Source organism: Panthera pardus, unplaced genomic scaffold, assembly GCF_024362965.1.
Source record: "Panthera pardus isolate Hobbes unplaced genomic scaffold, ASM2436296v1 HiC_scaffold_18, whole genome shotgun sequence".
NCBI lineage: Eukaryota > Metazoa > Chordata > Mammalia > Carnivora > Felidae > Panthera > Panthera pardus.
The window spans coordinates 11,299,370-11,366,456 of NW_026526743.1; the positions used below are offsets into that span (position 1 = coordinate 11,299,370).

Below are 67,087 nucleotides of genomic sequence, written 5' to 3' on the forward strand. Positions count from 1 at the left end.
TCCTGGCACATAGATAAAGGAGAGAGTGATGTCCTGACACTCTCTGTCCTTACTTCTGTGCCCTGGGGTCATCTCAGGTCCTTAATCAAAGTCATAAGTTCTGTTCAGGTGTCCCGTTTCTCTAGTCAATAAGGTGAAGGGATGAAAGGCTTCCTGGCACAAGAACCAGGACACTTGCGTGTCCACATGGGAGTGTTCAGTGACCCACAGGACTCTGTTCCGTCTGCTGGGAACAGAGATTGAGGGCAACAGTCAGTCCTCGAGAAGCAGCCTGAGGTGCTGGGCCTCTGCTGAGGGGAGTGGGTCCCTGGAAGGTTTGGAGCAGAGAAGGGAAGTGATCTGAGTCACGTCTAAACAGTCTACTCTGCCTGCAGAATGGAGGCAGGGAGACCCCAGCGGAGGCCATGGTATCGGGAAGGTTAATGGTAGCTACATCACAGCCCTGGCTCTGTGGATGGAGGCAACTGTTTTGTTTGTAGGCTACTTTGTAAGTAGGGATGATTTTCTGCCTTGCAGGGTGAGAGAGTCTGGCATCACTCCAGGATGTTTGTTTTTAGCTGCAAGTGTGTGAGTGCCGTCGCTGAGGTGGAAAGTCCAGAGCAGGAGCACTTAACAGAAGCAAGTCTCTGGAGTTCGGAGTACTTAACGGAGGCACTCTCAGGAGTTAGGAGTACTTAACAGAAGCACTCTCAGGAGTTAGGAGCACTTAACAGAAGCACTCTCAGGAGTTAGGTTGTTGCATGTTGCATCTGAGATATGGCAGGGACCTCTGAGTGGAGGTGGCAAGCGGGTGTCTAGAAGCACATCTGGATTTCAGGGAAGGAAGGGGTTCAGGTTTGAGGATACCACACCCCTCAGCAGCAGCAGGTGTGCAGACGGTGTCACAGGTAAGAGGATGCCCTCAGCAGATCACGGTGGCGGTGCCAGTACAGGGGAAGGACGGGGAGGATATCCATGGACTGGCTCACTTGCTTCGGCACCCGGATGGGCATGGCCGTCATCACTAAGACATGAGGAGGTACGGTGACCACGAATGTGTGTAAGAGAGAGAGTTACGAGGGGACGGGCCTCAGGTGGGGGTCCAGGTGGTGGCATGGGATTCCCAGGGGCTGGATGTGATCTCCTGAGAGGCAGGGCAGTGATGGAGGTCCGGTGACACTGAGGAAGGCATGGTACTTGTTCCCCTCTGCAGGTTTGGGTTTGTGCCAGCTCCTGCTGGGGCCTGAAGAGTGTCTGACGGGATGACAGACTCATTGAGGGGTAAAGGAGGTCCGCTGCAAGAGTCTCTTGGGTCGTGGCGGGAGAAGCGGGCCTGGGCTTTGAATGAGGAGGTGGAGAGGGACAGGTGTGACTGGAGAGGGGACAGCGCAAACCATGCTGAGGAGGAGGAGGGCTCAGGGGGTCTGATCTCACACACGCCGGGGTGGCTGATGTCAGGACAAGGAGCCAGGACAGGCGGGGAGGTCCTCAGAGCAGTGCCTGGGGTAGCCCCGGGTCCTGTCGCGTTCGGCAGGCACTGCCTGGGTGCCACATGCAGAGTGGCCTATGGGAAGCCAGAGAGATGCCTGTGACACGGGCTGGAGGCGGCAGTGGTGTCGTGGGTCCCGTGGTCACGGCCTGGCACGTGAGGGAGGAGTGATCCCATTGTGCTGTGCGAATGGGGAAGGGGGTGTGAGGGTGCACTCAGCCCCCTCGTACTCAGGGTTTAAGCCGGAAGGCTGAGCGTGAGTCCATGTGGCTGTGATCTTCGTGTCCCAGGAGAGCTGACCATGAGAGAAGCGGCCTGGGGCACAGATAAGACCGCCCCCTCCCCATCTGTTCTCACCGACAATCGGCAGCAGTGATGAGCGGGCACGAGGAAGAGCGGGTACCAGTGGACCAGGGCCTGGTACCTCCTCTGAGTGAGGGAGCTGGGGAGGAGGGCCATGGCCTTGGGATCCTGCTTATGAACTCTTCTGCCCCCGTCATGACAGGGCCACGGGACCTTTGAGGACGTGGCTGTGTACTTCTCTCAGGAGGAGTGGGGGCTCCTGGGTGAGGTTCAGAGACACCTGTACCATGATGTGATGCTGGAGAATTTGGCCCTTATAGCCTCGCTGGGTAAGGACCCTCCCTCCCAAACCATTGCCCTGCATGAGGCTCTGATTCTCTTTTCCCAAGGTTCTCTGTCCCTCCCAGACCTGGGCCATGGGCCCCGCTTCCTTCCCTGGTTCCTTGGCATGGGTATGAGACACCAACACGTTCTGCTGTGAAGCCTCTCACAGAAGGGCTTGGCTTCTGACTCCTGTACCTGCCTGATCAACGCTCGCTGATTAGCTCTGCCCCGCCCCCCGCCCCTTAACATGTTGACTGTTGACCTCTGTGAAGCATCCCTGTCCCCGCTTCTGCCCCCTTCTGTTTGGTGTGCCGCCTGTCTCGGGAATTACAGACATTGACGTGGGCAGTATTTGCAGGCAACCCTAAATGATTTTTGCAAGACTGTCCTCAAAATTCTAGTAATAAATTTCTTGCCTGTAGTCTCTCAGTGGTTGGGTCGCTCTGGGCCAGTGATGTTCACTTGACTGCCCTGTTTTTTTCTCTTGAGGACTTCAGTCTGCCAGGTCCCACGTAGTTGGCGAGGTTGAGCTGAGGGGTAGAGGAGAGCCCCGGGGACCTGACGGCTCAGACACCTCTCTTACCACAGGAAGGGGGGATTCATGGGATCCTGGCCATGGGCAGGGTGGGTGGGAGCAGTGGGCAGGCATGGTTTCAGGACTGAGTACAAACCGTAGCAGGCAAATGTCCTTTGCTCCCTGCTGTTTGAGCGACAAGGCTCATGGCCAAACCTCATTTCTGTTCCTCCTCCCCATCCTTGACATTTTGCCTACTTGTCATTTCTGCTGTGACTTCTGGTCCCTGGCTGTCCCCTACATCCATGTCCCCCACGTCTTTCCCCTTCCTTTCTCTCTGCAAATGTTCTGTCACATAGCCTGTGTTCCATGCGTCATGTGATGTGTGCATATCCCTACGTGGCTGACTATCTGCTACCCAGAGGCAATTGCCTTTTCCTGGCGTGGGACACACATTCCACACGGCATGAACTTATCACCAGCACACAACCACTGATTTCAGCCACTGCTGAAAGCCACTGGCAGAGGAGTGAGTGGAACCGCGTCTCTCCTCCCAACACAGCACTGGATCCTCCTTTCTCACTGGTTGTGAGACTCCTCCTCCTCCCCTCCCCTGCCCCCTGCCCCCTGCCCCAACACACCGTTCTGTAACCGTCAGTGCTACACAGTGTCCCTTTCCTCCATCTGACCCTGGCTCCCTTGTCCCAAAAACAAAGCCATGGACTCAGTCCTGGTTGTGTCCTGCACGCGTTTGTAATGGGCTGTCCTGTCCCACTAAAGTCTGCGGACACCTCACCACCATTTTCCTGCTCTCAGGTTGTTGGCATGGGATAAAAGCTAAGGAAGCCTTTTCTGAACAGAGTTTTTGTGGAAAGAGTGTCACAGGCCAGGATACCAGATCCAGGCCTATTTGTCCCCGAGGCTCCTTCCTGTGATACATGTGTCCCAGTGAAGAAAGACGTCTTCAACCCGGCTGAGCGTGAAGGGACGCACGCTGGGCTGAACCATGCACTTGTGGGCCTTGTGGGAAACTGCGCTTGCTCAGTTCACACCTCCACCAGCACCGGAGACAGAACCCCGGAGAGAAGGCCCTCAGAACGGAGGAGAATGGGGCTCTGTTTGTGAAGAGCAGGATCCCCGTGTCAGACAACATTTTCCCCAATGGAGAGGCCGAGAAGGATTTCCTGGGCGGCGTGGACCTTCTCCAGCACCAGGCCGTCCCCAGTGGAGAACGTCCGCACGGAGGCAGGGGAGCAGGGTGGTTTCTCGCCCTCGGCAAGGGCAGTGTAGCGCAGCGAGCGTGGGCAGCCCTGCCACTGAAAGGTTAAGTTCACAGAGCAGCAGAGTGCTTATGCCGGAGAAGGCCTTCATAAGCGTGGGCAGTGTGAGAAGTCCTTTGTCCACAAAAAAAGGCTTCTCGAGCACCAGGGAATCCACGCTGGAGGAAAGCCTCGTGCGTGCAGCAAATGTGGGAAGTCCTGTAAGTACAGATCTAGTCTTTTTTTTTTTTTTTAACATTTTATTTATTTTTGAGACAGAGAGAGACAGAGCATGAACAGGGGAGGGGCAGAGAGAGAGGGAGACACAGAATCGGAAGCAGGCTCCAGGCTCCGAGCCGTCAGCCCAGAGCCCGACGCGGGGCTCGAACTCACAGACCGCGAGATCGTGACCCGAGCCGAAGTCGGCCGCTCAACCGACTGAGCCACCCAGGCGCCCCCAGATCTAGTCTTAATCAACACTGGAAGGTTCACACTGGAGAAAGGCCTCCTCGTAAGCGCAGCGAATGTGGGAAATCCTTCATCTTTCGAAAGAGGCTTCTTGAGCACCAGAGAATCCACGCTGGAGGAAAGCCTCGTGAGTGCAGCAGACGTATGAAGTTCTTTAGACACAGCTCCACCCTCATTGAACACCGGAAAGTTCACACTGGAGAAAGCCATCTCAGTGCGGTGAATATGGAAATGTTTCATCCACAAAAAAAGATTTCTTTTGCACCAGAGAATCCACATTGGAGAAGAGTTCTCTGAATGCACCAAATGTAGGAAAACCATGAAAAGGTTGGAATTCAGTGAGCACCTGAGACTTCACCCTGGGGAAAAGCCGTATGAATATAATGAATGTGGGAAATTCTTCAGACACCAATCCCCTCATATTCAGCACCATAAAGTTAATGGTGGAGAGAGGCCTGGAATGAGTGTTCTGAATGTGGGAAGTCCTCCGTTTACCAAAGAAAGCTCGAGCAGAGAGAATCCACACTGGAGAAAGACGCTTTGAGTATAATGAACGTGGGAAAGCCTTCAGCCTCGAGGATAGACTTGTTCAGTACCACAGAGTCCATATTGGAGCAAAGCGTTTTTGTGTAGCAAATGTGGGAGATTTTTCCGTCAGAGATACTGCTTCGTCAGGCATCAGAAAAGTTCATAGTAGAGGAAGTCCTTGGCCACTAATGGAATGCACTATCACCACGTTAAAAACGACACGCCAGAGTGTAGACCTTCCACGGGATTGATCAGCTGAACCTTCTACTTTTGAGGATTCACAGTTCATTACAAGTATCAGGTGCTTGTGACTGTTTCTTGAGCTGACCTGACTTTCTAATGTGCCTAGTGCCCTGTGGCAGAAAGTATGTCATCACTACCATGTGGCATGCCCCCACAGGGTCCATCATCTCTCCGTGTACAGGGGCGTAGACCTCTGTGCCCCAAGCCCTGAAGGGAATTCGGTGTAACGAGAGCCTAGCCGAGCTGCGTGAAGCAGAGACGAGGTCCCGCTTCGCTGAGAGAAAGAGTCTGGGTTCTCTGTGGATTTGCAGTTTCTCTCACGGATGCTATTCCTTCGTGGATTCTCGCGATTGACTTGTGCCTACTCCAAGCCACCCAGCTGGGAAACCGCCTGATCTCCATCGGCCGGCGTACATGTTGACAGACATCTTATTGCTTAAGCCACGTTGAAATTTGGAGGTTATGTGCATTTGGGGGGTATGTTTAGGACACGGCTGTGGCTTGCCAGTGTGAAGGGCTGAACAGCTTTTGTGTGTCCCAGTGTCACGTCAGAGGCACAGTACGGGTCAGAAAAGAGTTCTTCCCATTTTGGCTTAATTTGCATTGCTTCCCGAGGCCTTCTGGGAAAGAGTGCAGTAGGTGGGATGTTTAACTTCCTAAGGGATAATCTGACCTGGTAATCTATCTGTTTACACTCTCACCAGAAGAACCAGCACCAGAATTCCAGTCTCTTTATATCCTTAAACTTGCTCTGGTCAGGGTTCCTAATTTCAGTCGTGTAATAGGTGTATAGTGGCACCTTGTGGTTTTAATTTGCTTTTTCCAAATGGCCTGGTGTTTAGAGGTTTTTCATGTGTTAATTTCTAGCCATTGTATCTTTTTTGAAATCTCTGTTCCTGTGATTTGTCATCTCAATTACTGGGTTTTGACATTTGTCCATGGATTATTGATAAAAGTCTTCTGTTTTAAGTGTTTGCCAATATATTCTTCCAGCCTTGGTCTTGTCTTTTTGATGGCTTTTCCTGCGGAAAAATTTTTTTTATTTTAACGAGGTTTAATTTGTCCATTCTTTTACTGAATATCTGTTTGATCTTGTATATAAGAAATGCTTGCCAAAAAATAAAAGAAGAAATGTTTTCCAAATTTAAAGACATAATTTTTCCTTTGTTTCTTTCTGTAAAAAGTTTTTTTTTAGCTTTTTTATGGATGTGTATATGTCATTCTCAGTTAATCTTTGGACATTCTTTTCAGGAGGGAAAAATGGATACCCAGTGGCACCTGGCTGACTCCATTGGTAGAATGTGTGACTCTTGATCTTGGGGTCATGAGTTTGAGCCCCACGTTGGGCATAAAAATCACTTAAACAGTAAAAAACAAAAAACAAAAAAACTGTGGATACCCAGTAGCTGCCCTAATATTCTTTCTCCCTTGAATTGCTTTTGTGTCTTCGTTGAAAGTCAATCATTTATATGCATATTTATTTCTAGACCCTGTTCTATTGCATTTATTTTATTTATGTTAAACTTTCATGCGTTGAATAATTTGTTTGGGTGATATGTCTTGAAATCAAGGCCATGTACTCCTCCAGCTGCCTTCTTTTTCGAAGTTGTGGTCATTCTTGGTCTTTTGCCATTCCATATGAATTTTAGAATCTGCTTGTCAATTTCTACATCACAAAAAAGCCTACCAGGATTAAAAAACAATTTTTTTAATATTTATTTTTGAGAGAGAGAGTGCGAGCAGGGCAAGGGCAGAGGGGGGAGACACAGAATCTGAAGCAAGGTCCAGGCTCTGAGCTGTTAGCACAGAACGGTGAGATCATGACCTGAGCTGAGGTAGGATGCTTAACTGACTGAGCTACCCGGGCACCCCAGCCTACAAGGATTTTGATTCAGGTTGCATTTAATATTCAATGTAGAGAAAATACTGAGTGTCCCAATCCATAAGCATGATATGTCTCCTTTCATTTTGATATTACTGAAATTTTTTAGCAATATGTTTAAGGACTATGTATACTTTTTAAATTATTTTTTAAGGTTATTTATTTTGAGAGAGAGCGTGCGTGCAAGAAGGGCAGAGAGAAGAGAATCTCAAGCAGCTCCACACCATCAGTGCAGAGCCCAGTGTGGGGCTAGAACTCACGAACTGTGAGATCATGACCTAGCCGAAACCAAGAGTCTGATGCTTAACCGACTGAGCCATCCAGAAGCTCCTAGAGATTGTATATATACATACATACATATACACACATATGAATGTGTCTGTCAAGTACTGCTGGTCCATATACATCGCCATCATTTAGTTTTGGTCATTTAGTAATTTAATTAGTATTGTTACTGAGATTATTGCTGACAGATTCCTCTTCTATGTTCTATTTAAATGGAAATTGGGGGTTAAATTTTAATTTGCTTAATATCATTTCTACAAATAGTATTTCACTTTTATGAAATAAAATAGCTCTGGCTTGGGCTGTGATGATTTACTCAATGCAAATTTATGAAAATACATGTCAGATTTTTTACTTAGAGATTTCTCATTCTTTATATTTTTATTTTTTATTTATGGGGTTCCTGGGTGGCTCAGTCGGTTGAGTGTCCGACTTCAGCTCAGGTCTTGATCTCACTGGTTCGTGAGTTCAGGCCGCATCGCGCTCTGTGGTGACAGCTCAGAGCCTGGAGCCTGCTTCTGATACTGTGTCTCCCTCTCTCTCTGCCCCTCCCCCACACGCGGTCTGTCTCTCTGCCTCTCAAAAATAAAACTAATAAAAAAAAATTAAAGATGTTTTATTTATTTTGAGAGAGAGAGAGAGAGTGTACAAGTGGGGAGGGGCAGAGAGAGGGAGAGAGAATCCCAAGCAGGCTCCACACTGCTAGCACAGAGCCTGTTGTGGGGCTTGATCTCACAAGCTGTGAGAGAGATCATGACCTGAGCCGAAACCAAGAGTCAGATGCTTAATTGACAGGTGCCCCATCTCATTCTTTATTTTTACTTATTTATTTATTTTTTAATGTTTACTTATTTTTGAGACCAAGACACAGCATGAATGGGGGAGGGTCAGAGAGAGGGAGACAGAATCCGAAGTAGGCTCCAGGCTCTGAGCTGTCAGCACAGAGCCAGACGGGGGGCTGGAACTCACAGACTGTGAGATCATGACCTGAGCTGAGGTCAGACGCTCAACCGACTGATCCACCCAGGCGCCCCACCATCTCATTCTTTATATTTTTAGATCTAGTATATTATTTCATGTGAATTATAAGGTCAATTTTACCTCTATTTTTTGAAGTAATGATACAAATATTTAAATACCACATAATAAATAGTTTCTTAATAAGTTGGTAATTTATATTTATCAGTAAAAATATATCCATATATGTATGTGCATGATTTGTTTTAGATGCTTCTCGTTCTGGGTCACCGATCTATTTTTTTTTTTTTTTTCATTTTCAGTATAAAGTGGTAGTACCCATTGTCTTAATTTCCCTTGAGTTTTTAAAATTATTTTCCCTTATTTTTATAATTTTGGTATTTTATAATTAGGAAATGTTAGGAATATTACCAAAATATTTATGTTAGAATTACGTTAAATAAGATACTTAATTGTTAAAAATATGTTTATATATGTTATTTTGGGCTATAATTTGCTTTTGCTGTTATTTATTTCTGATCTTCATAGTTCAGTTTTAACTTTTGCTTCTACTTTCCTTTAAATTACCTATATATAGTGTTATTTTTGCCAAATTTTAATTAGCTTATTAATTTTTTAAATTTATTAACACCAATGGATTTTGCCAAAACATAAGGAAAGGACTGTAAGATATCTTTGCAGGAATTTTTGTGTTGTATGTTTCCCTTGGATTCTTTAATTGAAATATTTATTGTGAGAATTGGTAAGTCACATGCAGCTGTAAGAATTGTTAGATCCTGTGTGTGCTTTACCCAATTTCTCCAATAGTAACATTTTCCAAGACTATATTGTAATATCACAGCAATGAAATTGGCATTGATATTATCTACTCATCTCCTACAGATTCCTCTAGTTGTGCTTGTACATAGGGTGTGTGTGTGTGTGTGTGTGTGTCTGTGTGTTCTGGACCATAGTTTTTTACTCAAGAAAATATTCTGGAGAAAAGTCCACAGAGTCGGTTCTGCTGAAATAGAACATATGCATTTCTGAAAATCACCAAGCTATGCAACATCCACAATAAAAATCAACAGGGCTTATTGAGATCCTCAAAATGTCATCAGTAGAATGTAAAAAAAGAAGATAGAATCCTAATAAATGCAGTAACACAGTTTCACACATGTTAAAAGTTTGAGAAACACATAAATACTGTAATAAATAGAGCACTTAACCTTAGCCTGAAATTTGTTTTGTGGAAGTGGGTGTCAGAGGGTTGCAACTTGTGAATTATGCTATGAAGTGATGGAAGGAGGATGACCTCAAAAGTCACTTGCCTAAAATTCCCCCACCAGAAGTGAACAGGCTTGGCTCATAACACATGGTGAACTGGCATATCTGGTAGATGTTTGAGTTGTGTCCTTACAACTACGTGACTTGTTTTAGCTGGGTAGTTTTCTGCATCTCAGTCTTTTCTGTAGATGAAAGATCCATAAGGAAGCATAAAATTTGCTTCACTCTCAAAGTGTTCTATAGTTTCTTGATTGTGTTGGGAAAAATTCTGAAATACTGTTGGCTGGATTAGTGCTGGAGATCTCCTTTACTCACCTCTACAACTGTAGAGGTCTGTTGTGCAGTTGTGCCCTCATTGATTCACCTGATCCGTACGGATAATGGACACTGAGGCTATTTCTAATGCAATTCTTCAGTGAATTGCCTTTCCACAAATAAGCATATAGTGCTAATGCCTGTTTCAATGGAGAAAATATGAGTTAGGATAAGCACAGAAAATTACTCTCTATAGTGATGGTAAGATTTATTTTTGCTTTTTTTCCTACTAACCCCACTGACTTCGAAAAATTCAAATTCAAATTGAAATTGAGAGTCATCTTCCTCACTCAGACTGGAGTTGGGATCCTAGGAAATTCATCCCTCTTTTGTTTTTATACCTTCTCTTTGCTCATTGGACACAAGTTGAGACCCACGGACCTGATTCTCAACCAGCTGGTCCCAGCCAACTCCATAGTCCTCTTCTCCAGAGGGATCTTCAAACAGTGGTGGCTTTTGGATCCCAATATTTCTTGGATGCTGCTGCATGTAAACTTGTCTTTTATTATTACAGAGTGAGCACAGGTGGTTTCCTTCAGCACTATATGTCGCCTCAGTGGCCTCTAAGTCATTACACTGAACCCTAGTATTTTTGGGTAGGTGGAACTCTAGATTAGATCCCCATTGGCTTCTGCCGTTTCCTCTCCTGCATGCTACATCTCTGGATAAATTCATGTATTGCTCTAATAGTTAATGGTCCATTGAATAACAAAACCTTAGTGTAAAAAAGAAAAATGGATTCTGTTCCTGGAACATGGTAGGGGGATTTAACGTATGCAGTCATATATTTTCCCCTTGACTTTCCTAGATGTTAGAACCCTTTGGTGGATTGAAAGTGAGGCTCACAAATGATGGGTTTTGTGGGGCACCCGGGTGGCTCAGTCGGTTAAGAGTCCGACTTTAGCTCAGGTCATGATCTCACAGTTTGCGGGCTCTGTGTTGACAGCTCAGAGCCTGGAGCCTGCTTCAGATTCTGTGTCTCCCTCTCTGCCCCTTCCCACTCTCACTCTGTCTCTCCCTCTCTCAAAAATAGATAAACATAAAAAAAAAAAACTCGAAAGAAATGCTGGGTTTCTGAAGCTGTCATTTTTATCGATTGAGGTGCTGGTTTAAGAGATATGTTGTTCTTGGGAATATTCACTGAGCTGTACAATTATGATGTGTTTATTTTGCAGCATTATATGTGTGGTCATGCAAGTCTGACACTTTGACACTCCATGTTTGTTCCTCACTTTTATTCGGAGATTCTCCTTTCTCTCTAAACCCACTCACACTCTGTGGCTCCCTCATGTTGAGCTGATGACCTCAAGTCATTCTTCCTTCAGAAAATGGGATAAGAAAGTACCTTTTTACAGTATATACTTCCTCTAGGAGGACTCCCACCCTCTCTCCTCTCTCCTCACAATATACAAAGGGCTGCTGCTGTAGACAAGGGCTGGCTCCCCAAGTGGGCTCTGGATCCTCCTTTCTCTTCCCATCGAAATGGTTTCGCCCTGCTGTTTCCACTTTCTCCTCCGTCATCTCTCCTGGGTTACTCCCATCGGCATACAAATGCGGCCTCGTATCTACTCTTCTGAAAGAAAAACACTCTAGTTCCACCACCTCCCTCAGCTCCATTCCATGTCCTCACCTTCCCTGGCTCCTCCTCCTCACTCCCCATCCCAGGCACGTCTGTGGCCACAAAGCCAATTCCTGCCCAAATCACCAGTGACTCCATTTTAGTCCAGTGGTTACTTCTGCATCCTCAGGTCAATGAATTTGGGGGAGTTTTCAGTAAGATTGGCCAGTGTTGCTCCCTCCAGACTTTCCCTGTCACCCTTGATATTCCCTGAACTCCAGGCTCATTTTTCCAACTTGTAATTTGACATATCAATGTGCCTTTCTGATAGATATCTTAATGGACCCACATAGAGTGGTTCCCCCAGGCTTTATAACTACAAATTTAATCCTCTCAGTCATTTCTGCCTCTATGAATAACATCGTAATCTCAACAGTTGCTTTTTTTGCCCCCCCCCCATGTAGCAATTTTCCATCCTTGATTCATCCCTTTTTCTGATAATTTAACTCATGTTTCACTTAAGTCCTGTTCTAAAAATTTATTCAAAATGCATCACAGACCTAGATATAAAACTACCCGACTTCTAGAAGATGACATAGAGGAAAATCTTTGTTACCATGGTTAAGCAAATACTTAGATAAAACTACAGCGATGCCTTGCTGGGTCGGTAGAGGATGCGACTCTTGATCTTGGGGTTGTAATTGTGAGCCCCACATTGGGTGTTGAGATTACTTAAAAATAAAATTTTTAAAAAAATAAACAAAAACCAAAAATGTGTTTTAAGGAAAAAATATGAGAAATTACACTTCCTCCCATTTAAGATCTAATGCTCTTCAAAAGGCTCTATAAAAACCATAAAGGTGATCTACAGATGGGGGAAAATAATCTGCAAGTCACATGGTTGGTAAAAGACTATGTATATAGTCTTTTATATATTATGGCTACAATAACATATAAAATTGTATCCATGATATATAAAAAGTGTTATACGAGAAAAAACTCAAATGTTAGGAAATTAATTAGAAAATATGGGTAAAAGATTTCATCAGACATCTCTACAACAAATATAGACCAATGACAATTATGCACATAAAAAGTTGCTTAATACCATTAGTTCTGAGGAAAATGTGGAAAAAAACCCCACTATGATACACCACTACTTAGCTGTTTGAATAGCTGAAACTGAAAAGACTGGCCCTAGCACATGTTGGTGATGTGGGGCAACTGGGACTCTCATACCTTGCCAGTGGGAATGTCAACTGGGACAGTGGCTTCAAAAAACACACACTTACCAAATGACCCTGCGGTGTGTTCATAACATTTATGTGAGTGAAATAAAAATATGTATTTGCACAGTTTTTCTAGTGACTTTATTTGTAATTTCCAAAATCTGAAAACAAAAGCTCAGCTGGGAAATCGAGGCTGCATCCCTACAGTGGTATACCACCCAGTAATGGAAAGAAGGAACCACTGACACATGGAACAACACGGATGAATCACACGTGCTTTATGTTAAGTGAAGGAAGCTAGATTCAATGGCCTTGTGCTGTTTGATTTCATTTATGTGCCTCTCTGGAAAAGTGAGTCTCCAAAATTTTAGAGCTAGATATCACATGGGGTTACCAGTGTCTGTGGATAGGGAGAGGTATGTAGGAGCACAGGAGGAGTTTTGGGTGTGATCAGACCATTAAGTGTATTGATTTTGGTAGTAATTAAAAAACTATGCTGTCAAAACCCACAGAGCAATACATGGAAAAAGGTATATTTTACAGCATGTAAGTTATAATTTAATTTAAAACTTTAAAAAGGCAGGGGCATGTGAGTGGCTCAGTTGGTTAAGCGTCTGATTCTTGATTTCAGCTCAGGTCATGATCTCACGGTTCTTGAATTTGCACTGGCAGTGCGGAGCCTGCTTGCGATTCTCTCTCTGTGTCTCTGCCTCTCCCCTGCTGTCTCTCCCTATCTCTCAAAATAAATAAATAAACTTCAAAAACTATTAACAAATTTTTTTTTATTTTTAAAAAATCTTTATTTTTGAGAGAGAGACAGAGTGTGAGCAGGGGAGGAGCAGAGAGAGAGGGAGACACAGAATCCGAAGCAGGCTCCAGGCCCTGATCTGTCAGCACAGAGCCCAACGCGGGGCTCGAACTCACGAACCGTGAGATCATGACCTGAGCGGAAGTCGGACGCTCAACCCAGGTGCCCCCCCCTCAAAAATAAAAATTTTAAAAAGGCAAATAAATGGCTGTTATTATTCTAAACAAGGTGTCCATTAAAGAACATTCTGATAATAGCATTTGGCCATGGCTTGAAGGCTATAGGCAGCAAGAAGTCCCTGTAGGAGGAAAGTTTATAGGGTTGGACCAAGAAAGACATGGTCATGTTTGTCCTTTAAACCTATTGCAAGAATTAAGGTTTTATTTTGTAAAGAAGCATGCATTGAGAGGTTTGGAAAGGGAAGTGACATGATTTTACTTGGGAAAGATTAGTCATTCTGGCTACTATTTAAAGATTAGACCACATATGAACAAGGAAAGTAGGGAGATCATTTAGAGACAACTACGAGACATCAAGGGTGAACGGATGGTAGCTGGATCAACTGTGAACATTTAGTTGGGAGAGATAAACAGATTTTTTTATCCTTTGATTTGATGATGAATGTTAGGAGGGACAGAAGAGAAAGTGGTTAAGATTGGCCTGCAGGTTGGTATTCTGAGGAACTAGAATAATGGAGCTGTTGTGAACCAAGATGACCACTGGGGACAGCAAATTCGAGTCCATCTGGATTTGCTGAGTAGGCGGATAGAGGTACCAGTCAGTTCCTGGAGGTGGTGTGATATATAGATGCAACTTTGGTGTCCCAAGTAGAGAGAGAATATCATCAGATACGAGACTAGTTGAGGTTCCTGATGTTAGTGAGTGTACATAGAAAAGAAGTGAGATCAGAGATTTGGGCCTTGGGCTCACATTTGTACTCCTCATGTTCCTCCTTTCCTGCCTTCCCCCTTGCCCTTTTCTGGCTACTCCTTCCACCTCACCAAGCTTTTTCTTATCTCCTCTTTTTGGCACTTAAAAAAAAATGTTTATTCATTTATTTGTGAAAGAGAGAGAACACGAGCAGGGGAGAGGCAGAGGGAGACAGAGTCCTAAGTAGGCTGATGCAGAGCAGGCCCAATGCAGGGCTCAGACCCACGCACTGTGAGATCATGACCTGAGCCAGAATGAAGAGTTGGTCGCCCAGCCAACAGAGCCACGTAGGCGCCCCTGGCACTTTATCTACCTTCATGTTGGATTGTTTTAACCTGGCTCTCCCCACGAGAGGCTTGTCCTCATGTGTACTGTCAGTCTCAACTTAGGTATCACCTGCACAAAGTGCCTGCCCACACCCAGAATACAGAAAGGAGCATGTTTCCCTTCCTTCCAGCTTAAACATTTACCCAGCTGCTTTCTCAAGTCAACTTTTACTCCCTTCTGTCTCTGTCCTCTCCCTCATTAGTTTCAGTGATACATTTAGAGCAACAGGAGAACAAGAAACATATACTTTGTTAGTAGGTCACTGGGTGTAGTATTGAGTGAGTTGTGCCATTATCATTTCATAAGAGGAATTGAATATATTTCAGGATATGGAATAAAAAAATGATACGGATAAAACTGTGGCTCACTGGGTTGGATACAATTACAGATAATTTAAGCAGAAAAGATTATTTTCTGAGGGAACTGGAGCCTGGCTTACCCTTGTCCACCTGCTTCAGAGTGGCCAACATCCATTCCTCCTCTATGTTCATTGCCATGAACCTATCCGGAGTCTTCTCTCTCCTGTCCCTGACCTAAAATTCTGAAACTAACAAAACCGACTTCAACGCTTCCGGGTACATTCCTTTAAAAAGCAATAGCATGATGTTTATTAGCTTCCAGCTGCGGAGTGAACACCTTTTGTACCAAGTGACGACGGAATGAGATGTCCATTTGGATCTGTCTCTTTGGGGGCATCTGAAATAATATTTCTAGCCTCCGAAGCAAGCTCTGCTTCATTGGGTCTAACATATTTCTAAACACTCTGGCGACCAGTTCCAACAACGAACCCAGAAGTATGGGTGTTGCCCTTCCTCAAGGAGTGGAGCCCAGCCCCGCGGTGGCGAGGCCACTTCCCAGCGACCCTCGCGCTGCCGCCGCACTTGCCCGGGGGGTAGCTGTGGAGACATCCTTCGCGGAGCCCACGGAGCTACAGAAATTACACTACCCAGAATGCTCTCCGTGCGCGCCGGGCTGCGCCGAGCCTAGGAAGGCTCAGGAGAGGGCACTTCCGGGAATCACGTGATGCCGGGGCGGGACTTCCGGCGTCCTCTTCTTGGCGGTCATTTTGGTTTCTCGGAACTTACATCGGTGTAGAGGTGCTGAAGCACTGGTTTGGGAGCGAGGTGATGGGACCAAGAAAGCGCAAGGGGAGGCGATGTCCCCGCCGCGCAGACTGGCGTCCGCGACTCGCTGGGCTGCCCCGGGCTGCCCCGCGCCGGGGTCGGGACAGGGACCGCCGGCCCGGGTGTCCGCTCCGCCCACAGAGTCCGCGCAGGGACCCGGCTGAGGTAAACGCGCGGCCCCCGGACCCTCCCCGCCCTCCCCCACCCAGAACCTTCAGGCCCGAGCGCGGGGCGCCTGCTCGCGTCCCTGCGGCCCGGGTCCCGGTGTCCGGGCCCGGGAGGCGCTCGCGGGCGGGGACCCCGCGTCTGAGCGCCGGCGTGACTGGGTGCGGGAGCGGGCTGCAGGGGGAGCCGAGGGGGAGGAATCGGGGGGGGGGGGGGTCCGCCTTCTGCCGTCGGGAAACAGAGGGTGTGCGGCGGGGGCACTGGCGGGCTGGAGGGGTTGTCCCTTCATGTGAGGACTCTAGATGCGAAAGAGAGTTTTGGCCAAAGGAGGAACACGATCTCTGGGATTTAAAAATTTCCCAAAGGTTGGGGCGCCTGGGTGGCTCAGTTGGTTAAACCTCTGACTTCGACTCAGGTCATGATCTCACCTTTCCTGGGTTCAAGCTGACAGCTCAGAGCCTGGAGCCTGCTTCGGATTCTGTCTGTCTCTCTGCCCATCCCCCGATCGCTTGCGCGCGCTCTGCCTGTCAAAAATAAACATTAATAATAATAATAACAACAATAATAAGTAAAAGTTTCCCAAAGGTTGCTCTTAAAGAGAATAGATTGGAAGGGGGTTGATGAGGACAGTGGGGCGCCGGGAGGTTTCATCTTGAGCAAGGTCACACCCCCGGTAAGAGTCTCACTCCGGCACAAGGGTTTGACAGCTGAGGTCACCTGGCCCTTGAGCGGGGCAGGGGTACAGGGTGATCTGAGCCCATGGAGTCTGGCCATGGTTACCTTCCTCTAAGGCCTGCCTCTCTTCACAGGTTTCTGTGGGTGAAGAAATGCTCATGAGGCCAACACAGGTCAGTGGAGGGAGTCTGCGTCCTGGGGTTAAGGTGTCCTGGGACTCTGCCTGCCATTCTTCCAGGTCTTGGGTCTAGGGGACCTTGGAGAAACCCTGAACATGGCGCCCTGAGGGGTTCTTGTTTCTGGCAACGAGTTGAAAGAGGTGTGGAAAGTTATCCTAGGAACAGGTACTAATACGTGCAAATACTTGCAGGCGTAATTTAGCTGGGAACGTCCAGGGAACTGAAGGTTTCCTTTTTTTTCCTCACGGAAGCAAGGGGACAGGAGGCAGGACTGGAATGGTTGCCTTTGAGGTCAGGTGTCTATTCTGGAGGCAATAGGAGGTTGATTAAGAGCAAAGTGATCTTGGGGCGCCTGGGTGGCTCAGTTGGTTAAGCGTCTGACTTGGGTTCAGGTCATGATCTGGCAGTTTGTTTGAGCCCTGTGTCCGGCTGTGTGCTGACAGCTCAGAACCCAGCACCTGCTTCGGATTCTGTGTCTCCCTCTCTCTCTGCCCTTCCCTGACTCACTCTCTGTCTCTGTCTCTCTCTCTGAAAAATAAATAAACATTAAAAAAAAAAAAAATAGCCATTCTGAAATGGGCCAGGGCTACTGCTTAAAAAAAAAAAAAAAAAAAGAGTCAGGTGATCTTATCCAGGTCTTAACAGGCTTCATCTGGCTGCACAGTGGAGGACGGATGCTGGGATGAGGGAGGGAGAAGGATGACCCAGAAGAATGCTACTGTAATAGGCTGGCTAGTTGAGTGTTATCAGATGTAAACAGTGGCCCTCAAGGTGGGAGAAATGGTTGGATTGTGGATTCATTTTTTTAAAGTAGGGCCAACTAGACTTTCGGTTGTGAAAAGTGAAGGAGAGAAAGGAAGGAATCAGGGATGACCCTAAAGTTTTTGGTCTCAGCAGCTGGAAGGCCGGAAGCTCCGTCAATGGAGATGAGGTGGTCAGTGGTGGAAACAGTGTTCAGTGGGGGATATCAGGAGGTTTGTTTCAGCCATATGCGGCCTGAGATGTTTCAGAGACCGCTGAGTAGAGGCATTAAGCGGGCAGTTGCGCGCACGCTTTGGTGGTGGGGGGCAGGTATCAGGCTGGAGCTATCCCGCAGGTGATTGCTGCTGTGTCAGCCTAGGCGGAGCTGTGGTTTACACTGAGGAGGGGGGATTTTCAAGTCTCAGCGGTGGTCCTCTTAACCGTCCAAGAGGATGGTGTGGGCCAAGAACTGGGTCTCTTGCTTGGGCACCTTGTTGAAGGTAGTCGGTGTTGGGGACACAGGGGAGGGAGAAAAGTGGCCGTGAGGAGGGTGTGGGCAAGAAGGATGATCTGGCAGGTTACCAAGGTTTCCAAGAGAGAAGTGGACATGAGAAGCATGTGGAGGCAGAGGAGTAATTGAGGCTGGAACTGGTGCTTTTTCACCTTTCTGTGGATTCCCCAGGATTTCGTGTTGACCCTTGGGTGGGACATGAGATGTTTCCGTCAGGATGGTAGGTTATTTCAGAGTCCGCTGTGGTCATCTGTGAGTTATTAGGCCTAGGGTAGAAGAGCACTGGGGCTGGGTTTTGAATAAGGTTTAGGTGTGACTGGAGGGGGCAGGATGGGCCGCACACAAAGGTGTATCTGAGATGTGGGTGTGGTTCTGGTTGGTGAGGTTGAAGCAAAGAACAGAGCTAGCTTTCTCCCTGTGAAGGGGAGGCTTTCCCGGCAGGATTCTGGACTGTGCTTAGTAGTAGAGGCCATCAGAGATTGAGTAGTTCTGGATCCTACTTGAGTTTGCTCAGCGAGCAGTGTCTTGTGATGCCTTGTGCCAAGTGACGAGGGGAGAGTCCAGGGGGAAGCCTGTGCTGTGGGGCGGGGAGGTAGTTGTGGTGGTGGAGGGAACGCATCTGTGGGCTCCAGAGATGTAAAAGAGGTGCAGTCTACAGAGTCATGTGCCTGTGAAGAGGGAGTGTGAACTAATGGCCCCAGGGTCCTGATATTGCGGACTTAAGGTTGAAGGGAACGCCCAGATTTGGTTGTCTGGGAGGCACAGTCTAGAGGACAACGGGGGTATTGGCGGGAGGAGTGGGGCCCTGTGTGCCAGGCCCAGAGTTTAGATGGTGTTTATCTGATGATCTGCTGTGGTTGCTGAGGGCTGAACAGCAATTAGGAACCATGAGGAGAGAGCACCAGTGGTGCCCATGGGGTAGGGTTTTTTAAGGTTTTTTTGTTTATTTATTTAAAAAAAAAAATTTTTTTTTTTAATGTTTATTTATTTTTGAGACAGAGAGAGACAGAGCATGAATGGGGGAGGGGCAGAGAGAGAGGGAGACACAGAATCGGAAGCAGGCTCCAGGCTCTGAGCCATCAGCCCAGAGCCCGACGCGGGGCTCGAACTCACGAACCGTGAGATCGTGACCTGAGCTGAAGTCGGACGCTCAACCGACTGAGCCACCCAGGCGCCCCTGTTTGTTTATTTTTTGAGAGACAGAGACAGCGTGTGAGCGGGGGAGGGGCAGAGAGAGGGAGACACAGAATCTGAAGCAGGTTCCAGGCTCCGAGCTGTCAGCACAGAAGCCAACATGGGGCTCAAACTCACAAACCATGAGGTCACGAACTGAGCCGAAGTCAGACACTTAACCGATTGAGCCACCTAGGCGCCCCTAATGGGGTGGTTTTGTTGGGGGAAGAGACTGTGGATCTTTGGGAGAGGGGCTATTTGTGGTTTCATCTGTCTCCATCCTGACAGGACAGTGTGACATTTGAAGACGTGGCCATGTACTTCTCTTGGGAGGAATGGGGTCTCCTCGATGAGGCTCAGAGATGGCTATTCCACAATGTGATGCTGGAGAACTTTGCACTTGTGACCTCCCTGGGTAAGGCCCTCATTCCTACCCCAGGGACCTGGGCTAAGCTCTGCTTTTCTGTTTTTATCCCAGGGGTAGCTGGGTACTTGTCCCATCAGAAACACGGGCGCTGCTTCCTTCCCCATTTCCCGGTTACCTGTTGTTAGGGTTGGGCTGAGTGCGCTGCCCCGGGGCCTCGCTGGGAAGGATTCACGTGACCAGTAGTCTTGCAGTTATGCTACTGGTTTCCACCTTGCTTGCCCTTTCACTGTCTGGCCGACTCTGTCCAAATCCACACCACCTCCCTGCCCCGGGTTTTGCCCACTTCCTATAAGTGAGGACATTCCCTTGTCCCTGCCTGTGCCAGGAACTGTGGGCACTGCCACGGTCAGTTCTCACGGGGACTATGGCAGTTCTTGCAGGGTCCTCCTCTGAGGATTGTTTTGGTAATACTAATTTTCTTTCCTGTGGTCTCTTATGTGTTTAGTTGCTCTGGGCCCATGCGGACCACTCATCTGTCCTACTTTTCCCTTAGGACTTGAATTATGCAGGTCCTATTTAGTTCCTGAACCTCAGGTTGGGGAGGAGAGGCCTGGGTGCTTCACAGGATCAACGTGACTCCAGCCATGACAAGATGGGCTCATCGGGGCTGTGTTCAGATGATACCAGAAACCTGTCCTATTCCGCTCAAGTCTTGGTGCCGCTGGCCACCTCATTTCTACTTCCTTCGCCATTCTTGACACTTGCTGACTTGTCATTTCTACTCTGAATTTGGTTCATTCCCCCTTCTCTGAGCCCCTCTCTTATTGCTTCCTCTGCAGCGCTCTGTCACGTCGCCCTGTACATACCATATCGTGGGGTGTGCACGTATCCTCACGTGGTTCTTAAACACCAGCTCTCTTACACTTGGTTTTCCTGGGCCCAGGTGCGCCCTTCTGCACAGTTACGGGCAAGGATTTACCGAGAGCCATTAGCAGAGGAGTGAGCTGTGGATCCTACTGCTCCTCCCTGTGCCACACCCCCACCATGTGTTCTTCACCTGGTGAGGCCTCCCCACTGTGTGACCTTTAGAAGCAGCTTCTTGACCCTGACCCCAACTCCTTTGTCCCAGAAACAGTGCCATCAACTCATCCACTGGTGTATTGGACACACGTTAATGATGGTGCTGCCTCTTCCCACTACTGCGTCTGTGTACTTCACTAGAATTTCTCTGCTTGCAGGTTGTTGGCATGGAGCAGGGGATGGGGAGGCACCTTCTGAGCAGAGCGCTTTTGTAGGAGCGTCGCAGGTTAGGACTCACCAGGCAAGTCCAGATCCCCAGAAGGCACACCCCTGTGAGATATGCGGTCTGGTCCTGAAAGACATTTTGGGTGTGGCTCTGCATCAGAGAACACATCCCCAGCTGAGACCTCGCACATGTGGGAGACGGACCAGTTTCATTGCAAACCTTCACCAGCACGGGAAGCAGCACAGTGTAGAGAAACCCCTGAAAAGGGCTTCACTTGTGAAGAGCTGCAGGTTCCATGTGCCAGGGGAGTCCTTCACCTGTGGGGAGGTCAACAAGGACTTCCTCACCGGTTCAGGCGAGCACCAGCACCAGGCCAGTCGTGATGGACAGAAAGCTCACAGTAGCACCATGTGTGGGGAAGCTGTTCACAGTGGGAAAAGCCATCACAGTTGGTGTGAAGACAAGAAAGCCTTCAGCCACAAATGCTCTCTTGCTCAACACCAGAGTGTCCGTGCCCAAGAAAAGCCTTACAGATGCAGTGAATGTGGGAAATCCTTCACCCGAAGGTTTAACCTCTTGCAGCATCAGAAAGTCCACACTGGAGAAATGCCCTATAAATGTAATGAATGTGGAAAATTCTTCACCAATATCTTCGGTTTCATTCAGCACCAAAGAACTCACACTGGGGAAAAGCCTTACAAGTGCAGCAGATGTGGAAAATTCTTTGGCCAAAAGTCTACCCTTACTGTACATGAGAGAATTCACACTGGAGAAAAGCCCTATGGGTGCAGTGAATGTGGGAAATTCTTTAGACATAGCTCCAGCCTCATTAAACATCAGAGAGTTCACACTGGAGTGAGGCCTTATAAGTGTGGTGAATGTGGAAAATGTTTTACTGACAACTCCTGCCTCATTAAACACCGTAGAATTCACACTGGAGAAAGGCCTTATGAGTGCAAGGAGTGTGGGAAACTTTTTAGCCAAAGTTTTGGACTCACTCAACACCAGAGAGTTCACACTAGAGAAAGACGTTATGAGTGCAGGATATGTGGGAAATCCTTAACCCGCAAGTCCTACCTCATTCAACACAACAGAGTTCACGCTAGAGACAGGACTCCCGAGTGCAGGGAACATGGGGAATTCTTCAGTGACACCCAGTTTGCTCAACCCCAAAAAGTTCACATCCGAGAACGGCCTCATGAGTGCGACAAATGCGCAAAAGGTTTCAGCCGAAGGCCTAACCTCATTCACCACCACACAGGAAGTCTGTATACATGCAGCAAATGTGGGAAAGTCTTCAGTCAGCGGCCTGCTCTGATTGAGCACCAGAACGTTCACAGTGCAGGTGGGCTTTATGAGTGCACTGAATGTGAGAAAGCCTTCAGCCAGAGATGTGACCTCATTTGACACAAAAAAGTCCACACTGGAGAAAGACCTCATTGAGTGCAGTGAATGTGGAAAAGCCTTCGGCCAAAAGTCTCCCCTCATCAGGCACCGGGAAGTTCACACAGAGCAAAGCCATGGCCGTGTAGGGAACAGGCTGTTTACCTGTTTGATATAAAGACATTGGAGGAGAGCCTTCGTGAAGGAGACATCTTCCTGAAGTTGAACTCCTGCATCTTAAAACACCACAGGGAAGATTCCCTGTATATTCCAGGTATGTGGGAAGCTTCCAGGAGCCACTCTTCCTAACCCGGGTGGGGCGCTTGCCGAGATTGTGTCACTGCCAGTTTCTGTGGTGTAAGTCCTCTGAACTCTACTGTCTGAAATGCCCAGGCTCCCGTGGTATTTACGGAAGTAGACCTCAGATTTCTCTGGAGAAAATGAGCAACTTGAGCCTTTAGGGGGACATCATTACCTTCTCTTTAATTTGTCACATTCTTGACCCAGTTTTCTCCCAGAAGACCTTATTTGTGTTCTGTTGGTGACTTGAAGAGGAAATTTGTCTTCATGGACATTGTTTTCATGACACTTGTGGTGGATTTTCCAGTCTCCATGTCACCAACCTGTACACGGGCTCACCTTGCTATGGTTTGTGCAGTAAAAAAGGCCTTATTGTTCAAGCCACCTTTTGTCTTGGGGGTTGTATTCACTAACAGGTGCTTTGCAAACATGCAGGGGTGAACAGCTTGCGTGGGAGTCCCAAACTTTGGTGCGCCTCAGAAGAGACCGTGTAATGGCAGAGGACGGCTCTTCAGTTCGGGCCTAGTTCACACTGTTGCCCGTGGCCTCCAAGGAAAGACTGTAGGCTTTGTACAACTGATTGGCAGCCTGAATGCCAAGGTCTTTTTGCAGGCCCAGAGGTCACACTGATGAGCAGGCACTGGTGACAGTATCCGGTGCTTCCGGGACTAGTTTCTTTGCTTATGGTGTATATTCTGTGATGACCGCATGGTGAAGGGGAGTTTTCTTCCCCAGGTCCTTCAGAGGAGCCACGTGCCCTGATGTCTAGAGTTTTGTAAAGTAGTGTCACTGATCCTAAAGCTGTAGGGCCCAGGGAATACCGTCATTGGTGCACAGACATCGCGTTGACAGGGAGAGGTAGAGCCTGCAGCGAACAGGTGGGCCGTGCCTCTTCTAAAAGTGTACCCACAGCTGCTGCAGTGACTGTGGCTGTGGCTCTGTAGGGTGGGCACGTACCTTCGGGCCTGTGTGTCTTGAGTACCTGAGGTCATTTGCATAGAAAGTAAAGGTTTTGTGGATTCTTGTGGCTTTCTGGGCTGTTGACCTTAGAAGACTTACTAGACATGTAGGAGAACAAGCATAGGGACGGGAGATCTCACAGTCCAGTGGTATGGCCTCTGTGACTAAGGCGGAAACATCCTTCATTGCTCAACAGTATTTGCTATTCCTGAGGTAAGGCATTCCTCCTAAAGCGTTAGCAGAGAGTGATGGATGGGGCGCCTGGGTGGCTCAGTCAGTTAAGCATCTGACACTTGATTTCAGCTCAGGTTATGATCTCACAGTTCATGAGTTTGAGCACCATGTCGGGCTCTGCTGTAAGAGTGCAAAGCCTGCTTGGGATTCTCTCTTTCTCTCTCTCTCTCTCTGCCCTTCCCCCATGCTTGCTCGCTCTCTCAAATATAAACATTAAAAAAAAAAGAGGAGGTGATGGAGATAGTAGAGGGTTGACAAACCTGATTTTTTATAAAGAGGGGGAGATCCATACTTTATTTTGAATGATTGCTTAACCATTAAGTTATTGCACATGAAGTAAATTGCACGTATTTGAAGTGTATAAATTGGTATTTTGTATAAATAAGTTTTTGACAAGTATAATCCATGAAATCATCGTAATTGTGATAATAAACATAAGTCCCACACATGTTTAACTCCTGCTTGTTATTAATCTCTTTCCCTGCCCTCTCTGGCTCTCTGGGCAAACCTGGATTTACTTTCCTTTACAGTAGACTACATTTTCTAGAATTCTAGATGATTGGAATTTTTCTGGTTTCATATATGCTGCATAATTAGAGATTCAAAAAAATAGTTTGTTCTTTCACTGCTGAGTAGTATTCTCTGGTGTGAATCTACTGCTGTCTGACGTTCTTTTCCTCTGTTCATTGACATCTGGGTTTCCAGGTTTGGGCTGTTACAAATAAAGCTGCTATGAAAATTCACGTATAAGTCTTTATACAGATACATGTTTCATTTCTCTTGTGTTACTTCCTCTGAGTGCAATGCTTGAAGCGTAGGGTAAGTAAATATTTAACTTTTTAAGAAATTGCCAAACTGATGTGAAATGGTTATTTCTTTTCATATTTCCTACCATCAGTGTATGAGAGTTTCACTACCTTCCTGGTTCCTGTGAGGCATGGAAATTTCCACTTAATCTTTCCCTCCCTAGGGTCCATTTGCAAGAATGTAAAACCACTCAGATCCAGGCTTGAACTGGCTCCTCAGCAACAGTACCACTACACATGCTGCCTATAATCTGGTCCCTTTGGTTTGGTGGTGTCCTATGTGACAAGCATAGCAGGAGGTGACAGAATGTTTGCCAGCTTTCTTACACTATCTATGTGAGGAGTAATCTTTCTCAATCCGTTTGGCCTTGTGGTTTCCTTACTAGACAAGGCTATGGCAGATTGGCAAGCAAAACCTAGCAGCTGCTACTGCAGCAAGATTACTTGACTGTTGGACACCCCCCTTTTCATTACCATGACTTCCTGGTTTCTTCATATCTAGTGAAGAAGGCATTGTTTGGCCTTACCTTTCAAAGTTACTTGTAACCAAAACCATTGTAAAAGGGGCTACCTATAACACTGGAAAAACATATATTGTAAAAGACTAAAATGTCTCTAAGATAAAATGTAGTAGTGGTTTTCAAAGTGAGGAGGATATTAGTAATATAGTACAATATAAAAGTTGTGATAGTTGGGTCACCTGGGTGGTTCAGTTCGTTAAGCATCTGACTTGATTTTGGCTCAGGTCATGGTCTCACAGTTGTGAGATCGAGCCCTGTGTTGGGTTCTGCGCTGAGCATGGAACCTGCTCAAGATTCTTTCCCTCCCTCTGCCCTTCCTGCGCTCTTGCAGGTGCATGCTCTCTCTCAAAAACAGTAAAAGTAAACTTTAAAAGTTGTGATATGTGGAAACATGGGACGTCAGATACAATGGTTTGGTAAAGAACACAATATAGATAGGATAAATGATAATGCCTATACAACTAAAAAATAGCAGGGATGTCTGGCTGGCTCAATGGGTAGAGCACGTGACTCTTCATCTTAGGGTTGTGAGTTCAAGCTCCATATTGGGTGTAGAGCTTAATTTAAAAAAGAAAGAAATACCAGATGGAGGAAATCTCAAAAGCCATTGGAAAGGGGTAAAGCCATTGGAAATTTTAAAGGAAAGCCAAACATCTTAAGACATGAAAGGAGAAGCAGACCTATAGATAATGAAACACAAAGAAGGAGGAAGTTACTGAGGGAGACTGTTTACAAAAGGGAAACATGCTGTTTAGACCCATTGTAATAAGGAGAATCAAGGACAGGAGAAAGTTATGCACATGTACAGTAGGAAATATAGAGGAACAAGAATCTTTTTGAGCTCTTCCCTTTCCACAGTTAGTGAATGCAAATGTACCATGAAATACATGTTTTTAAAATATTGAAGTAAAAATTATGTGTATCAAGAATATCCTCAGCCAGCCGACAGACACATGAAAAGATGCTCAACATCACTAATGAGTGATGTGCAAATCAAAACCACAATGAGCTATCACCATACACCTGTCATAATGGCTAAAATCAGAAACGCAAAAGGCAACAAGTGTTGGCAAGGATGTGGAGGAGAAAGGCACCCTCCAGCACTCTTGGTGAGAATGCAAACTGGTGCAGCTGTTGTGGAAAACAATAGGAAGATTACAGAAAATATTAAAAGCAGGATTACCGTATGATCCAGTAATTCCACTACTGGGCATTTACTCAAAGAATACGAAAACATGAATTTGAAAAGATACAGGCATCCCTATGTTTATGGCAGCATTATTTACAATAGCCAACATCTAGAAATAGCCAGTGTCCATCAGTAGATGAATCAATAAAGATGTGTGTGTGTATACAATGTGTGTATAATATGTATGTGTGTGTATGTACATCTTCAGGATGTATAGGAATGTTAGCCATAAAGAATGAAATGTCATTTGCAACAACATGGATGAATCTGAAGGGTATAATTCTAGGTGAAATAAGTCAGAGAAAGACAAATACCATTTAATTTCACTCATGGAATTTAAGAAACAAAACGGGTCCCTGGGTGGCTCAGTTGAGTAAGCATTCAACTCTTGATTTTGGCTCAGGTCATCATCTCATGACTCGTGAGTTCGTGCCCCTCATCAGGCTCTGCACTGACAGCACAGAGCCTGCTTGAGATTTTCTCTGCCCCTTCCCCTCTCACAGGTGCTCTCACACACTCTGTATTTAATGTTTAAATAAAACATTAAAAAATATAGAGAACTGCTGAATCACTGTATTGTACACCTGAAATTAATATAACACTGTACCTGAATTACACTGGAATTAAGTTAATTGAAAAAACCTTAAAATATTTTGAAAAGATAGAATGGGCTAAGTAGTAAATAAAGTTTCAAAAGAAATGTCCTCAGCCAATATGCATGCCATTTGAAAGAAAAAGCAATCAAAATATTTGTGGGCATAAGGGTGCCTGGGTGGCTCAGTCAGTTGAGCATCAGAGTCTTGATTGCGGCTCAGGTCATGATCTCACGGTTGGGGAGTTCGAGCCCCACATCGGGCTCTGCACTGATGGTGCAGAGCCTGCCTAGGATTCTCTTACTCTCCCTCTCATTGTTCCTCCTCTGCTCACTCCCTATCTCTCTCTGTCAAAATAAATAAGTAAACATTTAAAAATATATATATTTGTGGGCATATTAGACCTCGGAATTTTTTTTTTCCAAACTAGGAATCTGCCATAATGACTCTTAAAAACTAATATTCAAATTAGAAAAAAACAAGCAGGATGGTGTAATGGGGCTGGGATGTAAGGATAATCCATATCCTGATAATGTTTTCTACTATTTAAAAAAAAAATAATTTTGCAGACATACACAATTTCAAAGTAAATTCTGGTATGGTTGATAGTTTTAAGAGAAAGAGTTGCAAGTGCTGAAATGCTTATTTTAAGTTTTTATTTTGTTGACTCTTGTTACTCTGGTTGAAGTTGACAGTTGGTTTTTAAAACTTACAATTCGGGGCACCTGGGTGGCTCAGTCGGTTAAGTGTCCCGACTTCAGCTCAGGGCATTATCTCACAGTTCGTGAGTTCGAGCCCCGCGTTGGGCCTGGAGCCTGCTTCGGATTCTTTGTCTCCCTGTCTCTCTGCCCCTCCCCTGCTGATGCTCTGTCTCTCTCTGTCTCAAACATAAATAAAAACATTTAAAAAAGAAGTTAAAGCTTACAATTCACAGGAAAAATAATCATCAAGACACATTTAGAAGGTAAAGAAAAAAAAGATAAGGTGGATTGTTCTTCAGAAATTAGGGCTTGTTATAAAACTAAAAATGACAGTTTGATATTAGATATTTGCAGAGTTACACATACAGATCAGTGGGGACCATGTAGAGTTTAGAAGGAGATCCACATACATCTGGACAATCACTTGATTTATGATAGACTATGTTACAGAACCTGGTGTGGGAGGGAACTTCTCTAAAGAAATATGTTCTAATATGCATCAAAACATGGACGAAAACTTACACAGCTGCATTGTTACTCCCAACACGTGAAAGCAATACAAAGGTCCATCACTGTAGAATAGAAATCGTGATACGGTGTAATGGGCCCTCAGATCAATGTGATCCTTAAAACATAATATTGGAGGAAAACATTAACTAGAACTATACAATAAACAATATAGCTCTAAGAAAAACATCTAGTGAAATGTCTCTCTGGGGAGGCGGTTGATGTTGCTGAAGCCGAGCAGCTGGGAACGCCTGGCCCGCTCAGGGTGGACAGCCACCTGCTGCTTTTGCTCGTACTTCTCCGCCTTCTCAGAGACCATGACCACCTGTTATGGGTCTGATCAGATGCTTTGATTGTGTCTGCTCAGCCATAGATTACTCCCGCTACATGCTTCAACAAGCTCTGTTTTCCCCCTGAGAACACTCTTTAAACAGTGTAATGAATTGTGATGTCTATTGATGATTGATATGATTTTCCCAATAAATACGAGAATGAGGAGTTTGGGGCAACCATCCTTCCAAACTGTCGTCCCCTGCTCCCTTTCTCTTGCAGCTGACTTGTTTCTGCCTCATTTTTCTCCCGTGTGCCGTTAGGAAAGTGGAATATGGTGCCCTCAATAGCAATGAAAATGGATGATACAGACACATTGAACAGCATAAATGAATCTTACTGACATGGGTTGGGCAAAAGAAATAAATGCATAATATATGATTTCACTCATATAAATGTCAGTAATATACAAAAACAAACTATAGTTTTAGAATTTATGCATAGTAAGGAAAACTATTGAGAAAATCCAAAAGGGGCACCTGTGTGGCTCAGTTGGTTAAGCTTCCAATTTTGTCTCAGGTCATGATCTCAGATCATGAATTCGAGCCCCATGTCGGGAGCTGTGCTGACAGCTCAGAGCCTGGAGCCTGCTTCGGATTCTGTGTTCTCCCCCCAGCCCCCGCCCCACTCCCAACTTGCACTCTGTCTCTCAAAAATGAATAAGCGTTAAAAATTTCTTTAGGTCCAAAAGATGCCGACTTTAAAAATCTGATGTTGCTTTCCTCTTGGAGAAGGTGTAGACCGTGTCTGGGATGGAGCACTTGACATGGCAGGGCACACTACAAGTATACTTTGTATTTCCCTCAGTGGCAGATACAGAAGTATCTATTTTAGGAACATTTGTTAAATTCTAAATATATATATTTAATATATATACATATATAATATTCTAAATATACTTAATATATATACATATATATAATATATGTATAATAATTCCCTGTAGTAATGTTACATTTCACAATAAAAGTGTAAAGAAAAAAATGGGGTAAACATAAGTGTGGTCCTTAAATTATAGCACCAAAAAACATAAATAAAATGTAAGAATTAAAAAAAAATTTTTTTTTAATGTTTATTTATTTTTGAGACAGAGAGAGACAGAGCATGAACGGGGGAGGGGCAGAGAGAGAGGGAGACACAGAACTGGAAGCAGGCTCCAGGCTCCGAGCCATCAGCCCAGAGCCCGACGCGGGGCTCGAACTCACGGTCCGTGAGATCGTGACCTGAGCTGAAGTCGGACGCTCAACCGACTGAGCCACCCAGGCGCCCCAAAATGTAAGAATTTAATGGAGATGAATTATACATAACCTGAACAGAGCTGAAAAGAGAAAAAAAAAAAAAAAAGGAAATGGGAAACCAAAAAGGTTGAATGTTAGATTTAACTAGCAGGTTTCTCTTGAGTGAGACTTCTGTCATGAGGGGCAAGGCATGAAACATAAACACAATCAGTATCCCTATCAGGGTTCACAGACCCAGAAAGTGATAGCTTGGCTGAAAATCAGGTGAAACACAGATCAGTCCATAAAATGCAAAAGAAACACCTTTCCCCAAATGATTCATTCAACTTCAGAAACTGGATGATCAGTTACTTGGAAGCAAAGTATTTCCATTAAAAACAGGGTCTGGAACTTGGACAAACAAGGTTGAGTCGAGTGGTGCTGTGGAACGATGGCTGGAGTTCATAGGCTGTAAATGTGTTTTCTCATCTTCCAGATGGACATGAGGATAGTTAGCTTGTATGTATGAGCAAATTGTTAGTAAACCCATAAAGATAAAATAATTTCAGGCGCACTGTTAGAAAATATGAAATCTGCCATAGAGCATACAGACCAGTAAGGTCAGGGGACAGACATGCAGGTGAGGAAAGAACTGAGGGCGGCGGGCATAAGCACAGGTCTCCGAGAGCTCACTGGGAGGTGGGTCTGCCTGAGTCAGAGAGGTGGGGTCATCACAGATAAGGAAACTGCTGTATCTTCTGTGGCTTCGTTGATCAACTGTATGGATTAGGTGTCCTTGGGCTAAGGCTCAGTTATAGATACAATGTATTCTCATCAACTATTCAGGAATTCATTGGTCTAAGAATTACCTTAGGACTAGAGAAGACAGAAGTTAGTGGTGACTGGTAATTAGAAAGCATTTAATCAGGGTGGTTTAGAGAAACACACCCTGACCTGATAGCGGGGACTGTGTGAATGGATATAATGGGAACGATAAGGCCTCATCAGAGACTATTGTGCAGACTTGAGCTCAAGAAAGAGTTGCACAGTTCATGAAATTTTTATAAAAATTAATTGGACTTAAGGAGGCCTTTAAATGTCATTTTCTGTGTGCAAATAAATAAGGTTATACTTTCTCGAAGACAGCATTCAGTCCTAGGATTTATCAAAATTAACTATAAAATACAGTAAAACCTTGGTTTACGAGTATAATTTGTTCCAGAAACATGCTTGTAATCCAAAGCACTTGTATATCAAAGTGAATTTCCCCATAAAAAATAATGGAAACTCAGATGATTCATTTCACAACCCAAAAATATTCAAATAAAAATGATTACAATACTGTAATAGAATACAAAATATAAAGAAAAATAAATTAACCTGCACTTACCTTTGAAAACCTTCATGGCTGGTGTGAGGGAGATGAGAGGAGAGTTATTGTGTAGGACAACTTTCGTTATAACAGAATCACTGCTGTCTGTTGGCTCAATGGAATCTTTTTCTGCACAGGGGTCATTGTATATGCTCGCGTGGATATTGACTGCAGTATAATGTTAATACACTCTTGTCATATACTATGTTACATTAAACATATAAGGCAATATGGCAGCAGAAGAAAGGGTCTATATCTGCAGGCAGCCTGACCTAGAATGAAGCAAAGCCTTCCTAAGCTTTCTCTTGTATGGATAAGCAAATGACTGTCCACAGGTGCTTTGAAGTGACAAAAAATACACTAGTACCAGTTGTAGGCAACTTCCAGCATTCTGAAAAATCACCGATTTCTGCCAAATACCATGGCCTGAGACTGAGCATCTGAGCATGGGAGACAATCACCCACGATCCTGCAGAGAGAGAGGGAGAGGGAGAGAGAGAGAAGAACCATTGGTTCAGTTGTAATCATGTAACGTTTGGCATCATGTACTACTCGTATTGCAAGACATTGCTTGCTCATTTATAAAGTTAAAATGTCTTAGAAATGTTTGCTTCTTTTGTGGAACGAACACTCACATAACAAGTTACTCACAAACCAAGGTTTTACTGTAGTTGTAAAATTGCCTGGACTCTTCAGCAAAATTAAAAGATTGAATTAAAATCCTAAAGACACGGGGCGCCTGGGTGGCTCAGTCAGTTAAGCATGTGACTCTTGATTTCAGGTCAGGTCATGATCTCATGGTTTGTGAGTTTGAGCCCCGTGTCAGGCTCTGTGCTCACAGTTTAGAGGCTGCTTGGGATTCTCTGTCTCTCCCTCTCTCTCTGCCCTCCCCCCAGCTCTCTCCCTCTCTCTTTCTCTCCCTCTCTCTCAAACTAAACTAAACTAAACTAATATAAAATAAGATAAAATCCTTAAGGACAATATGAACAGCGTGAATTAAATAGAGAAAAATAGGCCAGTGGGGAAAAAAAGAACTCTTATATTTGATACTAAATGTGAGAAATAGAGTGAAAAATGCTTAAGCTCTTGAAATTTTGTCTTTTGTTTGTTTATTTTATTTTAGGGGGAGTGCAAGCAGGGGAGAGAGGTGGAGAGAGAGAGAAAGAGAATCTTAAGCAGGCTCCACGCTCAGCACAGAGCCTGATGCAGGGCTCGATCCCACGACCTTGGGATCATGACTTGAGCCGAAATCAAGATGGGATGTTCAACTGACTGAGCCACCCAGGTGTCCCTGCCTTTTGTTTAAAATAAATGCCAATGACTGAAAGTTGGAAACACACTAGGTTTGAGAACCATTAAACCATAATATTTTAACCAAAATTGGGAGTCAAATGGAAGTTTATTAAAATGAAACACATTTTATTATGTATGTACTAAATGACATCTAAAAAGCAAAGGTGATGATTCACACATGTTCCTACACCTCTTCATTGACCTTTGTCATTGTTAGGACAAAGTTTAGAATTTTCCTCTGATCTGTGGTATTCTGCCACAAACACTACAGTTTTGTTGTTTATTAAGGTTGCGTGTACAGGGGTGCCTGGGTGGTTCAGTCTGTTGAGCGTCCGGCTTTGGCTCAGGTCATGATCTTGCTGTCCGTGAGTTCAAGCCCCGCATCAGGCTCTGTGCTGACACCTCGGAGCCTGGAGCCTGTTTCAGATTCTGTGTCTCCCTCTTTCTCTGCCCTTCCCCTGCTCACGCTCTCTCTCTCTCTCTCTCTCTGTCAAAAATAAATAAACATTAAAAAAAAAAAAAAAGGTTGCGTGTACCTTCCCCGTATGGGCCATTCCAGGTCTTTTCCCTGATAGATACAGTCTCATTCACTTATGTTTAGGGAAAAAACCTGTTACAACTATTGAGAAGCCCTTACTAGATATAGGTGACATTTTACTCATGTTGGCAAACTTGGTAGTTCTCATACACTATACTCTGTAAAGGACCTTAAACTTCTTAGCTGAGGAATACAGCCTGTGTATGTTAAGTAATAATTGCATATTGTGTAAATCTATTTTGGCTCCACTGTGCCTGTATGAGAGTGGGGTGTTAATCACTGGATATCACAGATTCCTAGAATTGTAACTAGCACCAAAGAGTCACGTATATTTTAATGAAGGGTGAAACTAAAAACAGATTTATCTGCACAGGTCAAAAGATATACACCTGTTTTACCAGATTAAGGAAATTGTTTTCCTTGTCCAGCAGGCAAAGCAGAACCGGGAGACATGCACATCCCTGCTGATGAACACAAATGGGCTGAATGTTGGAAAACTTGATGCCGCAAACACACTGATGTTTACTAGCCACTCGTTTGGACTCTGAATAAATGTTATGCAAAGAGACAAAATGGCAGAGAGACAGTAACAGCAGATGAAGGAGCTCACCAGCATCAGGATGGTTTGTGTGGCTCTGGCCTCATGGGAGGGTCTGGGGGAAAGGCTGCGGCTGTGAATGTGTTGGACTCGCTGCTTGTGCCTGAGCAGGACAAGGACCATGGAGCCACTGGCCCACACCATGATGCTCAGAAACACAAAGTCAAAATAAAAATATATGACAGCATTTAGTGAGCCTCTAAGTTTATCTTGTGGTAGTTTAGAACAGTAGACAAATATATTTTTTAAAGTCAGGTTTTTGCTGTTCACTGGCCCAGTCATTTTCATTGGCGTGTAGATATTTAACAGGAGATGCAAGATCCAGCAGAGGAAACAGCAGAAGCCAATGCATTTTGGAGATGTTCTGAGCCCCATCACCCCAGAGATTTTAGGATGAAGCTTACTGGCCTGGTAGCCACTCAACAGGCAGGTGATGCTGAGGGCAACTCCTCTGCTCACCCTGTGTACATAGAAGACAACTTTACATCCAGTGTCATCTAGGAAAGATTTCCATCCAAAAGCTGCCATGGTCTGAGGGATCCCTTTGGAGAAAAGCACCAAGTTGTTGGCTAAGACCAGTTGGTTGAGAATCAAGTCTTTGGGTTTCAACTTGTGTCCTGTGAGCAAAGTGAAGGTATAAATACCAAAGAGGAGGGAATTTCCCAGGATCCCCAGTGCTGCCTGAATGAGGAAGATAATCCCCATTTCCAAGTTGGAAGAGCCCATCAATTTCAAGTGGAAATTGGTCTTAACTGGGGCAGAAGATCTGGAGGAAATCCAAAATATATGTATTACTATCTTCATGTTTCCTGTAGGGCTTTCCATAAACCACACTTTTTCTGCATAGAGGACATTCAGAATATGTCCTTAAAAGCAACAAAAGGGTCAGATAGTGGTTATTTAAAGGAGATTTTACTACGTCACTGTAGAGAAGATGTTTCTCCAAGGATGCACACCAATTGACAGCAACCTTTAGGCCTTGGGTTATTGAAGGAGGAGGGAGTCGTGGCATATTTAGACATAAACATTCACATCAACTTTATAGGCAGATGGATTTGTTTAAAATGTTTAGATACAATTGTAATGTTTATAACAGCAATTAAAATTGAAGGGTAATTTTAAGAAAATGTAGTACAATATACATATGAACTTTATCAGAGAAGAATTTTAAACCAAGGGAAAGTTCCAGAAATAACTTTGAAAAGAAAACATGTAATGAATTTAATTCTCCAACAAAGATGTCATTTTATTTGGAGTGAGAATTTACACAGTTTCTGTAAATCAGAGTCAATTTGGAGGAGTCTCTGACTACTTAACACCTGTGATCACCACGGGTCACTCCTATGTTTGAACTGTAGTCGTTCCAGGGCAAAAGAGACTCATTCTATTCCCTTAATCAAAAGGGAATGGACACCATGGAGACATGGGTAGGGGCTAAATTATGTGCACTGTGCTCTCGGAGAAAGAATATTGAAATATCCATCATTACGCTCCTTGAGTAGAACTTTATCTGCCGGAACAAACCATGCTGTTAAACGCTACACGTCTGTGAGGGGTGACCACATTAAAAATTCCTACTGATCAGGGGATCGTGAGGTCCTTGCTGGGTAGGAAGAGTTTCAGATTTGGAGGATCATTCGAATGTCACAGTAATTTTGAAATCTGGTTCCAGGTCAGGGTAACATTGAGAATCTGAGAATATTGAAGTCCCCGATGATCTCTGCTCTCTTAAATGTGGAATCTCTAGTTCTTTTTTCTTAAGAGTCCTATCTCCACATGGGAGTTGGAGGTTTATACTCTTCCACCAATCGTTAGATATTTTAGATAAATGTAATTACGAATTCCTTTTTTTTTTTTTTAACAGCTTTATTCATTTTTTGAAAGACAGACTGTGAGTAGGGGAGGGGCATAGAGAGAGGGAGACAGAATCTGAAGCAGGCTCCAGGCTCTGAGCTGTCAGCACAGAGCCCAACCCGGGGCTTGAACCCATGAAATGTGAGATCGTGACCTGAGCCGAAGTGGGACGCTTTACCAACTGAGCCACCCAGACGCCCCAAGAATAACTCATTAGTTTCAATCTCAAAGTGACTTTAAAACATGTTTGCATACCTATACAACCCTTATTATGTGAGAAGTTTATGACCAATCCATACAAATAATAACTTTTGAGAAACTAAAAAAAAATAATTGTGTCTGTTGATTTTTATCAGGGTGTATTCAAACAAAACACCAAAACTATCAGCCAAGATTGTGAACTGGTATCCAATATCGTATTTTTAGTAAAGTCATCAATTTTTTTTAAATGACTGAATAAGGATATTAATGTGATCCATGTAATTGAAAGAAGTCAACATTAACCAATGTGTATTTGACTTGAAATGTATAGAGAGATGGATATAGTTTTTTCAACTGAACAGGTTCAGATATTGTGATCAACTCCCGAGCAACTACCACCTCTGTTCTCCAGATTGTGGCCTCTAAATGCAACTTCTCACAGGGACACCTGGGTGGCTCAGTCCGTTGAGCATCTGACTTCGGCTCAGGTCGTGATCTCACAGCTCATGGGTTCGAGCCCCGAGTTGGGCTCTGTGCTGAGCTATAAAAAACTAATAAAAAGCTTATATAAAAAGCTATAAAAAACTTCTTTGAATGGGAGGCAATAAGAAGGAACTGTACTACCTCTGAAGTGTTCTTCAAAATAAACTGAACTAGAACTTGAGTAAGCCACTAGCAAAAATTATACCTTTAGTGTGACTGACTGGGACAGCATATGAAGCAGTATCAGTAGGATGTAATAAATTGATAGAACATCTTAAATTATTCTAGATAAATGATCCATTTTTTTATAAGAATAAGAAAAAGAGGGGGACTTATTAATTGCCAAACTCTTAATGGAAAAACACAAATTATATGGGGGTGAATAAGGGAAACATGAGCTCTTATTGTTATTTAATGATATTATTGAGTAGTTATTGTTGTAGGTATTAGAAAGGTACTCAGGTCCTCCTTATGAAGGAATCCAATCTTTACATCCCATGTCATTGTGTAGGAGTACGTTCTTGATTATTTACTTGAGAATATAATTATACATATGATTTTTTTTGTTAAATAATCTGGTGTGGATAACGTGGGTGACAGTATAGATGAAATGACTGCGTGCTGGTAATTTAACTGTTTAAGGTGGTGATAAGTCTGTGGGCCTTATGCTGTTATCTTTCACGTATATTTGAAATATTCCATTATACCAGTTTTCAAAGACATTTTCTTCTATTAATAATATTTTCTAAGTTTTGTGTCTTTAAGACAATATTTTTAAACCTAGACAATACACATTTTATTCTTAGCATTTCATTGTTAAATTACTTTATTCTTACCGTACTTAATTTTTTTTCTGTCTTTAGACAGGACTCTTAAAACCAAGTGACATCTGTATCCAGAGGGAACAGATAAATGAGCAGTTTGGAAACTAAAGAAGGTAAAACCCACCTAAAATACAGATGCTCATAAGCTTGTCAGTTAATGAAATGTATCAGATTTTCCCATAATTCTAAATGTAAGGGATCTAGCTTAGTATATAAATCACCATGATACTCAAAAGAAAGGAATCACATTAGGGAAACTCTTTGGGGGCAGGTATCCAAACCAAGTCTATTTTGTATGAGCCTTTGTGGAAAGTCAGTGCTTTCACTCAGATAAAAAACCTTATCAGTGATGGAAAAAGAGGCAGAGATCTGAAGTAAATTAATAGAAAATTAAATTCAACAAGATTTTAAAGGGAGACTTCCATAAGAAGAATGCTCTGTCTTTAAGAAATACTCTGGGAGCACCTGGGCGGCTCAATAGGCTAAGCATCAAACTCTTGATCTCGGCTCAGGTCATGATCTCATGGTTCTTGAGATTGAGCCCCACGTGGGGTTCTGCACTGACAGCATGGAGCCTGCTTGGGATTCTGTCTCTCCATCTCTCTTGGCCCCACCCCCCTCTCTGTGTGTCTCTCAAAATAAATAAATAAACTTAAAAGAAGAAGAAGGAGGAAGGGGAGGAGGAGAAGGAAGAGGAGAAGAAGGAGTAGGAGGAGAAGGAGGATAGGAAGGAGAAGGAGAAATAATGCTCTGTTTGGGATGTCTGGGTGGCTCAGTCGGTTAAACATCTGTCTCTTGATTTCGGCTCAGGTCATGATCTTGTTGTGAGATCCAGCCCCAAGTCGGGCTTCATATTGAGCATGGAGCCTGCTTGGGATTCTCTCTCTCTCTCTCTCTCTCTCTCTCTCTCTCTCTCAAAATAAATAAATAAACTTGAAAAAAAAAAAGCTTAAAATCAGTAGTAAACAAATAGCAGAGATAGACTTATTTCCAAGACAGAAAGTCTAATATTGTAAATGATTTAATTAACACAGTGTCCTTTTCATGTAATTCAAGTGAAAATTTATAAATTTTTCTTTTTTTTCTTTTTAACTATTATTTTAAGTAGTGTCCATGCCTAATATAGAGCTTGAACTCACAACCCTGAAATCAAGAGTCAAATGCTGTACCGAGTGAGGCAGCCAGGCACCCCTACGTTTTTCTAATACTACAAAACAAAAAATGTAAACATACCCAATTATATACTATATATTATATACATTCCATATTACATAATGTATTATATACCCTCTATGAATTTACACTTAAGTTCAATGAAGAGAACTTGCTGTGTTAGATACAAAGACCATTAACCACAACTTGTCATTGCTGAAGACGTACACGGATCAGTAGCACAGATCAGAGTCAGTAAACCAAAAACTGTGTTGGATGAAAGTAAATCATCAAATATTTGGGAAAATTATTTATTTAATACATGGTTAAACTACTTGGAGATTTATTTGAAATAGTAGAGGTAAATTTATTTTTTTAAGAGGTAAATTTCTTGCTCTCATCTTAGAATTAAATTATACCCTATATCTTAACATAAAGATGTCAAATCTGCCATGTAAAAATATTAGAGTATATTTTTATAAATCTGTTTTGACACATCATTACCATGCGTACCAAATCAGAGGCCATTTTTTTGATTAACATGAAAGTCGATATAAGTAAAGATGTACCAGCAATGAATTAAACTTAAATACAAAGAAATTATTTAACTGTGTAGATTATAAAGGAGGACAAATAGCATGATCTCACTATAGATATTAATCATTTAGATAATCTATTTTAAAAATGCTGGCACTGTGTATGAACAGGTGACACTCGGAAGTAAAAACATTGTAAAATTATGAAATGCTTGTTTCTAAAATAATAAAGTGAACTCAATTGAAAATGACATTCCATTATTTTCAGGTATAATCGTTTTTAAGTTTATTTATTCATTTTGAGAGAGAGAGCACATGAGGAGACAGAGAGAGAGAATGAGGAGGGAGGGAGAGAGAGAAAGGATCCCAAACAGGTTCCACACCGTCTGCAGATGCAGGGTTCAAACTCCTGAACCTCCAGACCATGACCGGAGCTGAAACCAAGAGCCGGGTGCTTAACCCACTGAACCATCCAGGTGCCCCCCAAAGCTGGTGTCTTTGACACAGAGTCCTTCACGGTGTCCCTCAGCTTAATGATATTTGTCCCACCATGAAGCTTCTCCAGAACCCTAACCTCTCCTTTTATTTTTTTTCTTCACTGGCTTGAGAATTTTTACAACCACTGCCTCGCTGTTGGTGATGTTAATGGCCTCAAATACTTAACTATGCTTTCCCGGACCACGTTTTCCAACCAGTTGGTAATCATCTTGGTGATCTAAGCTCCGGAGGCACGCCTCCTAGTCCTGGTACTCGTGGCAGCTCCGGCTTTGCACTTGGCCTAGACCCGGCCCTGCTTTTCGCATCGGGTGGGGCGTGGTGGACGGGACTGGGGGCGACGCTGGGCCCAGAGGGCAGCATCTCACAGTGGCACAGGGCAGGAGGCCACGCCAGGCCGCGCCTACAGGGCCGGGATGGGGTGAGAGCGAGGGGTGGGCTCCCCCAGCAGCAGCGGCAGCGGCAGCGGCAGCCGGGAAAGGGGCAGAGCCAGGGAGCAAAGAAGGACTATTTTTTTTCTTTTATTATAATTATTATTAAAAAAATTTTTTTTAATGTTTTGAGACAGAGAGAGGCAGAGCATGAGCAGGGGAGGGACAGAGAGAGAGGGAGGGAGACACAGAATCCGAGGCAGGCTTCAGGCTCCGAGCTGTCAGCACAGAGCCCACACGGGGCTCCAACTCACAAACCACGAGATCATGACCTGAGCCAAAGTTGGACGCTTAACCGACTGAGGCACCCAGGCGCCGCGATATTTTTTCTTTTTAATAAGAGATCTAGGGGTGCCTACATGGCTCAGTCGGTTAAGCGTCAGACTTCAGTTCAGGTCATGATCTCAGGGTTGTGGGTTCGAGTCCCGCGTGGGGCTCCGTGTTGAGAGCTCAGCCTGGAGACTGTTTCAGATTCTGTGTCTCCCTCTCTGCTCCTTCCCTGTTCGTGCTCTCTCTCTCTCTCAAAAATAAATAAACATAAAAGAGAGAGAACAGAAACACATGAATCTTCAGATCAGTGTGATTATTAACCACTCCAGCCTGATAAAATTGTAGCAATGCACAGGGCAATAATGGCTCACAACGTCCACCTGATCATAGTGTCTTTGTGAGTCACAGGGAGAATCTCAGTTTAGTGCCCTTGCTCTCAGAGAGGGGAAGGCGAGCCAGCCTGTCACTAAAGAGTCTCTGGCCAGAATTATTTTCTCTTTGAAAGTAACAGTGTATAAAATGAGGTAGGTGGGTAAGTGGATGGGGTGGCCACACACTATGTATGTATTTAGATAGAAAGATAGATGATAGATAGATAGATGATAGATGGATAAGGATGGATCCAAATGGATAAGAATGGATCCAAAGAACAGCTGAGGTCCCTAAAGGGTAGAGAGAATGTCAGATTTGTACAAGGACAAGACTATTGAAGCACCTTTAAAATCTGGTTACCTGTTGGAGTAACATTTGTGTTTTGAGACTACTACAGTCCTGAGTATTCCTCTTGTCTGTCCCCCACAAATTCTTTTTTGACGTTTATTTATTTTGAGGGAGAGAGAATGCAGGGGAGGGGCAGAGAGAGAGAGCCCCAAGCAGCCATTCTCATCACGGAGCCGGACATGGGGCTTGAACCCACAAACTGTGAGATCACCACATGAGCCGAAATCAAGAGTCCGAGGCTTAACCGACCACCCAGGCGCTCCTGTCCCCCACAAACTTGTGGCTACATTTTTCTTACCATAAGATGCTTGTTTCTATCATGAAAACAAATGAGACCTTATTTTCTGTAAATGAGATGTGAATTTTTACAAACGAGAGAAATTTGGACACAGATCATTGGGCTTTAGTCAGCACCACATGCCTTTCCCCTTTGCAAAGCAGAGCAGCACCCCCAGAAGCATTGGGGCATCCCAGCAATGGCTGCTCAGACACTCACCGTCTGGGAACTCATCGTCTCTCACTGCCGATCACATGCCCCTGCTGTGATGGCTCCAGGGTGCAGCCTGTGAGTCAGGGCTGCAGACAGGTGAGAGCCCATTTCACAGGGGGCTGGAACTGGCGGCTGGAGGGAGCACCCAGGGTGGCCCTGAAGCAGGTGCACGAGGGTGGCAAGGGCCTCTCCTTTCCTCAGCTGGTTCCGGAGAGGTCTCCCCACGGCTGGGTTTTGTATGTTTCTGCTTGAGAAAACCTACTGCTTCTGAGAGAACAGTTATCCCTGGCTTTCCTGAGATAAACTCCTTATAATAATGAAGAATTTAATTGGGAAAAAAAAATAGCTACTAACCCAGTTGGAGTTTGCTGTGAGGGCAGTGGCTGCGGTGATGGAACCTGTGCAGGTGCGGAAAGGGGGATTTTGAACCCTGAGATAAAGGTTTTGAAGTTCTGTGATCTCATCTGCTTGCTGGGAAGTGATTATCATTTCACCTGTAATTGCACTGACAGTGTCTACTGGGGATTGAAGATTATTTGTGGAAAACATTTGTGAACTGTGCACACCCCCAAATGCTATTAAAAGTGATTAATTGAGATATGTAACAGGAGTGTCAGGACAGGATGGGGAGGGCAAAAATCCTCATGCAAATTGAACAGAAGGCACTGAAATCTAGTAAGTGAGAGAACTAAGTTGAGCATATCCTATCCACTTGGTCAATCCAAAATACCATTTCTTTCCTTTCCTGAGAGATCTGAGGGTACTGAAATTGAAGGGAGAGACTGTACTGGGTGGGTAGAGTTGGAAACAACACACAATGTTGCAAATGAACAGGAATTCTGTGCAGGATATTTGTTTAGTGCTTCAGCAGACATGTACCTTATGTGGGTCAGCCACATTTCTAGGTATATGATGTATGAGTGCACAGAACATAAACAAGGAATGTTTCCTTATGGAAATTGCATTCTCATTAAGGGACACAGACAATAAGCAATGAGTCTAAGGTGTTGAGTTACATGGTATCTTAGAAGGTAATAGGTTGTCTTTTGGAAGTAGAAAAGAACCAGAAGGAGTGAAGAAAATTACAGGGGGTAGGGAAGCATTGCAATAGTGGATTGGATCTCCAAAGAAGGACCCAGTGCAGATGTTATTTAGGGAAAAAATTTAAGGTGGCTAGTGATAAATTCCTTATTTATTCCTTTCCAAATGTTATATATTCATTTTCTTGTTTTATTGCACTAGACAAAAACACCAATATTAATATTGAATACAAGTGCAGAGAGTAGGCATTGTGTTTTGTTCACAATCTCAGGGGAATACTTTTTTTTTTTTTTTCAACGTTTTTTATTTATTTTTGGGACAGAGAGAGACAGAGCATGAACGGGGGAGGGGCAGAGAGAGAGAGGGAGACACAGAATCGGAAACAGGCTCCAGGCTCCGAGCCATCAGCCCAGAGCCTGACGCGGGGCTCGAACTCACGGACCGCAAGATCGTGACCTGGCTGAAGTCGGACGCTTAACCGACTGCGCCACCCAGGTGCCCAGGGGAATACTTTTTTTAATGGACAAAGAGGCATGGCATTTGCAATAGCACTTTTATAGAAGCTCTTTAGGAAGATCCCTTCTATGTTTGATGACTCTCTCTCTCTGTCACATACACACACCAAAATAAATTTTTAAAAATTGCTCTAAAATTATTCTGAATGGAATGGGGAAAAAAATCCCTCAATGTAAGACAATTTGTGGAAGCCTTCTAAAGCAGCTCTTCAAGGAAAGTTGATCACATTAAACACTTATAGAAAAAAAAGGTCTCAAATCAAGGACTCCAGCTTTCACCTTTAGAAACTAGAAAAGAAGAGAAATGAAATCCGGAGAAAGCAGAAGAAATAATAAAGATCAAAACAAAAATGGATGCAATAGAAAATGAGAAATTGTAGAGAAAATTAGTGAAATCCAAAGCCTTAATATCAGTATAATTGATGAACCTCTACCCAAACTGATCATACAGAAAAGATGGGAATACACGAATTTCCAATGTCAGAAATGTTAGAAGTGACATCACTACAGATTCTATAGGCATTAAAAGGATAATGAGGGAATGAGTCCCTTTATGCCAATAAATTCATACATGTATTTCATACTGTTATGAATATTGACTGATATTTTCATTAACAACAACAAAAGGTTTTTGTCAAACATTTGTTGGAATGTAACTCCTTCATCAGACGACATGACTCATTTGCTAAATATGGTAATCGTTTTTAAATACTGAAAGAGTATGTCCTCATTTTTTGTGCTATTTACAACATAAAGCTACAAACACATGTTTAATTCTGCATTGTTACTGTTCTTTTTCATTACTTTAAATCTGCACAGTCAACAAAACATAAGGCAAACCTTGAATTGTATTTAGAAATTTCGCTAATGTAAATACTCCCACCATTCTTGTTTGGACCAAGTGGAGGAAGCCAAATATACACCCCTAATAAATCACATAAGACACCCAAATTCTATCTGGCCCTCCTCCACTTTTCCTGTGCTAACAGGCTCCAGTCCTGGGACATCTGAAGCCTTCCCATTTTTTCCAGCATAAAGCTTTTCCACTCCTTTGCTGCCTTGGAGTCACTCCCCAAAACAATTGATAATGAGTAACTCCCTTGCTTTACAAGGTCAGAGTAAGTATCCTTCCCTTGTTCTCATCTGAGTGGTCTTTACTTCCATAGTTATCATGGAGGTTCCACTGAGATAGTCTGCATTTTTCTTGACCAGCTTTTCTGTCTGTGGAGATTGGTCAGTGGCCAGACTACCAGTGTATAACCCTGAGTTTTCTGTGGCTTTGAAGAAGAAGTCCTACAGGAACCAAATGATGATGGCAAGTCCTGAACCAGGCTCCCCTAGACAGCCGGACCAGCCACGATGCCTGCAAAGGAATGCAATGTGGCCTTTAAAAGAAGGTGGGTAGCTTTAGGAATACAGGGTTCTTAATAAGGAAGTATGAGGTATACAATGAGGAGGTGGCTTTAGAATGTCCAAGATAAGTGAGAAAAGCAAACTGCAGGTCGGTGTACAAAAAGTAACTTTATATGAAGAAAAATGATTTGTATAGAAACATTTGAACACACACACACAGTGACGCACACAATCGCGCTGCCACAATTCTAAAAGGACAATACTATATTGCAAACATTTTCTCCAGGACGTTGAATTTTTAGAGACTTTTTACTTTATATTTTATAATGCATAGTGTAGTACTCCTTAAATAATAGGAAATTGGACATCCATTAGATTTTAAGAATTAGGAAAATGAAGGTACACAGCTTTTTTCAATCTCACTGTGAAACTGCCTCGGTTTTAGATGAGATTCCTACTACTCACAAGAGACATGTGAACCCCATGCCCAGGAATCACGGCACAAAGTCGTAATTTCTTTGCACGTGCATCGAAGTCACTCGGAAAGCTTGTTAATACACAAATTCTCGGGCTCAACTCCTGAGCGTGTAATTCAATAGGTATCTGGACTGAGAATTCGCATTTCTAACGAGTTCCCGGGTGATTCTGACGGTGCAGGGATCAAACCCAAGAGCCAGTGTGGTAGAAAAGGCGAGTCCATCGGATGGAGATCTGTGACTCGGCCGAGCCCAGAGAGGTCTCCCCGGCATCTCTGCAGCGAGCCTTCTAGGCTGATGGGAGGCCGACTAGGTTGGGGCCCCAGGCCTCCCAGGCCCCGCTGGGCGCGGGAGAAAGCCCCCAACCCACGTCCAGCAAGTGGCTACGCAGGCCGCTTCCCAGGTGGAGGAGGCCGAACCCGAAGCCCTCCGGGGTGAAGACCGCACTTGCCGCGCAGAAGCGACCCCCTCCCCAGGTCGGGAGGCGAGCCACCTTCCCCACTCCCAGAAACACCCGGGCCTCCGCCTAATACTCTACATCTCACCTGGCACCGCCCCTTCCTGCGGACCTTACCTCTTATTCCCCCCCCTTCCTGCCTCTGAGCCAATCGCTCTCTGCCTCTCGCACAGGCTCTGTTTCCTCCTCTACTACTGGGCACTTTCTTCCGTCAGTCTCAGAAACTCCAACCAACGGGAGCCAGTCAGGAGCTCCGCACTCAGCCAATGGGGACTGAGCGGCAAGTAAGCAGAGCCCCGCGCTGGATTGAGGGCGCCCTTCCTGGCTGGCTCCAGATTCTTGGGCCGTCAGGTGAGGCAGCGGCTGGACTCCCACCCCAAACCCCCACTCCCGAGGTACCTCCCGGTGAGGTGCCGGCCCACTCCCTGCCCCAGGGCCTCCGTGGGAGCAGAAAAGACTTATGAGACCTGGAGCCTGAGTGCCCCTTCCCTCCCTCCCGCCTCATTATTTCCAAGATGAGCTTGGCCCAAACACCGGTTTCCGTGGGTTCAAGACATGAGTCGTCGTCTCTTGTTATGAGCCACCTCGGGGCTGTCATGGATTCGGTCAGTGATAAAGCGCACAGGTGCGTGAGACGGATAAGGATAAGGGCAATGAGAAGTGTCAGGAAAGGGCTGTAGTCCGGGAACTGGGGGACCAGGCGAGGGGCACCAGGAGCTGTTTTATCACCAGCTGCTCCGGGCCACCAGCAGCCCAACCAATGAGAACGGCTCTGGCTTCGTTATCTGAAAACAGAAATGCAGGGGGAGGCGTCCAGATGGAGGGGAGTGTCGATTCGTGACGTCAGGAGCCACCTGACTGAAGCCCCAGGCTGGGACTTGAGAAGGGAAAGATCTGCGAGAGTCCGACACTGCAGCTCACCCAGGGAGACCTCCAAAAGCTCAGGGTCCTCAGGGTGGCGCAGGCACAGCTGCGGCTTTCATGAGTTGCTGTTTAGGGACGGCTTCTGGGCCTGAGTGGTCTGAGGAAAGACGGAAGCAGCCTCATCAAGTCCAGCACAGCCTCCTATATGAACTCAAGGAGCGGGGAGAGCACTGAGCAAAGAAATCACGCTTATTTTTCTCTTCCTCTGACTGCATGAGGGCACGGGAGTTTCCCCACCGATGCACTGACTCTCTTCAGTGTCTGTGTTTGGACGGCATTCTGCAGAGAGACTCCAAAGCAGATCTCCCTCCACCAGCCCCACCCAATCCAGTGGGAAATGTGTTTGGTTCTTTTTTCACGATGTAGCACGAATCAGAACACTATCACCCCCCACAGTTACCCTCCCTTTCACCTGGATTACTGCGCTGGCCTCCACAGTTAGTTCTCAACCCAGCAACTGGCTTGGGAACAATTTACTGGGGTCCTGTCTCCCTCCTGTTCAGTTATCTGTCACGGGATACACCTCATATAAGATGGAAAATCCTCACCATTGCCCTGTCTCATGCGGCCTGGGCCACATGCCGCCCTGACCTCCCTGCCCCCTCTTCCTCCCTTTCCTGCTTCCACCCTGTGAGACTCCTTGCTTTGCAAAGGCTATTTCTTGTGCCTGGAAATTATTCTCAAAAATACCCACAAGGCTCAGTATCTCACCTCCTTTGTTTGCTTAATTGCTCTTATTTAGGAAGACCTTATTATCGCACTTGTAACGTTACATCCCATCCCCCATCTTTCCAGTACCCTCATCTTTCCTTCTTTCCGTTGTGCCTGACATTATAACATTTTATGTAATTTAGGGGCACCTGGATGGCTCCGTTGGTTGAGTGTCTGACTCTTGATTTTGGCTCAGGTCATGATCCCAGGGTCGTGGGATCAAGCCTAAGTTGGGCTCTGCATTGAGCGTAGAGCCGGCTTAAGACTCTCCCTCTCCCTCTTTTTCCCTCTGCCCCTCTCCCCTGCTGGTGCTCTCCCTCTCTAAAATGAAATAAAAACTTTGACATACTATATAATTTATAAATTTATGTTTTCTGTCTTCCTTGATTAAAGAATAAGGTCTACGAGGGCATAGGTCTCTGTCTCTCTCTCTTTTTAATGTTTATTAATTTTGGGGAGACAAAGAGAGACAGTGTGAACAGGGGAGGGGCAGGGAGAGACAGGGAGACAGAATCTGAAGCAGGCTCCAGGCTCTGAGCTGTCAGCACGGAGCCCAATGTGGGGCTTGAATCCACGAACCAAGAGATCATGACCTGAGCCAAAGTTGGATGCTTAACCAACTGAGCCACCCAGGTGCCCCGTAGGTCTTTGTCTCTTGTTTCCTGATGTCTCCTATGTACCTATGATAGTGCCTGAAACCCACTAGTTGTTCACTGAACATTTGTTAGGTTTGCAAATAAACAGGATTGCCCCAACGTTTTTCTTTTTTTAATTTTATTTCTTCCCTCCCTCCCTCCCTCCCTCCCTCCCTCCCTCCCTCCCTCCCTCCCTCCCTCCCTTCACTGTTCTGACAACTCTTTCTAAATAGCCTCTATACCAATTTCTTGGCATGGGTATTCCTTGTTGGTTTCAGAATAAAAAGGAATCACATTTTTGAGACAAAAGCCTGAGGGTTGCCAAGGCCCCATCATGGCCATGTGCTCAGCTTCATTCTCTTACCGCCCAGGCTTCACTGAGTTCCCAATGACCTTTGTCATAGATGTGTTTTCCCTGAGGTATCTCCACCATTAACTTCTCATAGTGACATAGTCCTTATTAATAGCATTTGGTAATTTCCACATTTAACAAATGGTTTTCTGACAATCTGCACTCCCCTCGCAGACACTGTCGGTGCAATTACAAGTGAAATGGTAATCACTTCTGAACACGAAGAGATCATGGAAACCCAAACCTTGTCTCGAGTTCAGATGCCTGCCTTCTGCACCTGCATAGGCTGCCCCCACACCCACTGTCGTGACGGCAGATGCCCCCTGGGTAAGTAGTTTTATTTATTTCAGAGAAGTTTAAATTACTCAAAGAAAAATAACCTGAGTAAATCCAGTCATAAATGTTCTCTGTGATTTCTGCTTTCTGGTTTTGAACACCAAAAAATATTTTTGTATATATAGGACAGGAGTTTGCTCAGAACCATAGGCATATTGCCACCCTTGTCTCCCTGTATTGGGACAGCTTAACGTCTTCCTTTCTGCTGCCCTGTCATGGCAGAGAGAGAGAGACAGAGACAGAAAGACAGACACAGAGACGGGAAAATACATCACTCCTGCTTTGGGACAAAGTGGGGTCGGCGTCCCAGGCACGCAAAGACCGCTTTGATGAAAACCAAGATGTTTCTAGAGGACTTTCTCCAACTCTCTCAAACCCAACGCTCAGCCACAAGTACAGTCACAGCTACAGTACATACCACCCTCCAGAGAGAGGGCAGAGGAGGGTGGGGTGTTCAAGAATCAGCTCTCCTTTCCAAAGAACAGAAAACTGTGCACGCTATCCTGAAAACAAACAAAAACTAGACGTCTTATGAAGTCATCACGAAGTGCAGTTGTACTATGCACGACAGATACGTGTGTGCTGACTGTGAAAATGTGACCTGTGTGTAGCCTTATAAAGGTGCAGAGGAAGCTCCGAGTGAGGAAATGATCATTTTATATTTTCCTGTACATTTTTTAGCCTGTTAACATTATCGTGTGTGCCTTGAAAACTTTCGAAGGAAAGTCCACAGGAAGAATTGCAAATGACTAAATCCGTTGCCAGCACCAAGGAAGTCCAAGGTGGCAACCACGAAACTCACACAAACCCGACACCCGTACGTACACAACCACACTGTCCTTTTAAAGTCCCTGGCCCCTGGGGCGCCTGGGTGGCTGAGTCGGTTGAGTGTCCGACTTCGGCTCAGGTCACGATCTCACGGTCCGTGAATTCGAGCCCCGCGTCGGGCTCTGGGCTGATGGCTCCGAGCCTGGAGCCTGCTTCCGATTCTGTGTCTCCCTCTCTCTCTGCCCCTCCCCTGTTCATGCTCTGTCTCTCTCTGTCTCAAAAATAAATAAACGTAAAAAATAATAATAAAAAAAAAATAATAATAATAATTAAAAAAAATAAAAATAAAGTCCCTGGCCCTTTATTTTGTAGCACAACTTCACACAGCCCTTTGTAAGATCAGACAGTGAGGATACTCGGGTGTTTGTTTCCTGGGCTCATCGTGAATCTGCCCCAGCAGTGTGTTTTAGGTCACTGTTTCTAGCTATAATTCAAGCCCGGGACAACTGGAGGGGATGTGGGAGGGAGAACCCAGTCCCTCGAACCACCAGGCGGAGGAGGGAATTAGGACCCCCCCCCCAAAAGGCCACACCATACTGTCAGGGGAAAAGAAAGAAAACAAAGGAGCAGAATGGAGTCAAGAAAAAGTGAGGGAGAGAGAACGTCGAGAATTTAAAAACCACACGAACAGAAGCTTTACTTCGAAGTATCAGAGCCGTAAACGGTCTTGAGGGGGCATGTTTCAATGTGACACCGTGCATGGCTTCCTTCTCTCAGCCAGTGTGGGTGTAAGTGGCACACGGTGTTATTGTCAGAGTTCTAACTTCGAAGTCCAAGTGTCTTGTGACTCAGCCTTCACATTTCTCACAAAGGACTACGTTCCTTGTGGGTGGGGATGATTGTAACACAGGCTTCCAGCGAACTTCTGTAGAGTTGCCCTCACTGTCCCAACTTTCCTGACACAGGGTGGCAGTGAACACACAGAAAAACAAAGGCCGGGGGCCGGTCGGTGGGTTAAGCCTCCAGCTCTTGATTTCGGCTTAGGTCATGATCTCATGGTTCTTGAGTTCAAGCCCTGAGTAGGGCTCTGGGCTAACAGCTTGGAGCCTGGAGCCTGCATGGGATTCTCTCTCTCCGTCCCTCCCTCACTCTCTCTCTAAAAATAAATACAAATAAACTTTAAAAAAAAAAAAAAAGCGGGGGGGGGGGGGGCTAAGACCCTTCCTCTCAAACATACCCCCCACCAAAACATTAAAACTGATGAAAAACTGTAGTAGGTTCGGCACGGAAACGTGAAAGAGTTTGTAAAGACATCCGTTCCTTCCATTTGAAGTCTATGTTTCCACCCCTTCTTTTTATTCTTTTAAAAGTAATGCCGAGGTGGCTGAGTGGCAGACCTGTGGCCGACGTCCGTGTAAGTGCACAGTGCCCCCCGTCCTGTGCCTCGGCCGTTTCACGGGCACCGGAGGGCCCCGCAGCGTCCGCTCCGCGTGACTCTCCACCTGACCGTAAGCGCCCACGTGTCATGGGTTTTCTCACGGCAACGACATTGACGTCCCCCGTTCGTTCCGAATTCTCCAACGGCAGGGAAGGCGCCGCTTCTGGCTAGAGGCCCCTAGGTTGTGCCAGGAACATCCTTCCGCGGTGCGTCCCCGACAGAGGCGGCCCGAGTGCCCTGCCCCCCACGGTTCGCCGCTCGAGTCCGATGGTGGGGGGCCGCCCGCACGCGGCTCACGCCCGGTGGGGCCGCTCCCGCGTCTGAGGGCCAAGCAAATCTCCCCGCCGTTCTGCGCGGCGAGCGGCGCTTCCCGCCGGGGACCCCCTCCGGAGGGCCGGAAGAGGCGCCGGGGTAGGGCGCCAGGGGCCCCCTCAGGGGTGCACCCGCCGGTGCTGCAGCAGGTGTGAGCGGCGCTTGAAGGCCTTGCCGCACTGGGGGCAGCGGTGGGGCGCCTCCGCGGCGTGGACGACCGAGTGCTGCAGGAGGTAGGTGCTGCGGTGGAAGGCCTTCCCGCACTGGGCGCACGCGAAAGGCCTCTCGCCGGTGTGCACGCGCCGGTGCTGCAGGAGCTCCGCGCCGCAGCGGAAGGCCTTGCCGCACTCGGCGCACTCGTACGGCTTCTGCCCCGTGTGCACCACGTAGTGCTGGATCAGGTGCGCTCGGTTGCCGAACGACCGCTCGCAGGCCCTGCACTCGAAGGGCTTCTCTCCCGTGTGGGTGCGGCTGTGCCGGACGAAAGTGGAGCGGTGGGCGAAGGCCTTCCGACACTGGGCGCACTCGTAGGGCTTCTCCCCGGTGTGGACCGGCCGGTGCTGCAGGAGGTAGGACCTGCGTTTGAAGGCCTTGCCGCACTCCGGGCACGTGTACGGTTTCTCCCCGGTGTGGATGAGGTAGTGCCGGATCAGGGTCGAGCTCTGGCTGAAGGCTTTGCCGCACGCGTTGCATTCGTAGGGCTTTGTGCCGGTGTGGACCCGCTGATGCCGCGCGAGATACCACTTGCGGTTAAAACCTTTCCCACACTGCTTGCATCTGTAGAGGTCACGCCCCGCACGAAGCGCGCAGCCTCTGTCCGGTCCCCGTGGGTCCCGCTCACGGAGCACCTCTCCCGGAGAGACTCTCTTTTGCAACACCTGGTGGTGCAGACCGTCCTCTGTCCCCAAACCGTCATCTTCAAGGTTCATTCTCTCAAGGTGGGTCTTGTGAGCGTCCCTCCCAGGCGTCAGTCGACCTTTCTGCGTTTCCAGATGCCCTTCCCAACCCCTGGCCTGCACCAACCTGGAGGCCCTTGAAGGTCCCTGGGCCGGGCTTCCCCGGAGCCAGGCTCCCGCAGACAAAACCGGCTGACAAGCGCTCGGGTCTCTGGTCCGAAGTCTGGCGCTGTCACCTGAAGAGAATCCGACACACAAAGGGGGACTTTTAGTGACACAGTATAGGAGACGAAATCAATGCTGCAGGGGGCAAGCGAGGCTGATCTAGCACCACTGACAATGGCTGCGTTTTACATCTCTAGAACCTGGGTTTCCAAGGACCGTTCTGGTCCTTGTACCCTTGACACCGTTGAAGGGAAAATCCAGAGGGCAGGCGGAAGGAGGAGACAGAGGGTCTGGAGTGGACACCCCTCCTCGCGGTCCAGAGGATAGGATGGGGGACAGTTTTGATCATTCGCTCCAACACAGATGTCCCTTGGTGCTAGGAGCACAAGGAAACAGCGCTGAACAGGACAGGGAGGAAAAAGAGGAGGTGTCCCATGAGCTAGGTCCTAATGGAGAAGCCAGAGCCTCCAGAGAGAGGAAGAGGGAAGGGGCACTGGATTGAAACGGAAGGAGCACGTGTGGGCAGAGTCACTCCTGTAAGAGTGCTGAACAGTTAAAGGAAGGAAGGGGCCTGGAGGCCTGGTGAGGCCAGGCCACCACCGAAGGGGATCACAGTCAAAGGAAGAGAATCAAGACGGAAGAAGAGGAGGGATGGAGGAACATTCGGGGTCCAACAGTGTAAAAGACAAGCTTCTGCTCTGCTGGGAGGCATCGCGTGGTGGTTAAGGGGGCTCTGGAGCCAGAAGCCATTCTTCAGTCCCGCCTCCACCAAGTGAGTGATCCTGGTAGATGGGCTACTGTCTTCTTCAAGGCAAGGTTTCCATCTGAGAGACCAGGAGGTCCGTTGTGAGGGTTCAATAAGAAAAGCGCTCGGCACGGTTCTTGACGCAGTGTGTTTACTCCACTGGGTCATTATCTTGATTACCTGTGACGGTTACCTTTATGCATCAGCTCGGCTAGGTCTGGTCCAACAGTTCTGGCTGAGGTACTTTTTAGATGTGATTAACATGTAAACCAGCAGACTTTGAGAAAAGATCGTCATCCACAATCTTTCAAAGAGAGTGGGCCTCTTCGGCGGCAGGCCTCAGTCAACTGAAGCCTTAAGAGAAAAGACTGAGCTCCCCTGGGAGGGCAGGAATCCTGCCTGCAGACGCTTCAGACTCAGACCGTGACATCACCTCTTCCGCTTCCTGGCCTGATTCTGCCTCCTCCTGGTTGCAATTCTCTGGAGAACCCGACTACTATGCTGTCATTCTCACTGCCGCACCGGGCAGTTAGGATGGCAGCAAAGACACCAGCGAACACAAGCAAAGCTTGCCCTACAAGCCCAAGAAAGGGGCACCAGCAGAAGCCGACTCCACTGACACCACAGTGTCGGACTCCCAGCTTCCAGAACTGTGAGAAAATACGTTTCTGTTGTTCAAGGCACAAAAAGGGGGGTGGGTGGGAAAGCCCCCGATAAAACCCATCCACAGTGACAGCATGGAGACAGTGGTTTCCACTGTAGTATCATGAGGATGGGGCACCAGGGACCCGCTAGTGTGCTGGAAATATTCCAAGTCTGGACTGGGGTGAGGAATACCTCAGTACACACGCGAACACATAAGCCTGACCCTTAAGATTTGGGCACATCACCGTACACTTCTGATGTTAAGGGAAAAAGACCACGCAGAGTTTAAGCAAAAGGTAAGGAAGTCAAGTGTATACGTTTTTCCTAACAAATGAGACCGCTCCTTCGAGAAGCTTGGCTTTATGAGGAGAGTCGACACTGGTTGCGGGCTAGTCCAGATCTGCAAACACTTGTGTTTGCTCTATGTGTAGACAGCCCGAGCACATGTGTATGTGGAGCAGACAGATGATGACTATGCAGCCAGGCCCGAGAGGAAGCGAGGCAGCAAGCTTCCTGGGAAGGCAAAGGTACGGCCAAGGCCGTGGTATTGGAATGGGCCGTGACCAGAGGCACAGCATCTTCCACGGAGGATGAGAAGGCCACGGGTGCGAGACAGGCATGGACGAGTCGCTCCGGATCGAGGAGCAAGCGGCAGAAGTCCACAGCCTTTATTCCCAACGTGATGCTGAGTGTGTGCCAAGACTCCAGCGGCGGCGGAAGTGCTGAAGCCCTGGAAGGTGTCCGGGTGGCTACGGGAGCCAGTGCGGGAGAAAGGGCTGCCCGGAGGCAGGCAGCAGATGCGGGGGGACCTGCTAGGAGGCTCGGCATCATCCGAGCAAGAGACGATGGAAACCCGGACTAGGTGCTGGAGACGGAGCCAGGGAAGGCGGTGGGGGTGATGGATTCGGGGGGACATGGGTAATGTCGGCCGGGCAGGACCAGGCATGGGTCGATGGGCTGGACGGAGACTGAGACGCTGAGGTGCTGTCTGAGGTATTTCCAGCTTGTCACCTGCCTGGAATAGCGGGACACTCTGACCCGGGATGGGGGAGAGTGGGCAGGACGGTGAGCGGCTAAGGCATGACGGGCCCGAGGTGCCTCTGAGACACCTAAGTAGAGGTGTGGATCAAGGAGCTGGGAGAGCGGCCAGAGACAGGCTGGCCGAGAAGCCTGAAGGACCGCCGGAGAGGAGGCCACGCCTCACCGTGATGGCCCCAGTGATTCCGCAGCACAGATGTGGGGCTGAAAAGGCCCACTGTCGCTGTGTTTTTCAGGGCAAGAGAGGAAGGAGGATCCAGCCAGTGCAAGGGGCTGCTCCTGATGGATAAATGGGGCTGTATGAATGGATGGAGAGGGTGGGAGACAGTGGGATATGGAACAAAGTGAAATTTACAGAGTAGAGACAGTGCTTTCAGGGGCAAGAAAGGCCCCTTGAGTCAGAAAGAAATGAGTGACATCACTATCACCCACTAGGACTACAATTATTACATGGATACACTAAGAGCTGACTTCTGGGGGGCACCTGGGTGGCTCAGTTGGTTAAGTGTCTGACTTTGGCTCAGGTCATGATCTCATGGTTTGTGAGTTGGAGCCCCATGTAGGGCTCTGTGCTGATAGCTCAGAGCCTTAAATGTAATAAAAAACAAACAAACAAACAAACAAACAAACCAATCAACCAAAAAACAAAAAACCTGACTTCTGTTGGCCCTTCCACAGGCCGGGCAGGGTACTAAGCAGTTTGGTGTGCTGGGTCATCACAACCTCTAACAACGTAATCACAGAAACTGTCGTCACTCTGATTTTCCAAGTAGGCTGAACACAGGCAACTGAAAGGACATAAACCAAGCACGCTGGCTCTCTTCCTCGGGCACATGCAGCTCAACACTCCCCAGGCCTGAGCACCCAGGTGTGGCCAGGTGCCTATCTCTCCTCCAGGGAACACGGGTGGAAGTGATATCGGGGTGCCCGTGGGTGTGCCTTCTCCCCGTCCCCCCGCATTGCCCTTCCACCAGCTGGATTAGGCCAGAGAGCGCACCTAAGGCTACACGCTGACACGCACAGGCACCAGGTGTGCAACGCTGCCCTTCCGAGCCGGCCTGCAGATGCAGTGCTACACCTGGTGTGAGAAACCACTGGAACCCCCAGGAGGTCACAAAGAGTCTCACACAGGTTCAGAGGCACTGGTCCCTTGCATGCTGGAGGCTGCCAGGGCCCCCCGCCCCCCGCGCAGCTCCCTGCTCCTACCTGGGCAGGTGCTCCACAAGAGGCCTCCCTTTCCAGTCCACAGCTCCCGCCCATGTTCCAGCAGGTGCGTCAACTCTGCTTCGGGGACTGCGTGCCCTGTTGACAGAGAAAGAAACAAGTCCTGGTGTATGAGAAGAAAGCAACGTCTCCATCCCGTCTGGGACTTAATGGCAGAGACAAGACCCGAGTGAAGCTGCTATTGACGTGAAGAACGTGCTGACCTATGCACAGGTCCCTTTCTTGGGCTGCAACTACTATAGAGGGTGCTGCTGTCTCTGCACAACGCCAGTGTCCTTGAACTTTATCGGTGGAAGCCAACCCTACTTGGGGGCACGGCGCTTTCACACACAGCCGTGGGACCCTGGGAAAGGAGCCCCTCCTTCCAGAAGGGATTCTGTAATTAATCTAAATCGCTGGTTCTCAAACACCCTGTGCTTTGGAACCGCCTAGGGGTGCTCAATTTCGACCTCAAGCCAAAAGGAACACAATTTCTTCCGGTGAGGCCTAGCGACCACTATATCTGAGCTCTCCCCAGGGGTTCTGGTGCCCAGAACGCACTGAAAACTGAGGCGGAAGAAGTCGGTGAATGGCGTCCCTGAGCACCGGTAATCTGAGGCAGGCAGGAACCTGAGCCGGATGCTCGTTCTGAGGACGAAACCTGTATTCGCGAGGCGAGGCTGCAGCACCCCACAGGCCCACAAGGGGGCGAGCCTGAGGAACAGGGAGATGCCTGGTCCAGGGAGAGGAGCAGAGAGAATCTTCTCATCTCTGAGGATGGAACTGTGTGGCCGCATCCTCCAGACCAGGCCAGCCCCACCCTGGGGCTTCTCAGTAGGTGAGGGGGGAAACTTCCTCCAGGGGAAGCCAGTTTAAGCTGCTCTTCTGTTACGTGCAGCCAGATACATCTCCACAGAGACAGGCGGGTTCTGCACAGAAGCCCAGAGACTGAGGTACCAGGACCCACTGAAGTTTCAGCTGTCAGATTCTGATCGTGAGCCCAGGATTCATTTGGACGGGTCTCGGTAATGGTCACTGTTGTGTGCTATGTGCAGGCGCTGAGCTCACGGAGGGGCGGGAGAAAAGGTGAACCAGATGTTCCTTTGGCCCCTCTTTCTCTCACCTCAGGGCCTTTTCTGGTACTGGTTCCTCCACCCAGAACCTCTCCTTCACCTCCCCTCCAAGCTTCAAGTCTCAGTTTCAGTTACTTCCCGAGATGCCTTTTTTATTATTATTATTATTTAGAAGTTAGAATTTATTTTGTGTTTTGTTTTTTTATTTAAAAAAAATTTTTTTTTTTAACATTTATTTTTGAGACAGAGAGAGACAGAGCATGAACAGGGGAGGGGCGGAGAGAGAGGGAGACACAGAATCTGAAACAGGCTCCAGGCTCTGAGCTGTCAGCACAGAGCCCGACGCAGGGCTCGAACTCACGGACTGTGAGATCGTGACCTGAACTGAAGTCGGATGCTTAACCGACTGAGCCACCCAGGCGCCCCTTGTTTTTTTATTTAAAACAATTTTTTTAATGTTTTTTATTTTTGAGAGAGAGAGAGAGAGAGAGAGAGAGCAAGTGGGGGAGGAGCAGACCGAGAGGGGGACACAGAATCTAAAGCAGGCTCCAGGCTCTGAGCTGTAGGCACAGAGCCTGTTGTGGGGCTTGAACTCATGGACTGTGAGATCCTCAGCCGAAGTCAGACGTTTAACCGCCTGAGCCACCCAGGCACCCCTATTTTGTGTCTTTTTGTTTGTTTGTTCATGTTTATTTTTGAGAGAGAGTGAGCACATGAGCAGGAGAGGGGCCAAGAGAGAGGGAGACACAGAATCCGAAGCAGGCTCCAGGCTCTGAGCTCTCAGCACAGAGCCCGACGTGGGGCTTGAACTCACACAGTGAGATCATGACCTGAGCCAAAGTCGGGGTGCCCCATAGAGGTGAGAGGTGAGCCCTTACCCAGTGAGACCAGAAGCCCACAGGTCTCCAGCATCACCTCCTGGTACAGGGCCCTCTGGTCCAGTTCCAGCTGTCCCCACTCTTCCTGGGTGAAGGTCACAGCCACGTCCTTAAAGGTAACCAAAACCTGGAAAGTCAAACAGAGGTAGTGGCCTTGGCCTTGTGCTGTTGGATGGGGTCAGACCCTGTTACTCAGCTGCTGGTGAAGGTGCAGAGAGACCCAGGTCTCCTGAGGCAGGGCTCTGTGCTGGGCTCAAGGGGGAGGTAGAGGCAGCCTTTGTACGTAGTGCAATTAGGGCTCAGAGAAAGGCCTCCCCTGGGGTAGCCGCTGGAGACGACAGAGGGTGGTGTTCCTATGAGGACAGTGGGGGCAGTAAGTGATCTGGACATGAGAGGAACGGGGAAAAGGATCATGATGATAACTCCCAACAATGAGAACTGCAGCATTTGTAGCCGAGGTCCTCCCCGTGTGCCCGCCCCCCGCAGAGAGCTGCTTTACCACTGAGGTAAAGTGACTAAAAGTCCCTTGTTCTGGAGCCAGATTCCCAGAGACTGAATCCAACACTTGCCGGCTGTGACCGTGGGGAGGACATCACATCATTTCTCTAAGCCTTGGTTTCCACATCGATACCATAATCATTCCCACTTCACCAGGCCGTTCTGAGAACTAAAACGAAAAGGTCTACATGTGGACACTCGAGTGCCCAGCGTCGAATGTGTTCAATGTATTTTGTGACTTTTCCTAATCCTCCCACAGCCCACAACGTAAATGCCACTATCACGTCCATGTCACAGCCCGCAGCCTGGGGCTTACGCAGCTCTAGAAAGCCCGCAATCTCACATTAGAGACAGGATCAGAACATCCGGCAAAAGATGACACTGTCTCCAGAAAACAGGCAGGTGGGGGCCAGGGGCACCTTCGCCAGAATTAAAACCACCAGGAAAAGGCTCTTGTAGTCGGTGACACTGATGCACAGGAGAGACAGCCCTGCAGAGGCCTGTCGGATGAAGGGAAGTGCAAGGAGGAAGGCTGCAAAATGGGAAAGACTTTGCAAGTTCAGCACCACCCAGCCGGGTGCGCTGAGCAGGAGAAGGGAAGGGGAGGAGCCGGGAGGTGTCTCCCCTGCGGATCCAGCACAGCCCTGAAGGCCACGGTGGGGCTTGTGTGCATTTAGTACAAGTATGATGGGAGCCCCTGAGTGGGAGACCCATTCACTCATTCAACCATTTATTGAGTACCTTTTACAAGCCCAGGCCGTTCTAGGTCTTGGCATAGAGCAGCAACAGGCGCTCACGATCCGGGGCTGGAAGCAGATCCTGAACAAGCAACTAAAATCAGCAAGACCATGTCAGAGGGCCCTGAAGATTCCAAAGACAAAACAATGGAGCAAGAAGACTGAAGAGATGATAGTGAACTTCGCACGGGGCAACAGGGTGGGTCTGAAATAAAAGTGAGGGGCGGCGCCCTGCGGATGGGAAGACATGTGCTGACAACGGTCTAGGCCATGAAGGGGGGGCTTGGGGCGACTGCTAGCGCGTCCCCGGAGCTCCCTGTGCATGTGCGTGCAAGGGGACATCCCACGCCCTAACACGATCGGCACTGACCGTGTGGATGGACTCCCTGGTCAAAGCTAACTGAATGTCTTCGATAAGAAAACAGGTCCGCTACAGTCAGGGAAAGTCGGTTCCGTGTGCTGTGAACGGAAACTCCTTGGCCGCCCTGGCTCTCAGCCTGCCCTTCCACCTCTCCGCCCAAGCACAGCGGCAATTCCAGAAACTGCGTCCCCATCCTCCACCCCCGCCCTAGCCTGGTAGAGGCTAGAGGCCGGCAAGGCGCAAGAGTCGGACTCCCGCCGGGTCGCGCCTCCGCGATCAACACAGGCTCAGGAGGCATCTCCGTGGAAAGAGCCCCCAGAGCCCTGCGGGACACCGGGAGACACACGTCACCCACGTAGGCTTTCCAGGACCCTCAACCCGGACGAGGAACCGTTAATACTACTTCACCTCCGGGAGCACATGGGCCCAGCGGCGCGGGGGACTCGCTCAAGGTCACGGCCTCGGGAAGGGTCGCGGCCGCAACCCGCTGTGAGGTCTCGGGAGTGCCGGTCGTTCTCCGCACCCGGCGAGGACCGAGGGGAATTCCTGAAACCGCACCTGTCCCTTCCACACAGCGTCCCGCTGGATGCCAGAAACGAGCGCTTCCCCACGTGGCCCCGGCCGCCTTTCGGGGCCGGGAAACTGAGGCACAGCACGCCGCCGCTCCCCACGTCCACTCACCTGGGCCGGGTCCACGCGCGCCGCCATCGGGCCGTGGGGACCGCAGAGCCGCGCGTAGGCGCCGAAGGTCCCTGCGGGCTCAGCCAACCCCTCCCTGGGTCCCACAGAGGCGGAGGAGGGGCCCCTCGCCGGCGTCCCCCCTATTGTCCAGACGAGACGCTGGGAGCTCACCATCCGCGGCCACCGACCCGCCACATCACAAACCTACGCCCACCCGCGACACCGGAAGCCCCGCCCCTGCCATTGTGGGCCAGTAACACCCCCTTCCTGTGGCACAGCCTTCTGGGTGATGTAGTTCTTGTCCTGCCTCCAGCCACTTCTAGCAATGCTCCTCTCTTTCTAGGGCCCAGCCGCCTGGCAGGATATGGGCGCCCAGAAAGGGCTTGCAAGGAAGGGTTCCCGGAGGCTCCGATGAAGAAGGGGGCGGCATCGGATACTCCTAAAGGGGATGCACCCAAATTTACACAATTTCCCAAATTGTGTTTACAGCATCTTTTTTTTTTTAATTTTTTAAATTTATTTTTAAAATTTACATCCACGTTGGTTAGCATATAGTGCAACAATGATTTCAGGAGTAGATTCCTTAATGCCCCTTACCCATTTAGCCCATCCCCCCTCCCACAACCCCTCCAGTAGCCCTCAGTTTGTTCTCCATATTTAAGACTCTCTTATGTTTTGTCCCCCTCCCTGTTTTTATATTATTTTTGCTTCCCTTCCCTTATGTTCATCTGTTTTGTATCTTAAAGCCCTCATATAAGTGAAGTCATATGATATTTTTCTTTCTCTAATTTCGCTTAGCATAATACCCTCTAGTTCCATCCATGTAGTTGCAAATGGCAAGATTTCATTCTTTTTGATTGTTGAGTAATACTCCATTGTGTGTGTGTGTGTGTGTGTGTGTGTGTGTGTGTGTGTGTATATATATATATATATATATATATATATATATATACATACATATACACCACATCTACATTATCCATTCATCCATCGGTGGACAGGGCTCTTTCCATACTTTGGCTAGTGTTGATAGTGCTGCTATAAACATGGGGGTGCATGTGTCCCTTCGAAACAGCATACCTGTATCCCTTGGGTAAATACCTAGTAGTGCAATTGCTGGGTCATAGGGTAGTTCTATTTTTAATTTTTTGAGGAACCTCCATACTGTTTTCCACAGTGTCTGCACCAGTTTGCATTCCCTTGCATTCTCTTGCAAGAGATCCTCTTTCTTTGCATCCTCGCCAACATCTGTTGTTGCCTGAGTTGTTAATGTTAGCCATTCTGACAAGTGTGATGTGGTATCTCGTGGTTTTGCTTTGTATTTCCCTGATGATGAGTGATACTGAGCATTTTTTCATGTGTCAGTTGGTCATCTGGATGTCTTCTTTGGAGAAGTGTCAATTCATGTCTCACCCATTTCGTCACTGGATTATTTGTTTTTTTGGGTGTTGAGTTTCATAAGTTCTTTATTATAGATTTTGGTTACTACCCCTTTATCTGATGGCATTTGCAAATATCTCCTCCCATTCCGTCGGTTGCCTTTTAGTTCTGCTGATTGTTCCCTTCGCTGTGCAGAAGCTTTTTATTTTGATGAGGTCCCAATAGTTCATTTTTGCTTTTGTTTCCCTTGCCTCTGGAGACATGTTGGGTAAGAAGTTGCTGTGGCCAAGATCAAAGAGGTTTTTGCCTGCTTTCTCCTTGAGGATTTTGATGGCTTCCTGTCTTCCATTTAGGTCTTTCATCCATTTTGAGTTTATTTTTGTGTATGGTGTAAGAAAGTGGTCCAGATTCATTTTTCTGCATGTTGCTGTCCAGTTTTCCCAGCACCACTTGCTGAAGAGACTGTCTTTATTCCATTGGATATTCTTTCCTGCTTTGTCAAAGATGAGTTGGCCATATGTCTGTGGGTCCGTTTCTGGGTTCTCTATTCTGTTCCATTGATCTGTCTGTTTTTGTGCCAGTACCATACTGTCTTGATGATGACAGTTTTGTAATATAGCTTGAAGTCTGGGATTGTGATGCCTCTTTGGTTTTTTTTTCAAGATTGCTTTGGCTATTCGGGGTCTTTTCTGGTTCCATACAAATTTTAGGATTGTTTGTTCTAGCTCTGTGAAGAATGCCTGCCTATTTTAATTTTAGAAGCTCCTAAAGGGGCATGTGGCCACACTGTGTTGTAAATTTTTAAAATCACATTTTCCTGCTGCCTCAGCATCCTACAAACAGGCTGTCAGCACCCCAGCCACGTGAGCAGGTACACCAGTGTGATGATAAGGCTAGCCCCTATCCAAGCCCCTTTTCTTTCCTCCCCTGTGATGTAGCAACATTCCAGTGGATTAATAAATTCCCTTTTGTTATTTGTCTGCGGACTCCCCACTGATTCGCAATAATGAGACTTGCCCAGGGGTCCCCCCCCACTCTCAGCTCCTCACCTGTTTGAGCCAGTTCTTTTGCTCCATGTGGCCTCCCATCTGGACCCCTGTTTGAGGCGTGGTGCCTCCTTCTTCTAGGAGCTTTGAATGTTATAGATCCTTTAATTTCAGATACTCTTGAGAGTGTAATTTACATAGCTTTGTAGTGTTGCTTAAAGACTCCACAAGGGGGACATACTCTCCCATTCACCGTATGGGAGAGTAATACAAGAAAGATATCATAATGTTATAATGCTACTTAGGTATAAAGTATTTTCCTCATAACTTCTAAGTAATAAACATCATGTTGTTGCTCTTCAGATACACTTGGACTGAAGCTTTAGCGTCACCTTTGTGAGTCTCAGTATGTTGACTCAAGGTCTAGAGAGAAAAGACTTCACACAGGGCCATTACTGGGACATTGGAGAGGAAAACGTGTGTCCCTGAAACGGAGGAATAGTGAAAAATTTGTTTTCTATACATTCTAAAATAAATTTATGGATTCCTTCAAATTTTATGTGGAACATATAGAGGAGATTGAATTTACCTAACATGAGAGGTTTGACATAAAGTCGAATTTTAAGCTTATTATCCAAGTATTTATATTTTTATTATACCCCTTCTATTTTTAAAAAATGTATTCCCTAAAAGTAAGACAAGATATTATAGATTCCATTCAGCAGAACAGAAACCCAAAGCAACACTCGAATGCACACACTGCAATGTCAGTCATGAAGCGCATGCTTTCAATACTTGGGCAACCAACAAATATTCTCACTCTCCAATTATATGCTGATCAAAGAAAGCTTCATAGTCAATTTTTTAGGGTTTGGCAAACCCTAAGCCTTGTCAAGGGACAAGGAAGAAGAGAGTTCAGCTAGGGTCATGACAAGGGAAACGGATAAGGAGTGTTACAAAGAAGCAGACGATGTGGCCTTTTGCCGAAATTCTTCCCTGCGTGGGTGTCTCGGTATTCTAACCCCAGCAGTCCTACCCGTTTCTCCTCTCGTAAGTTTCTAACTGAATTTCCCGACACAGATACTGCTATGGTCTGAATGTTTGTGTCCCCTTCAACTCCTAAGTTGAAAACCTAATGCTTAAGGTGATGGTATTAGGAGATGGGACCTTTGGGAAATGATTAGGTCATGAGGGCTCTGTCCTACTAATGAATGGAATTAGTACCTTTATAAAAGAGACCCCAGAAATTTCCCTTGCCCCTTCCACCATGTGAGGTCACAGCAAGAAGGCTGTCTGTGAACTGGGAAGTGAGCTCTCGCTAGACACCAAATCTGCCAGCACCTTGATCTTGGCCTTCCAGGCTCCAGACCTGTGAAATAAATTTCTGTTGTTTATAAGCCACTCAGTCTGTGGTTTCCTGATAGCATCCCTAACAGGCTAAGACAGATACAACTCATTTAAAATCTTAGACTTACCTGAAGAAAAGAGCCCCTTGCCAAATGTTTCTTCCTGCTGTGATAGCGGCCACTACGATTACAGTCTGAGCACGTGTGCAGAGGGGGCGTCTTATCTCTGAGATAAACGTTTGGCTATTGTTTGAGGATGATGTTAGTGATCCAAATAGTTATTCTGAAAATAACTAAATAGAGCAAAGGTATCAAGCTATTTCTTCCCTTTACTGCACAAACTGTATTTTGAGGTAACTGAATATTGTGGCAAATTCCTTATTCTTCTTTAGAATTTCTAGCTAATGAGTGCAGAAATAGCAACAGAAGTAGGGTACAAATGTCTCAACTGTGTGCAATCAACTACCCAATGGTTATCGTTGAATGCTGACCTGGTAGAAGATGCACAGAGATAGAAAACACTGATAATATTAGGACTTATCACAGAAGAGAGACGCCCAGACATCAAAGCAGACTTACTTGAGGCAGTCATAACGTGTCAGCACTGTGTGTGGAGTATTATGGCCACAGGCCGAATCTGGATTTCAAACTTGTTTGTACGTTAAGACTATTAACTGAAGTTGGGGATGTTGGGATATGAGCTCAAGGTGCATTTGAGACATTCAAGCAGACATTGGGATTGAGGATATAGGGGTACATTTGGAACAGATTCAGGAGCTTAGTTGTGGTTGGATATGGGCGCTTACTGGCTGGCTGGGCAGCCTGAAGGATGAATAGAGGGGAGATACCACAACGTGGCAGTGAAGCAATCCATTCGATGGCTCCAGCTGCCTCTGCAGTCAGATGTGAAATAGACAAGGCTGGATATCATATTGTTTTGAGGACACAAAAGCCAAGGAGACACAGTGCAAAGGAATTCCTTTGAGAGTCTGGTGAGCAAAGAGGAGGATAAATAAATGAATGGAGAATGTGAGAAAGGGTGGGGTGCAGAGTATAGTAAGACAGTAATTTCAAGAAGAAATATCTTTTTTCCTAAGTTGGGAAAATAGTCTATAAGAGAATGTATATTGTTATGGTTAATAATATTGCGTGAATAATTCTAAAGTCTATTTTGTCTGATACCAGTATTGTTAACCCAGCTTTCTTTTTGCTTCCATTTGCATGTCAAATGCCTTTTCACTCCTTCGCTTTTTTTTTTTTTAACATTTCTTTATTTTTGAGAGACAGGGAGAGACAAAGCACAAGGGGAGTGGCAGAGAGAGAATGAGACACAGAATCTGAAGTAGGCTCCAAGCTCCAAGCTGTCAGCACAGAGCCCGATGTGGGGCTCGAACTCACAAACCGTGAGATCATGATCTGAGCCGAAATCGGATGCTCAACTGATCGAGCCACCCAGGCGCCCCCAACTCCTTCACTTTCAATCTGCAGGTGTCTTTAGGTCTGACATGAGTCTCTTGTAGGCAGCATATAGATGGGTCTTGCTTTTTTATCTGTTCTGTCACCCTACTTTTGATTAGAACATTTAGTCCATTTACATTCAAATTAATTATCGATAGGTATGTACTTACTCCTATTTTGATACTTGTTTTATGGTGGTTTTTGTTTGTTTGTTTGTTTTTCTGTTCCCTTCTCTTGTTCTCCTCTCATGGTTTGCTGGCTTTCTCTAGTGATAGAATTAGGTCCCCTTCTCTTTATTTTTTGCATATCTACTACCAGTTTTTGATTTGTGGTTACATTAGGCTTGTATATAATATCTTATGCATATAGCAGTCTAAATTAAATTGGTGGTCACTTAAGTTTGGACCCATTTAAAAGCACTAGTTTTTACTCCTCTCCCCAGTAACAATTTAGGTATATGGTGTCATACTTTACATCCTTTTGTTTTGTGAATCCCTTGACTGGTTTTTATAGATATACTTCATTTTACTACTTTTGTGCTTCCTATTTTTACTCTTGCTTTTTTCTTTTCCACTCTAAGAATTCCCTTTAATATTTCTTGTTAAGGCTGGTTTAGTGGTGATGAGTGCCTGTAACTTTTGTCTGGGAAAATCTTCTCTCTCCTTCCATTCTGAATGATAGCCTTGTTGGGTAGACTACTCTTGATGCAGGTTTTTTCTTTCAGCACTTTTGAATGTATCACGCCACTCCCTTCTGGCCTGCTAAATTTCTGCTGAAAAATCAGCTGATGGCCGTATGGGTTTCTCTTATATGTAACTCTTTTCTCTTGCTGCTTTAAAATTTTTCTCTTTACCACCACTTTTTGCCATTCTAGTTACTCTGTGTTCTGGTGTGGACCTCCTTGGGTTGATTTTGATGGGGGCTCTCTGTGCCTCCTGGGTCTGGATTTCTGTTTCCTCTCCCAGGTTCAGGAAGTCCCTGACAAATTCAGAACATGCAAATTCTGAAAAATGACTGAGAAACTTCAACAAACATATAGTCTAAGAATTAGACAATGAAGTAGTTCTTATAAGTTAGTAGGGACCAGAGATATCTAGTAAAAGCCATATAGACCCATTTTGGGTCTGAATGCCTTAAAGAACAAACATTTTAGGAAAATTGAGAAAACAGAGCACTAACAATATATTTTATGATACTTCAAATATTTTGTTTGAAAAAGAGTTATTAGGATTATAAATGAGTCCTTACATTTTGGAAATGCACTCTGAAGAGATTAGGCACTGAATGAAAAGATGTTTGGATTATAAGGAAAACAATCCAGTAATGTGAGTGGGGATAGAGGAAACAAAACACCCAAGAATTTATCAATGATGAAAGACTAGGCTTCGGATCATGGAGCTCATGACACATTTCCTTTTATGTATATATTTGAAAATACCCATTGCAAAGGGTAAAATATGTCTATCATTTTTACGTTAGGAAGGATGCGTTAAAAAGAGCAGAGGAGGGACGCCTGGGTGGCTCAGTCAGTTAAGCGTCCGACTTCGGCTCAGGTCATGATCTCACAGTCCGTGAGTTTGAGACCCGCGTCGGGCTCTGTGCTGACAGCTCAGAGCCTCGAGCCTGCTTCAGATTCTGTCTCCCTCTCTCTCTGACCCTCCCTCGTTCATGCTCTGTCTGTCTCAAAAGTAAATAAACATTAAACAATTTTTTTAAAGAGCAGAGGAAACCTCTGATTTCAGGGGGTAAGCCAGCATGTATCAAAACACCAATTGTACACTTTCATTTTTTTTTTAATGTTTATTTATTTTTAAGAGAGACACAGCACGAGGAGGGGAGGGGCCGAGGGAGGGAGACACAGAACCCAAAGCAGACTCCAGGCTCTGAGCCCTCAGCAGTGCCTGACATGGGGCCCGAACCCATGAACCATGAGATCATGACCTGAGCTGAAGCTGGACGCTTAACCAACTGAGCCACCCAGGTGCCCCTAAAACAACTTTATTTAACTTTTCTTTATAACAAAGTAGGAACACTTCAGATATGAATATTAACACCCTTTTAGGTTACATATCAAGCTAATGTTCAAGTTTGTCTAAAATTTCTTGAAATATTTTGCTGTATAATGTTAACACAATTTAAAGACTGAAGTCCACAGCTGAATTTGAATTTAGATTCTGAAGCTTAACTGTTAGTCTTTGGGCTAGTAAAAAGAGCTTTGGTTTCCTAGTTTATAAAATGGATATGGTAATAACCTAGTTTTGGAGGTCATTTTGAGGATTAAGTGAATTAATGTGTATCAATTGCTTATTCAGGGATTTATATGTATTTAATAAGTTATAACTATTATAATATTCTAAGGGATGAGGTAGGAAAGAAGTGTTTAAATACGCTATTTATTGCTACTTGGACATTTAATAGCAAAATTTTAATGTATTAAATGACATAGTTCATTAAGGAAAAGCTTCGTTTAATTTCTGTCAAGCCATGTTATACATGAGTGGTTATTCACATCATAAATTCTTCAGGGTAGATGACAGGATAATAAAATTAATGGGAAAATTATGCTATGTTTGAATGTTTTCCATTCTTTTTGATCTTTGTCACTCTAATAGTTTAAAAACTTTTACTCCTCATTTTAATTTGTACTGTTTTGATTACTTGCGAAATTCTAAATTTACCAAAATATATCTATGTTTATAAAAGCAGAAGGGACGGCTCTTCCTTATAGTAAAATTCCAATTAATAAATGTGGGGGGACTGATAGAACTAGAAAGTTTAAAAATAAGCAAATGGTGTTAACAGTCATTTCATTAAA

General features: G+C 46.1%; 3 protein-coding genes and 1 long non-coding RNA gene across 13 annotated transcripts; 2 read left to right on the plus strand and 2 right to left on the minus strand.

Moving 5' to 3' along the window:
* The first annotated feature begins 15,631 nt into the window (after positions 1 to 15,631).
* On the plus strand, positions 15,632 to 24,493 carry LOC109259352 (zinc finger protein 211-like). 2 transcript variants are annotated; one of them, XM_019436930.2, is made up of 4 exons: positions 15,632 to 15,974; positions 16,784 to 16,822; positions 19,542 to 19,668; positions 20,859 to 24,493. In XM_019436930.2, the coding sequence occupies exons 1-4, from the start codon at positions 15,813 to 15,815 to the stop codon at positions 22,271 to 22,273; spliced, it is 1,743 nt and encodes a 580-aa protein (XP_019292475.2). In that variant the 5' UTR covers positions 15,632 to 15,812; the 3' UTR covers positions 22,274 to 24,493. The 2 variants fall into 2 exon arrangements, with proteins under 2 accessions (XP_019292475.2, XP_019292476.2); XM_019436931.2 differs by lacking the exon at positions 16,784 to 16,822 and having other exon boundaries at positions 15,633 to 15,974.
* An 8,711-nt stretch (positions 24,494 to 33,204) lies between these two features.
* LOC109259366 (vomeronasal type-1 receptor 1) lies at positions 33,205 to 34,134 on the minus strand. The gene has a single exon (XM_019436980.2). It carries the CDS (start codon positions 34,132 to 34,134, stop codon positions 33,205 to 33,207), a length of 930 nt encoding a protein of 309 aa, XP_019292525.2.
* A 10,772-nt stretch (positions 34,135 to 44,906) lies between these two features.
* Positions 44,907 to 48,318, plus strand: LOC109259382 (uncharacterized). 2 transcript variants are annotated; one of them, XR_008423442.1, is made up of 3 exons: positions 44,907 to 45,057; positions 45,222 to 45,331; positions 47,503 to 48,318. It is a non-coding gene; the product is annotated as an uncharacterized LOC109259382 (long non-coding RNA). The 2 variants fall into 2 exon arrangements; XR_008423441.1 differs by lacking the exon at positions 44,907 to 45,057 and having other exon boundaries at positions 45,064 to 45,331.
* Positions 48,319 to 49,753: 1,435 nt separating this feature from the next.
* On the minus strand, positions 49,754 to 59,337 carry ZNF550 (zinc finger protein 550). Of its 8 annotated transcripts, none has more exons than XM_019436966.2 (5): positions 59,103 to 59,337; positions 58,065 to 58,142; positions 56,826 to 56,952; positions 54,878 to 54,973; positions 49,754 to 51,314 (listed from the first exon to the last, which is right to left on the minus strand). In XM_019436966.2, the coding sequence occupies exons 3-5, from the start codon at positions 56,857 to 56,859 to the stop codon at positions 50,302 to 50,304; spliced, it is 1,143 nt and encodes a 380-aa protein (XP_019292511.1). In that variant the 5' UTR covers positions 56,860 to 56,952; positions 58,065 to 58,142; positions 59,103 to 59,337; the 3' UTR covers positions 49,754 to 50,301. The 8 variants fall into 8 exon arrangements, with proteins under 8 accessions (XP_019292511.1, XP_053762271.1, XP_053762269.1 ...); XM_053906296.1 differs by having other exon boundaries at positions 57,325 to 58,142; XM_053906294.1 differs by having other exon boundaries at positions 57,325 to 58,184.
* Between the last annotated feature and the right edge of the window lie 7,750 nt (positions 59,338 to 67,087).

Excerpts from the sequence above, each read along its gene's own strand:
- LOC109259366 (XM_019436980.2), bottom strand. The coding sequence starts at position 34,134 with ATGGGCTCTTCCAACTTGGAAATGGGGATTATCTTCCTCATTCAGGCA.
- ZNF550 (XM_019436956.2), bottom strand. The coding sequence starts at position 59,276 with ATGGTGAGCTCCCAGCGTCTCGTCTGGACAATAGGGGGGACGCCGGCG. Across the intron at positions 56,953-59,102 it reads CGCGCGTGGACCCGGCCCAG|GTTTTGGTTACCTTTAAGGA; the intron begins GTGAGTGGACGT and ends TTGACTTTCCAG. Across the intron at positions 51,315-54,877 it reads CTTGTGGAGCACCTGCCCAG|GTGACAGCGCCAGACTTCGG; the intron begins GTAGGAGCAGGG and ends GATTCTCTTCAG.
- LOC109259352 (XM_019436930.2), top strand. The coding sequence starts at position 15,813 with ATGGGACCAAGAAAGCGCAAGGGGAGGCGATGTCCCCGCCGCGCAGAC. Across the intron at positions 15,975-16,783 it reads CGCGCAGGGACCCGGCTGAG|GTTTCTGTGGGTGAAGAAAT; the intron begins GTAAACGCGCGG and ends CTCTCTTCACAG. Across the intron at positions 19,669-20,858 it reads TGCACTTGTGACCTCCCTGG|GTTGTTGGCATGGAGCAGGG; the intron begins GTAAGGCCCTCA and ends CTCTGCTTGCAG.